The sequence below is a fragment of the Liolophura sinensis genome, chromosome 3 (genome assembly GCF_032854445.1).
Source record: "Liolophura sinensis isolate JHLJ2023 chromosome 3, CUHK_Ljap_v2, whole genome shotgun sequence".
NCBI lineage: Eukaryota > Metazoa > Mollusca > Polyplacophora > Chitonida > Chitonidae > Liolophura > Liolophura sinensis.
Window position 1 is genome coordinate 26,793,386 of NC_088297.1, and position 72,089 is coordinate 26,865,474.

A 72,089-nucleotide genomic window follows, 5' to 3' on the forward strand; every position below is an offset into this window, starting at 1 on the left:
GTTGTGAAATTAATAAAAAAAAACACAAGCGATAACGACACCCAAAATAATATTACAACAGCAACGCGTCAACGTGACTGACAATTTTGGATGGGAAAAGAAACTTCTGGCCACCACTCATTTTTCAACATCATGTCTGATGCCAATGTCCTAGGACTGGGTCGAACAGGTCTGGTGTCGGTAGGCCTATACTGTAACTGGGTGGAACGTAAATGTGTCAAAATAATCAGACTACTTTGTTGTGGTATTAGCTTAAAAAAAACAGCGGGATAACACTACCTAAGGTAATATTGCAACAATATGCCATAGTGACAGTGACTGGGTGGAACATATCTGGTACCAGTATAATCTGGATGAGCAATGTTCTACCTAGTCAGACTGGCTTTATACATTTTCCACCCAGTCATAGTATACTGGCATTACACGTTCCACCCAGTCACAGTACAGTGGCATTACACGTTCCACCCATTCGCAGTATACTGACATTACACGTTCCACCCAGCCACAATATACTGGCATTACACGTTCCACTCCGTCACAATGTACTGGCATTACACATGTTCCACCCAGTCACAGTAGACTGGCATTACACATGTTCCACCCAGTCACAATATACTGGCTTTACACATGTTCTTTCCGTCACAATGTACTGGCATTACACATGTTCCACCCAGTCACAGTATACTGGCATTACACATGTTCCACCCAGTCACAATATACTGGCATTACACATGTTCCACCCAGTCACAATATACTGGCATTACACGTTTCACCCAGTCGCAGTATACTGCCATCTGACACGTTCTACCAAGTCACGGTATACTGCCATCTGACACGTTCCACCAAGTCACAGTATACTGCCATTACACATGTTTCACCCAGTTGCAGTATACTGCCATTTGACACGTTCCACCAAATCACAGTCAACTGCCATCTGACACGTTCCACCAGGCCACAGTATACTGCCATCTGACACGTTCCACCAAGTCACTGTATACTGGCATTACACATGTTCCAACCAGTCACAGTATAATGGCCGTTACACATGTTCCACCCAGTCACAGTATACTGGCATTATACATGTTCCACCCAGTCACAGTATACTGACATTACACACGTTCCACCCAGCCACAGTAAACTGGCATTACACATGTTCCAGCCAGTCACAGTATACTGCCATTACACATGTTTCACCCAGTCACAGTATACTGCCATTACACATGTTCCATCCAGCCAAAGTAAACTGGCATTACACATGTTCCACCCAGTCACAGCAAACTGCCATTACACATGGTTCACCCAGTCACAGTATACAGGTATTACACGTGTTTCACCTAGTCACGGTATACTGCCAACTGACACGTTCCACCAAGACAGTATACTGCCATCTGACATGTCCCAACCAGTCACAGTAGATTACACGGATGGACAGATATTACATAGATACAGGAGGACGTAAACGATGTGTACTAATGTTACTCGTCAGTGAAATTGAATGAACTGTGTCTGAGGAGAAACATCACGTGATCAATATGTTTACTTCGCAACTGGCATGCTGCTGACGTCAGATGGAAAAATATTGACCAAGAACCTCGTGAACAATGCACACATGTACACACACAGAGATATCATAGCTGTAGCTCAGTGGCCATCTTGGTTTGCTACATGCTCTCATCGATTTATTATTTATTTATTTATTTCTTCCTTCGATTTATGTTCTACGCCGTACTCAAGAATGTTTCCCTTATATGACGGTGGTCATAGCCATAAACACGTCAATTTCATATAGTGGCGCTTTAGATTACTACTATTGATCTATAGCACGCAGGCCTACATCACGGGCTCGCGGCCCTCGTCACGAGGGCGAGAACGAGAAATGAGGACGGTGGCGAGAACGAGGAGCGAGGGCGAGGGCAAGAACGAGGAACTAGGGCGAGAACGAGATCAAGAACAAGGAACGAGGGCGAGAACGAGGAACGAGGGCGAGAACGAGGATCAGGAACCAGGGCGAGAACCAGGAACAAGGACGAAAGCGAGACGAGGAACGAGGACGAGGGCGAGAACGAGGACTGAGAACGAGAACGAGGGTGAGGGCGAAAACAAGGACGTGGACGAGGGAGAGAACGAGGAACTAGGAACGAGGGCGAGGACGGGGATGAGGGGACGTAATTAGATACCCGTGTATATACTGTTAACTGAGGTTGAAAAAAGGGCAAATAAAAAGGGTAAATAAATTAAAATCGTTACATAATGAGGCTGGTTTCATACATTTTTTCCGCCAACTCTAGGCAGTCTCCGCCGAATTACGCCAAACAAGTCCAACCGTTCAGTGTTAAAAAATCTATCAGTGTGACAATAAGCATATCGAATCTCTTCCCAACTGGTTTCCCACTCTGCACACGGTTGTTAAAACAGGTCGTCCAAGAACCTGAAGTTAATGCTTTTATTTTCAAGTTTCCAAACAAACTGACCCCCGGGAAAACGTGGATTTACATAACAAGACAGAAGGATTTTGTACCCGGAAAAGATATAGCCGCATCTACTGATGCCATTTTTCATGGGAAAGTTACGAGAGGAATGCAGCTAGCTGGGCTTCAAAAGACTTAGCTAGTAGGCCTAAATGCAGACCACAGTCGACAAGAACCTCAGGTCTGTAGATGACTATATATATACATGTAGACTATTCGGAATGCCGACAATAACAGGCACTTGTCTTCACATACGGGTATGAATTTAGAATAACTGGGGTATTGCATACTTGCGTACACAAACAAAGACGCATGTACAGTTTTAAACTTGTATTTCCCTCAGAGTCACAAAGCATTACCATTTCTTCTCGCAAACCTGACACAATCCAATCTTCTAAATCTACCTTCACTGATCAGAGAGCTCTATCAATCAAGTCACGTGATTTAAGTGATAGGAAGTGAAAAGACACACAAATGTGTAAAGAACAGACAAATTATGATCAAGCGTATAATAAACAAGATAGTCATAAACAACCTGTAATATAACACAGGGGAATAGAATGACATTTATCATGAAACGGACAGAGGGAAAGAAAAACAAAGGAACATTACATTCTAAGATAAATACATAAAATGTAAGCTATAGCTTATCAGTCCGTATTACCAGTGCTGTTGGAAATGACTTAACAAAGATCAAATTCATCGTCTGAAAACTCGAAATCTGAAGCCTGGCCAAAGATACAATTGTCATAAATCGGAACTTCAACGTCGTGCATTTTGGATTCAAATTGGGTTAGCTTACATATTTTTGCTCCTGTGTATTTATTTATTTATTTATTTATTTATTTATTTAGGGTTAGGGTTATTTATTTGACTGGTGCTTTTCGCCGTATTCAAGAATATTTCACTTATACAACGTGTCCAGTAATATGACCATCCACAATTTGCTGGAAGACCGTCCCTCTTACGGACGGAGAGGAAGCCAGCATGAGCTTCACTTCAACTCACAGCGACCGCATTAGTGAGTGGGTCTGCGCAACGTGATGGCGTGCTAGCACCCTTGCCCACGGAGGCCCCGCTTCTGTGTAGTTAGAATCCACGTCGAAAATGACACCGAGGCGCAATTACTCTTGAACCTCTCTCCATTGCGGTCGCCTTGAGTTTAAATCCAGTTCATGCTGGCTTCCTCTCCGTCCGTAAGTGGGAAGGTCTGCCAGCAAACTGTGGATGGTCGTGGGTTTCCCTGGGCTTGCCCGATTTCCTTCCACCATAGTGCTGGCCGCCGTCGTATAAGTGAAATATTCTTGAGTACGGCGTAAAACAGCAACCAAAGAAAATGACATCGTTTCAGTAGGAATTCGCAGGTTATGTAGGACAGCTAGACTTGGGTTGCCCATCTATGACGTCACCTGCTGAACCGTAGGCCCCTAATGGTGGCCGACTGGAGATCAGCTGGGGCAGTAAATCTATTGTTTTGGTGTATTTAACGTCATTAATACGTTTCGCAGAAGCCCTCCCGTTAATGTACTGTTTAAACATATTATAATCTTTATAACAAGGACCACTAGCTAAACCTGAACACTAATCCTTTAAACACGTTCGGGTTATTCACTTTATAGCTACCAGGATTCACCAGGTTAGTTGCACATTGGCGTGTTCGCCGGGATTCGAGAAAGATCAATGATGACGTAATTTCGAAAAAATTGACGAAAAATATGCATAAAACAGAGGAGTAATTAACAGATATAAAGAATACCCCAAAAAGGAAAATTAAACACAAAATTAGCACATTTTCTTCATTTGGCTTAGAAACATAACCGTTGAGATCCTTTTCGTGTATACTTTAAAACTAAAACTTGTTGTCAACAGCAGTCTGATTCTTATGTGAGAAGGAAAATGACTTTCTCATTAACAGGTAAGTTGTTTACACTGCTGGAAAACCAGGTAATGAGCGGTACAATTTGTCAGGTATGGGCAACATCTGTCCCTCAGAGGTGTGAATTATAATGACGCAGCATATCGCCATGGCAGCACGTGAGGTGTTAAACCAGAAGACACGCATTCCCAACATGATCTATGGAGTCCATGGACCACTTAAATACGCCAGATCTTAACCCTCTGTTTCTCATTTCCTAAATACGTCCTATGCCTAATTGAATGGAGAGAGCAATAATAATAATAACTAGAACTGCACGTAGTTAAACAGTTTTCAAGCGGTCTTCACACATGGTTTTTATCGTCTACTTCAGTACAAATATTTTTGATACACGACAAACCATTCAAATCTATCAATTCTTTGATCTTAGGAAGACCCTACACTTTTTATACGAGCAAAATAAGGGCTTGAATCCATATAATAGATCATAAAATGACCTTGGCAAAGGAGTACAAATTTCCATTGGCCGAAGTGGAGGTATATCTTCATTAACATTCCCACCAATAAAACCCCAGTGATAACGCCTTACATGCTATAGTGAAGCACAGTCCTGTTAAACCAACGTTCAAACAAACAGTGATAACACCTTACATGCTATAGTGAAGCTTAGTCCGTTAAACCAACGTTCAAACAAAGTGATAATGCCTTACATGCTGTAGTGCAGCACAGTTCTGTTAAACCAGCATTCACACAAACAGTGATAACGCCGCACATATTGTCGTGCAAAATAGTCCTGTTAAACCAGCATTCACACAAACAGTGATAATGCCTTACATGCTGTAGTGCAGCTCAGTTCTGTTAAAACAGCATTCACACAAACAGTGATAACGCCTTACATGCTGTAGTGCCAAAAAATCCTGTTAAACCAACGTTCACACAAACAGTGATAACGCCTTACATGCTATAGTGCAGCAACAGGCCTGTTAAACCAGCATTCACACAAACAGTGATAACGCCTTACATGCTGTAGTGCAGCACAGTTCTGTTAAACCAGCATTCACACAAACAGTGATAACGCCTCACATGTTGTAGTGCAACATAGTCCTGTTAAACCAGCATTCACACAAACAGTGATAGCGCCTTATATGCTGTAGTGTAGCACAGTCCTGTTAAACCAGCATTCACACAAACAGTGATAACGCCTTACATGCTGTAGTGCAGCACAGTCCTGTTAAACCAGCATTCACACAAACAGTGATAACGCCTTACATGCTTTCAGTGCAAAATAGCCCTGTTAAACCAACTTTCAAAAACTGAGAAGTCATAGGGCGCAAAATATGTAGAGGGAGGCCTATAATCAAAGATCATTAAAATACAACTTGATTTACCGGTACTCTCAAGATTTAGAACATGAAACAGACCTACTGTCCAGCCATACATTACGTTGTAAACGCTTTAGGTGGAGGTTCAAACCCGTACGTTCCCCCGCTTTCACAGTACGTTAAGCATTAGTGACATTCAGTGGTCGGCGATGTAACATGTGTCCACTTATCCGGACGCCATGTATGTCCGTACTGTAAGCATTAGCTGTGTGTCCCAGAGGGTGTTGAGTAAACTTCACACCTCTCACTACTTTTCACAGGAGAGACAGTTAGGTTACAGCCTGCTCGAAAATACAGGACAAACTCGTGAAAAAGGTACAAATCTCGAAACATATCAGCCAAAAGTCTTATGAGAGTACTTATCTCGACACAGATCAACCACAGGTATTATTAAGTAGTTATCTCGAAACAGATCAACAACTGGTCTTACGATGTAGTGATCTCAAAACAGATCAACCACAGGTAGGCTATTACTCAGTAGTTATCTCGAAACAGATCAACCACTGGTCTTATGATGTAATGATCTCAAAACACATAAACCACAGGTCTTATTACACGTAGGTAATTATCTCGAAACAGATCAACCAGAAGTCTTATGATGTAGTGACTGATGATAATCGAACGTCCAGACATAATCGTAGATATCTTCGTGCCAGCTGGGAGAAATAACCTACACCCCCAACCAGGCTCACTTGGATCGTAGAAAGCTAAAATATTAAATAAGGTCCATCATATAGACAACTGAAAACTATGCGTAAAAATACTTCCATTAATTTTTTCAGATTTTTTATGGTTTTTGAAAGGTATTCAAATAGTTGAAAGTTATGGTGGGCTTTATGAGCCATATTGACGGTAAATGGGAACCCTTTTTTCCTGATCGATGGGAAGATATCTTTGGGAACATTTTTTTTAGTGATTTTCCACTCATGGGTAAAAAGAATTTTCCCAACATTCAGTGTAGTGATTAGGATTGGATAAACTTCCTGTAACGTCAGAGTTTCTAACCTCTGATAGTATGGTACATAAAGCCCACCTTAGAATTCAAATGTCTGAGCGCCTTTAACTCTTTCCACAAAAATCTTTTAAAAAAATAAATGAAAGTATTTTTATGCATAGTTTTAAGTGGCCTATTTAGTGATGCATACTTCGGTTCTAGAGGTCTTTTCCTGTAATCGGTGCAACCGAATCACAACGAGAGGATCTTAATTCACCGATCCCCTAGCCTAGGTCATCTGCGAATGCACCTGTCTTTCAACCTCCAACAAGAACAATGCGGAGTGCATAAACAGTGAAAGTGACGAAATTGTTGAAGGACTGTGTGTAATGTAAAACAAAGGAACAGGACTTTCGTTAGTTATTTAACGTTAGATGTTTAAATTAATGTTCATAAAGTTAGATCTTAAATATTTCAGCAGTTCTGGCGCTGTTCACCTTTAACTGGGCAACGTTGACACTGTAATTTATGGTTAAATATGACAACATGTGTTTCAGTTATTTAAAAATAAAACATTCATGAACATTTATTACATCCTCAAAATGTCGATTTCCAGAGACTTCATGGCCATTGGTGCAAAGTTTTTGACAAAAGTCCCATTCCCATGAACAGTGTGAAAGTGAAAAAGTGTTTCTGAGAACACATTAAAAGTTAAACTGTTTTTCCAGATGTGAAGGCAATTATCACTTCTCAGCTTATCAGTGTCTATAAATCTGACAGAAAGAGGATGTAGCGTGTCTGCTTATCCTAGTGTATTGCAAATCCGAATGCGTGTATCCCAAAGAGTGCGGACCCCCCCCCCCCCCACCCCACCCCCCCCCCCCCCCCCCACACACACACACACATGTCAGTATCACAGTTTATTGTCTACTTTAGACGCCAGTCGAGTCACTCAAGGGCGCGCTATTGGTTTTTCTGGGAAGCCACGTCATGCAGAAATTCTGCCTTATTGCGCATGTGGGAACGCTTATTTACTAAGTTCGCTTGATAAAGCCTGAAAAGCTCGGCGACGTTTTGCTGAAGATCACTTGACCTCCACGTATTTGATATGCAAATTGATATGCGAAAGTTCGTCAGTATCCTGCCGAGGGTCGGCGGTTTCCGTCTCCCCATAAAAATTAACCGAGGTGGAGGTACAGTGTATCGGGGTAGAATGCATTGGGGTGCAATGAGTTGAGGTACAATTTGTCAAATTACAATGTATCGAGGCACAATGTATCGAGGTACAATGTATCGGCGTACAGTTTGTTGAGGTACAATGTGTAGGGGTACAATGTGTCGAGATATAATGTGTAGAGGTACAATGTGTCGAGGTACAATGTGTCGAGGTCCTCGACACAAGGTATAATGTGTTGAGGTACAGCGTGTCAATGTACAATGTGTCGAGGTACAATTTATCGAGGTACATTGTGTCGAGGTACAATGTATTGGGTACAATATATCGAGGTACAATGTATCGAGGTACAGTGTGTCAATGTACAATGTATCGAGGTACAATGTGTCAAGGTCCAATGTATCGAGGTACAATGGTTCAAGGTACAGCGTGTCGAGGAACAATGTAACAATGTACAATGTATGGAGGTATAATGTGTTGAGGTAAAATGCATCGAGGTATAATGTGTCGGGGTACAATTTGTTGAGGTACAATGTGTCGAGGTACAATGCATTGGGTACAATGTATCGAGGTACATTGTAACCGGGTACAATGTATCGAGATATAATGCATTGAGGTACAATGCATTGTAGGTACAATGTATCGAGGTACAATCTATCGAGGTACAACGTCAAGATACAATTTATCGCAAACAATATGTTGAGGTACAATGTGTCGAGGTACAATGTATTGAGTTACAATGTGTCAAGGTACAATGTATCGGGGTACAATGTGTTGTGGTATAATGTATCGAGGTACAGTGTATCAATGTACAATGTATCAAGGTACAATGTGTCGAGGTACAATCTATCGAGGTACAACGTCAAGGTAATATGTATGGGAAACAATATATTGAGGTACAATGTGTCGAGGTTCAATGTATCAGGGTACAGTGTGTCGAGCTACAATGTATGGAGGTATAATGTGTTGAGGTAAAATGCATCGAGGTACATTGTGTCGAGGTACAATGTATTGGGTACAATGTGTCGAGCACAATGTATCGAGGTACAGTGTTTCAGGGTACAATGTGTCGAGGTACAATGTGTCAAGGTACAATGTATTTAGGTACAGTGTGTCAAGGTACAATGTGTCGAGGTGCAATCTATTGAGGTACAATGTCAAGATACAATGTATCACAAACAATATGTTGAGGTACAATGTGTCGAGGTATAATGTATCGAGTTACAATGTGTCAAGGTATAATGTATCAGGGTACAATGTGTCGAAGTACAATGTATCGGGGTACAATGTGTCCAGGTACAATGTATCGAGGTACAATGTGTCAATGTACAATGTATTGGGTACAATGTTTCGAGGCATAATGTGTTGAGGTAAAATGCATCGAGGTACAATGTATGGGGGTACAATGTGTCGAGGTACAATATGTTGAGGTACAATGTATCGAGGTACAATGTATGGGGTGCAATGTATTGAGGTACAGGGTGTCAATGTACAATGTATCAAGGTACAATGTATCAAGGTATAATATGTCGAGGTACAATGTATTCGGTACAATGTGTCAAGGTACAATGTACTGAAGTACAGTGTGTCACTGTACAATATGTCGAGGTACAATCTATCGAGGTACTATGGGTCGAGGTACAATGCATGGGTACAATGTTTCGAGGTACAAATTTATCGGGGTACAATGCATCGAGGTACAGTTTATCGAGGTACAATGTGTCGAGGTACCATGTATCGGGCTACAGCGTGTCGAGGTACAATGTGTCAAGGTGCAGTATGCAAAACGATGTATTGAGGTATTGTGTGTCAAAGTGCAATGTCGAGGTCCAATGTATCGAGGTACTATTTGTCGAGGTACAATGCATTTGGTACAATGTTTCGAGGTACAATTTATCGGGGTACAATGCATCGATGTACAGTTTATCGAGGTACAATGTGTCGAGGTACCATGTATCAGGCTATAGCGTGTCGAGGTACAATGTGTCAAGGTACACTGTGCAAAACAATGTATTGAGGTATAGTGTGTCAAAGTGCAATGTCGAGGTACGATGTATCGAGGTTCTATTTGTCGAGGTACAATGAATCGAGGTACAGTATATAGAGAAACAATGTGTCGAGGTACACGGTATCGGGTACAATGTGTTGGGTAAATGTATCAGTATACAATGGGTCGAGGTAAAGTGTGTCGAAGTACAGTGTCTCGAGGTACAATATATCAGGTAAAATGTGTCGAGGTACAGTGTATTAAGGTACAATGTATCGAGGTACAATGCATCGAGGTACAGTGTATCGAGGTACAATGTATCAGGCTACAGCTTGTCAAGGTACAATGTGTCAAGGTACACTGTGCAAAAACAATGTATTGAGGTATAATGTGTCAAAGTGCACTGTCGAGGTACAATGTATCGAGGTACTATTTGTCGAGGTACAATGTATCGAGGTACAGTATATCAAGAAACAATGTGTCGAGGCACACGGTATCGGGTACAATGTGTTGGGTAAATGTATCAGGGTACAATGGGTCGAGGTAAAGTGTGTAGAAGTACAATGTGTCGAGGTACAATATATCAGGTAAAATGTGTCGAGGTACAATGTATCGAGGTACAGTATATCAAGAAACAATGTGTCGAGGCACACGGTATCGGGTACAATGTGTTGGGTAAATGTATCAGGGTACAATGGTCGAGGTAAAGTGTGTAGAAGTACAATGTGTCGAGGTACAATATATCAGGTAAAATGTGTCGAGGTACAATGTATCAGGCAACAATGTATCGGGTACAGTGTATTGGGTACAATGTGTCGAGGCACAGTGCATTGAGGTATAATGTGTCAATGTACAATATCGAGGTATAGAGTATCGGGTACAATGTATGGGGTACAATTTGTCTTGGTACCATATGCCGGGGTACAATGTATTGAGGTGCAATGTGTCCAGGTACAGTGTGTTGAGGTACAGTGTTTTGAGGTACAATGTATCGGGTACACTTTTGAGGTAAAATGTATCGAGGTACAATGTATACATATACATGTCGATTACAACGCCTCTCTTATTAGGCTTTGACGTTTTTTCCATCATCGTTACCATCATTATTTTTCAATTTCTAACCGGACAGGAACACGTGCGTTTCTCATTATCGACGCGAGGCGTTCTGTTTAGCTGATGGAGTGGGAATTGTGGGGTGGAGTGGGGGGGGGGGGGGAGGTGCGAAAGCAATGGTGAAGCAAAATATAACAATGCGACACACACGCAGGGAATCTGCAGAAGCAGACAAACATCAACAATAAAAGGCAGGTGTGTGTTTAATTCTTGCCTTTTTCCCTGAGACCAGCCTGTTCTATACAACAATTGAGCACTACCTGCAGCAAAGCCTGGTCAAACTGTTGACTACCCACGGGCCAGGGATACCGGTCTGCAGACTGCCTGATTACTTGACACGTCAGACTTCCATTCTTTATCAAATTCAAGGTAAGGTAATGATTTATACGTTACATTCAGTATCTACCATACCTCGACCTGAGGCTTCAGTAGTTTGTCAGTTCAAGTCCGACTCATTCTGGCTTCCTCTTCGGTAGAACGTGGGAACGTCCCTCAGCAACCGCAGATGGTCATGGATTTCCGCCGGGCTTTGCCCTCTTTCTTCCCACCATACTACTGGCCGCCGTCGTATAAGTGGAATATTCTTGAGTTTTTTGTCAGCACATTTTTATTATTAACTCTTACCTGAACATGGCTGTGTAAAATGCTGAAATCTGATGAAGCGTGTAGCCACTTGAAGATCAATTGTCTAAATGTTATGGTGAATGGCTTTTATTCTTCTGGTTATCCTATCCAGGTGACAGTTGAACCGCAAAATATGAAGCAGCCAGCAGGAAACAAAGTGACCCCCACCCAGGTTTCCCCGACCATGCCAGCCTCTCTGATGACCTCTGAGATCAGTCTTTCCCCTTCCCAGCTCGACACAACCATCATGGAAATGTTAAACATCCGAGCGGGCGGAGAAAGCGGACTAGCTGCCGTCTGTAAAGGTAGTGATAAACTTGTAATTTTGTGTTAGATACATGTAAAGGCGATCAGAAAAGGTTGGCGATATGCTTGTAAAGGCGGACGGGAAAAGTTGGCGATATGCTTGGAATTTTGTGTTAGATTCATGTAAAGGCGATCAGAAAAGGTTGGCGATATGCTTGTAAAGGCGGACAGGAAAAGTTGGCGATATGCTTGGAATTTTGTGTTAGATATCTTTAAAGGCAACCAGAAAAGGTTGGCGATATGATTGTAAAGGCGGACAGGAAAAGTTGGCGATAGGCTTGGAATTTTGTTTTACAGGGCAACAGAAAAGGTTTGTGATAAGGTTATAAAGACGATCAGAAAGAGGTGGTGATATACCTGTAAAGGTGGCCTGGAAATGTTGGTGACATGCTTGTAATTTTGTGTTAGATTTTGTACATACGATCAGAAAAGATTGGTGATTGGTTTGTAAAGACGATCAGAAAAGGTTGGTGATTGACTTGTAAAGGCGGGAAGGAAGGTTTGGCGATGTGCGGGTAATTTTGTGTTAGATACCCGTAAAGATCGTCAGAAGAGCTTGTTGATAAGCTTGTAACGGTAGTTACGAAAGGTTGGTGATAGGCTTGTATTTTTTTGTCAGATACTTGTAAAGGCGATGAGAAAAGACCGGTGATAGACATGTAAAAGCGTCCAGGAAATGTTGGTGATAGGCTTATAACTTTTGTGTTAGATACATGTAAAGGTGATCACAAAAGATTGGTGATAAGCTTGTAAAGACGGTCAGAAAAGGTTGGTGATAGGCTTGTAAAGACGGTCAGAAAAGGTTGGTGATAGGCTTGTAACTTTGTGTAATACATGTAAAGGGGATCACAAAAATTGGTGATAGGCTTGTAAAAGACGGTCAGAAAAGGTTGGTGACTGACTTGTAAAGGTGACCACAAAAGGTTGGTGATAGGCTTGTAAAGAGGGTCAGAAAAGGTTGGTGATAGGCTTGTAACTTTGTGTTAAATACATGTAAAGGGGATCACAAATATTGGTGATAGGCTTGTAAAGGACGGTCAGAAAAGGTTGGCGACTGACTTGTAAAGGTGACCACAAAAGGTTGGTGATAGGCTTGTAAAGAGGGTCAGAAAAGATTCGTGATAGGTTTGTAAAGGCGATAAAAAAAGCTTGGTAATAGGCTTGTAAAGGTGGTCAGGAAATGTTGGTGATAACGTTGTAAAGGTGGTTAGGGAATTCTGGTAATAGGCCTGTAATGTTGTCTTAGATACATGTAAACGCGACCAGGAAATGTTGGTGATAGACTTGTAACGTTGTGTTAGGCACATATGAAGGCGGTTTTAAAGGTCCGTTATAGGGTTCTAGTAGGGCTCGGTACATGTACATGTAAACACCATCTATAAAGGTTGTTGATTATCATAAAACGTCGTGTCAGGTATATGTTAAGTCAGCCAGAAACCGCTGGCGATAGGTTTATTAATTTTACGTAAAGTGTTTGCAAAGACGGATTGTAAAGGTTGTTGATGACTTTCTAATGTTAAGTTATGCACATGTAAAGACAGTCTGTAAAGGTTGGTGATAGTCTTGTAACGCTGTGTTACATAGATGTAAAGACCGTCTATAATGGTTGACGATAGGGCATATGTACATCTAAAAGCGGTTTGCAAAATTTGTTGAAAAAAGTAACTTTTTCTCCAGAAGTTTTCTCCCTTGGCCGCTTACCTTTCTTGTTCATTATATTTATTTGATTCGGATATTTGTTTGGTTTGAGGATATCACGGATCTTTGTCAAGCCTGCATGAAGACTGTTGAACACCAACAGTGAAGACGTAACCCTACGCACATGTCACATTTTTTTACACCCAGTCTAAATTTATACTTTTTCGTTTGGGTGTTCGTTGTTACACTTTTACAAATCTCAGCAAGATTGACCAAAGAGTTGTTCTGTTAGCACATAAAAAATGTAAAGGTAAAAGAAACGTAGCAGGACGAAATGTCATTAAAAGAAAAGACAAAAATGGAGTATCTCTGAATAATGTTTTTAAATTTTACAAATGTTTCATCAAATGTGTATACACATAATACGAAATCCCATTTGAATGTTGTTTGGACAAAGCTCACATTTGAAACTATATCAAGGTGTGGAATTACTGCTGACATATTGTTTCTAATCTGAGCCAACCATATGCTCATTTGACGTATTTTGGGGTGATTTGTTTGACAGTGTGTCTATTTTATACACATTAGCCACTGCATTCATTTCCGCTCCTCAGCTGTCACATTTATTTAATTCCAAAACACAGGTTTATTCTTTCAATATTATCTTCTTTTGCTGTCAACAGGGAACCCCATCACAGCCGCCGGCAAAAGGAAACAGATATTCCGTATCTTTTCTGTAGTGTGCGTTCCGCTTTTGATCCTAATCGGCATGACGGCGAACACTTTCGTTGTTACAATGCAGAGCTACGTGGACGCCACATCTATACGCGAAGTCCTCAGATTCAGTACCCAGCTCGGAACGCTCATTCATCAGTTACAGAGAGAGCGCGACCAGAGCGCCCTCTATCTGAGCGCAATCGGACCGGAAACGAAGCGCAAGCTGCTTAAAGCATACACTGCCACTGACCTGATCCTGGAGGAACTCGACCAATGGCCCAGAGCTGATAATAACAACATTTTACATTTTCAGAACAAGGAAAAGTTTCAGTTGTATTTGAACCAGCACCGCTATAGACTGGACACTATCAACCAGTCAGTTACAAACGAGCTTCAGGTATGAAAAGTAGATTTCTATTTGACTGCATATTATTTTATGCAATGTAAATTAGATGTTGCTGTGTTGGTTGTCCTGCTGTATTATAAACTGAAGGAGAGTCATTATTGTAAAAGTTGTCTCCAGGAAATGCTACGTAACAGCATATATATCCTAGAGACAACTTTTACAACTGTTGGTGTGTTACATGTAACTCTGGGCCTAGGGCGTTTATCTGTTGGCGTGTTAAGTATGACTGTAGACCTATGGTATGTATCTGTTGGTGGGTTACATGTAAATGACGTTTATCTTTTGGCGTGTTATACCAAATATACTAAAGACTTAAAAAATGGTACTTGCTGCTGCCTCGCTTGGTGCTCAGCACTGCGGAGCTAGAGCAAGGAAACGGGGTTAGTTGGCCCGGTGTTATTGTAATGTGACTGGGTGGGACATCATGTCTGGTGTCTTTGGCATGATGCTTCAAGTAGCGGAAGCACTTTGGCGGCATGGACGCCCTGCCACTAGAAGGCACAATACATGTCTACACATGTGATTCCTCGTCGTCATATGACTGAAAAATTGCTAAGTACAGCGCTAAACCCCAAACATACAGACATACATATATCATGTATATGTCTATGTCTCGTCTACTATGTCTGTCATGTCACATGTATTATGCCTGTCTATGCCTATTTTGTCAGTCTATGTCGCATTTATTATGCCTGTCTATGCCAGGTCTGTTATATCTATGTCTAAGTCACGCCTATTTTTTCAGTCTATGTCGCGCCTATTACATTCATTATGTCTAGGTCTGTGTCTATTATGTCTATGCCTCGAAGCGTGGTCTCTTTGCATTGTTTTAATGTTATTGTCTGTTAAATGTGATCACAACACACAATGAATAGTAATTCTAGGCCAGTGACGCCTTATAAATTGCAATGAACACCACTGCATTTTACCTAATGCCATATGGATTATGTCATGTCTGTTACATCCATGTTACGTTTGTTATATTCTATGATTTTTTTAAAAATTATGCTATCACTTGAAGCAAAGAGCTCTTGCCGTCGACTTGGGGCTTATATACTTTAACATTATCAGTCAAAAACAACACATAATGTGAACTTCAAACATATCAGTGTGTAGAGCTTACGTTGTTACTTGCCACTGACTAAAGGCAATTTTGGCAGCGCAGGCAGCTGAAAACAGGCGATTCTCTGAAAAAAATAGATAATAGTTCTATGTCCGAGTCACGTCTATTATGGCTGTGTCTATATCATGTCTGTTATGGTTGTGTCCATGTCATGTCTGTTACATCATCCCGTCTTCTGCCCTGTAGCACTACACCAGCGACATCTTGGTATTCGTGAAATGGCTGTACGACTCGATCTCCGAGGCGCGCTCCGGTACTGTGTGGAGAAATCTGGTGGCTTTCCTGGAAATCACAGACGCCAAGGTGAGTTTCTATCATAGTCGATGTTGATGTCGTGTAATATATGTATCTATGTTAATTTATTTATTTGATCAGTGTTTTACGCCGGACGTGCGATGCCCAATCTTCACGCTGTTGTCTTATGACAGGATTACATACAATGTAATACAGCTGTATTATTGGGTATTCTGGGAAATATGTCAACATCGTCAAGAATTCACCCGTGTAGAGTCATGTGTCCGTTGGTTAGTTACCAAGATACTCTTTTTCATGAATTTAGATTCGCATTCTTATCAGTGCAGAGCAGAAATATACTATCCAAAAAAAGAAACGCATAGGTGTTTTGTTTTATTTTAAAACGAAATAAATACATTTTGTCTTCATTTCATGAGCAAAATGTGTTTTAATATTGTTAATAGTCACAGTTAGCACACATTTTATTCCTCAAAACATCTCTTGGTTGAAAATGTTGAGTTTGGAGGCCGTTTTTGGAAGAAGTAAAAAATACAGCACCACACTTCATCACGTGTAGTCTTACACGCCGAACTTACACATGGAAAGCATGCAGTGTGTGACTATAAAACCGCAACTTCGGGCCGGAAATCGGCGTCTTTCAAGTGGTGTTTTCAAGTTGATTCAACATGCCACGTCTTGACACTGTCACAAGAAATATTGCCATTGGAAGACTTCATGCTGGAGAGTCCCAATCGTCCATTTCTAGGCGTCTACACGTCAGCCAGAGCACGATTTCACGGCTTGCTGCCCGCTACAACAATACTGGGACAACAAATGACCGTCGGCGTTCAGGTCGACCACGTGTCACTACAGCAGCCCAAGATCGCTACATAAGGGTCCTCCATTTGCGTGACCGTTGTGCTACAGCTGAAAGCACAGCCGCCAGCATACCGGGACTGAGGAGGATATCAGGTCAGACAGTGCGGAACAGGCTGAGGGAACATGGACTGAGAGCCAGGAGGCCCTATGTTGGGATCGTGCTGCGTCCTCACCATCGCGCCAATCGCCTCCGATGGTGTAACAACGTGACTGCATGGAATCTACGCAACTGGCAACGCATTTGGTTCAGTGATGAGTCCAGATTCCTATTGCAGAGACGTGATGGTAGAAACCGGGTTTACAGACGTGCTCACCAACGTTATTCCCCTAACTGCGTACGCCAAGTGGACAGATTTGGTGGAGGGAGTGTGATGATGTGGGCAGCAATATCGTATACTGGTCGTACAAATCTTGTCCACGTTCAGGGAAATCTTACGGCCGTACGCTACCGAGACACCATCCTGCAGCCACACCTCTTACCTGTCATTGACGTTCAGCGGAAGTTGTTCCAGCAGGACAACGCCAGACCGCACACGGCACGTGTCACAAGGGACTTCCTCGCCGAAAACAATGTAAATGTGCTACCCTGGCCGTCCCGTTCCCCGGATCTTAACCCAATTGAGCATCTGTGGGATGAACTTGATCGACCCCTACGCCAACGTCAACGTCAACCCCAAACGCTTCAAGAGCAAGTTGCATGTTTGCAGGAGGAGTGGCAGAACATTCCCCAGGCCTCTATCCAGCGTCTCATCCAGTCCATGACAAGGCGTGTCAGAACTGTTATTCGTGCCCGTGGTGGTCACAACAGATACTGACATTCCACTCAAGTGGGAGACTCATTGTGAGTGTCTTACCTCAAGTTGATGGCCTTGTTGTCTAGATATGGACCCTTCCTTAATCTGTGTAAAAAAATATTTGCAGAATAGCAATTCTTATTTAGTTATGCATAATTGAAAAGACTGCATCACCTCCGCAAAAAACCGGGTTATGCGTTTCTTTTTTTGGATAGTATACAATTTGATTGATTGATTGGTTGACTGATTGATTGATTGATTGATTGATTGATTGATTGATTGATTGATTGATGTTCAAAGCAGCACTCAATGATCTGTGGACAAATATAGCTTGAAGAAGAGATACTGCTTCTTCTGATAGCAAATATAGACATGGTTCTATGTCTTGAGGTTTTGGTTTATCGACGCCAAGCCGAATTTTGAGCCAATTTTGAAGTGATGCTAATGTTGGTTCAAGGAGCCATCATCTGTATCTTTTTGATATTAGCATGGACAATAGTATACAGAGTCCAAGGTCTGTGTGTGTGACGACCCTCTACAATTGGGGTGTGCTGCAGTTTGTTGAAGTCGTCACCATCATCCAATAATTGAGACTTGGCATCTGCTTCAGGGTCATCTTGGTAATAGAGATGTCAGGTAGTCATGGGAACTACAAAGCGTTCTAAATTCCATCGGCATCAGTTTTACTTTTCACAGACTACTTTCATGGTTCAAGTCCTTTCATGGTTTACGAGTGATGTACAAATGTCGGACTAGACGCCTAATTTCGACAGTAATGATGAGATACTCAAGACTATGTTCCAGATGCCAGAATGTCATCTAAAGTATCATTATAACTAATAGTATATGTTTTTTCGTTCTTATCTGTAAGGAATCATTGGGACTTGAACGCGCTCTTGGTGCCGTCTGTTTGGCTCGTGGTGGCTTCCCCACGTTTGAAGACTACTTATGGTTCTCTGAGAGTCAAGACGTCGCAAACGCCTCCTTCCTTTCCGCTAGACTTTTCTCCGATATCGCGGCAAATATATTTGACTCTCTGGTGGAAAATAACAAGTCCTTCCTCACAGACCTAAATGATCTTAGACTGAACCTTCGCAGGAATGTCTCCTTTGTCCGGAACGCGTCTACAGAAGAGGCTGAGAACTGGTTCGACAAGATGTCAGTCTACCAGGATGTCTTACTGGAGACACAGAAGACTCTAATGGACCAGATCAACCTGAAGCTAGATGAGCGCGATGAGGAAGACATGACAAAGATGATCGTCATCGCTATAGTGTTTGGATTAGTTCTAATGATGTGTCCACTCATCATGCAGGGAGTCTACTCTTTGACCACCGAGATGCAGAAATACTCCATCTCCCTAGCCGACAGGTAGGTTTATCTCCTTACAGGATATCTGTGGTTTTAACAGCAGGTCTGGTACAGTATATCACTGGTTTTAACAGCAGGTCTGGTACAGGATATCGGTGGTTTTAACAGCAGGTCTGGTACAGTATATCACGGGTTTTAACAGCAGGTCTGGTACAGTATATCACTGGTTTTAACAGCAGGTCTGGTACAGTATATCACTGGTTTTAACAGCAGGTCTGGTACAGTATATCACTGGTTTTAACAGCAGGTCTGGTACAGGATATCGGTGGTTTTAACAGCATGTCTGGTTCACCCAACACCAAACATAAGCCGGCATGGTAACGTTAACTTTCTTTAAGAGATTATTTCTTAGCGGGCTGTGGTTCAATGGAAAAAGGTTTGCAAAGGATTCCCTGCTTATTGGGTCTTGGTGTCTCTCTACGTCGCGTGTCGGAATGTTTAGTATGTAATTTCATTTGACTTCACCTAACACCTGAGTTCACGTCAACAGTTATCACTTTGACCGGAACGTTTGACTTGACCTAACGCTTCAGTTCACTGCAATAGTCATAACTCGGACCGGAACGTTTCACTTCACCTAACACCTGAGTTCACTGCAATAGTCATAACTTGGACGGGAACGTTTCACTTCACCTAACACATGAGTTCACGGCAATAGTCATAACTCGGACCGGAACGTTTCACTTCACCTAGCACATGAATTCACAGCAATAGTCATAACTTGGACGGGAACGTTTGACTTTACCTAACACCTGAGTTCAGGGCAATAGTCATAACTCGGACCGGAACGTTTCACTTCACCTAACACATGAGTTCACGGCAATAGTCATAACTTGGACCGGAACGTTTCACTTCACCTAACACATGAGTTCACGGCAATAGTCATAACTTGGACCGGAACGTTTGACTTCACCTAACACCTGAGTTCACTGCAATAGTCATAACTCGGACCGGAACGTTTCACTTCACCTAACACCTGAGTTCACTGCAATAGTCATAACTCGGTCCGGAACGTTTCACTTCACCTAACACATGAGTTCACGGCAATAGTCATAACTTGGACCGGAACGTTTCACTTCACCTCACACATGAGTTCACGGCAATAGTCATAACTCGGACCGGAACGTTTCACTTCACCTAACACATGAGTTCACGGCAATAGTCATAACTCCGACCGGAACGTTTCACTTCACCTAACACATGAGTTCACGGCAATAGTCATAACTCGGACCGGAACGTTTCACTTCACCTAACACATGAGTTCACGGCAATAGTCATAACTTGGACGGGAACGTTTCACTTCACCTAACACATGAGTTCACGGCAATAGTCATAACTCGGACCGGAACGTTTCACTTCACCTAACACATGAGTTCACGGCAATAGTCATAACTCGGACCGGAACGTTTGACTTCACCTAACACATGAGTTCACGGCAATAGTCATAACTTGGACGGGAACGTTTGACTTCACCTAACACATGAGTTCACGGCAATAGTCATAACTTGGACGGGAACGTTTCACTTCATCTAACACATGAGTTCACGGCAATAGTCATAACTTGGACGGGAACGTTTCACTTCACCTAACACATGAGTTCACTGCAATAGTCATAACTCGGACAGGAACGTTTGACTTCACCTAACACATGAGTTCACTGCAATAGTCATAACTCGGACCGGAACGTTTGACTTCACCTAACACATGAGTTCACGGCAATAGTCATAACTTGGACGGGAACGTTTCACTTCACCTAACACATGAGTTCACGGCAATAGTCATAACTTGGACGGGAACGTTTCACTTCAGCTAACACATGAGTTCACTGCAGTAGTCATAACTCGGACCGGAACGTTTCACTTCACCTAACACCTGAGTTCACTGCAATAGTCATAACTCGGACCGGAACGTTTGACTTCACCTAACACCTGAGTTCACTGCAATAGTCATAACTCGGACCGGAACGTTTCACTTCACCTAACACATGAGTTCACTGCAATAGTCATAACTCTGACCGGAACGTTTCACTTCACCTAACACATGAGTTCACGGCAATAGTCATAACTCGGACCGGAACGTTTGACTTCACCTAACACCTGAGTTCAGGGCAATAGTCATAACTCGGACGGGAACGTTTGACTTCAGCTAACACCTGAGTTCACGGCAATAGTCATAACTCGGACCGGAACGTTTCACTTCACCTAGCACATGAGTTCACGGCAATAGTCATAACTTGGACCGGAACGTTTCACTTCACCTAACACATGAGTTCACTGCAATAGTCATAACTCGGACCGGAACGTTTCACTTCACCTAGCACATGAGTTCACGGCAATAGTCATAACTTGGACCGGAACGTTTGACTTCACCTAACACCTGAGTTCAGGGCAATAGTCATAACTTGGACGGGAACGTTTCACTTCACCTAACACATGAGTTCACTGCAATAGTCATAACTCGGACCGGAACGTTTGACTTCACCTAACACCTGAGTTCAGGGCAATAGTCATAACTTGGACGGGAACGTTTGACTTTACCTAACACATGAGTTCACGGCAATAATCGTAACTCGGACCGGAACGTTTCACTTCACCTAGCACATGAGTTCACGGCAATAGTCATAACTTGGACGGGAACGTTTCACTTCACCTAACACCTGAGTTCAGGGCAATAGTCATAACTTGGACGGGAACGTTTGACTTTACCTAACACATGAGTTCACGGCAATAATCGTAACTCGGACCGGAACGTTTGACTTCACCTAACACCTGAGTTCACTGCAATAGTCATAACTCGGATGGGAACGTTTCACTTCACCTAACACATGAGTTCACGGCAATAGTCATAACTTGGACGGGAACGTTTCACTTCACCTGACACCTGAGTTCACTGCAATAGTCATAACTCGGACCGGAACGTTTCACTTCACCTAACACATGAGTTCACTGCAATAGTCATAATTTCACTTCACCTAACACCTGAGTTCAGGGCAATAGTCATAACTCGGACCGGAACGTTTCTCTTCACCTAACACATGAGTTCACGGCAATGGTCATAACTCGGACCGGAACGTTTGATTTCACATAACTCTTCAGATCACGGCAATAGTGATAACATGGACCGATACATTAGACTTCACCTAACACTTGAGTTTACGCGAAGAATCATACCTACAGTACAGCTCAGGTTAAGTGGAAACCAGGCCGGAGATTGGCGCGATCCTAGAGGCCTTGTAGAGAGTTTGTATAGAGTTTGTAGAGGACTTGTACACACTCAGTCATCTGCAAAGTCAGTGATCCATCCATTGTGACTGATCACACGCACTTGGTTGACCACTGGCGTACGGGCTGGCTGCGGGAAGATAAACCTAATGGAAAAATTTTGATTTTTTGCTAGAATGATCTAAAAGATTTTTGAAAGACTGATAGAAGACATGAAACTGAAATGAAACATCTGATGTGTGTGTTTATGATCGCAAAGTGTCAATCGTCAAAGGCAAAGTAGTGATTTACGAGTTAGTCCACGCGAGGATCACTACGAGTGCTTAAGCTAACTCATTCTTCATCTCCTAGAACAAGTTTTAAAACGGACAAATATCGTTCATTTCTTCCGTAGAAGGTTTTCCTTGTTGTGGGCGTCATTTGCCAGTGAAAAATGATCTGCTACTCAGTGATTTAGAATACCAAATTAACACTTTGACGCTGACACTCCGTGCAATAACAACAACGCCATGTTGCAATATGAATCTCTGGTACAGAAGTGGTTAAAAATAAAACCACGATACAAGTTCGATTTTGCCTGTATGACTGTGGAGAATTTGTAGTTTGTACGAAACCATGTTGGAAAATCACCCACATAGCATACAAAATGAATGGTTTGAAACGTTTGTCTCACAAAAAATAGTCCGGTAATAATTTCCCATTTGCACCAATATACTTTATTCGAAGTTTTGGCTTACCAGACACTGTGTACCTTTTCTTTTCTGACTCTGTGACTACAAAATGCCATCATGGAATTCATTCTGCTCTGTTAATTTATGCTTCACAACATATGATTTGAACCAACACCCAGAAGAATTCAGATAGGCAAATTGAAGTTAAGGCAAATGTATGTGAATAGCTTATACGTATATCGATAAACGTATGCTTACGATTTTTCTTCAGTTTGGACAGTAATACTTGCTATACTTGCGTGAAAAAATATCATGGGTGTTTAATAGGCAGCAACAGCATAACATTTTATTGCAGGATTAATCTCGGATTAAGACAGATGTCTATCTTATGGTATAAATGTGGAAGTGTTATACAGAGACCTGGAAGAAAAACCCATGCAGGTTTGGTGTCCAACAGTGACACTTTGTCAGAATTGAAAAACAATAGGTATGTTGTATTGGAGTAAGTAAATAATACTCACAGGTGTCAAATTTTATTAACTGACATACATTGTATGGTTTTGGAAACACCCGGCTTGGTTAGCAACTGAGCAAGTCTGTATAGACAATCAGAGATGTAATCTTGAAAAAACTTCGTTAACATACCAGTCAGATTAAAACAAAATTCACCAGCCAGTTCGGATTACTTGTTAAAACCACCGGTAGCTGCGGCTCGCCCTGCATGTCCGTCCACCAGAAGCAGCATACAGTAAAAGCCTGGTAATGCCCGATTCTGACATGAACATACGTGTTCTGGGTTATCTTTTATTTCGACGTCACCTTTGTACAAACGCGACAAATGGTAAGACATGAGAGTGAAGGATCACGCAGAGGCACGGCCACACGAGAGTCTGTCGGTCTTGGGGCCAGGTCCTAGGCGGGAATCGCGCGCATTTGCACGTGCTTTATTCACAAGAAAGTCGCTTTAGTGTGTGAAATGCGAAGATTTGGCCACTTTATTACAAAATATCTGTCGCATGGTTTTATATGTCATAATATAAATGTATATCAAAATTAGTGTGCCGACCGACCAAACGGAGATTTTGATGGCATATTTACTCCGTTAATCAAGTTGATGAATTGATTTTGAGTAGGTTATATACTGCAAGATAAATTTTCCGCTTTTCACGGCTAGAATATGTTCAAATAGCTGAAACACGCGGACTGAACCTTCGTTTGCAAATCAGGATAGGCATATATCTGTAGACGGAACTATATTCACACCTCCTAACGATAATCCTGCGCTCCTCAGCAGGTTTTTGACACAGCCCAGTAGAGAGTTTGTCACGCTCCAGTAGTAAGACAGAGAGCTATTGCATTTGACTTCATCTAGCGCTTAAGTTCACGTCAACAGCCATACCTAAGAAAGGAACAATTTACTTTGAGTTTATCTATCGCTCGCTTTCAAGCCGATACTTACATTTGGGACTGAAACCGAATTGACGTCATTAGTCATACCCATGAACGCAAGATTAGATTTCACCTCTTCAGATTTCATCTCTTGAGTTCATATTAATAGCCATACTTAAGATCAGATAACTGAGAACGAGAAAATGACCAAAATCTTATTTCCGATATATTGTGAAAGTGGCCCCATGTTTGTAACAAGTTTGAACATTGAACAAATTATGATAAAACCAAAGTTCCCATGTGAGCAAAATTTCTTTGAGCTAACTTTTACCCATAAATCACTCAATATGATATGTGGCGATATTTACAGAACAAAGGCTCTGAAGAAAGAGCAGAAGCGGACAAATTCTCTCTTGTACCAGATGCTTCCGAAAACTGTGGCTGAACAACTAAAGAAGAACGAGGAAGTGGGCGCCGAGACGTTCAACGAGGTCACCATTTTCTTCTCGGACATCGTTGGCTTCACGTCTCTCTCAGCTCAGTGCTCTCCCGTACAAGTGGTTAACATGCTGAACAGCCTGTACACGCTGTTTGACGACAGGATCGAACAGTACGACGTGTACAAAGTGGAGACCATTGGTGACGCCTACATGGTGGCCTCTGGTAAGATAACTTATAAATGGCAGCGTTACACTGTACTGAGATCAATAGTCCTGCGCCCGTGAGGCCCAGTGTGATAGTCCAATAGCCCTAAAACCACAAGGCCCAGTTTTACAGAGTACTGAGACCAATAATCCTGAACCCTTGAGACTCACTGTTATAGAGTAATGAGACCATCAGTCCTGGACCAATGAGGCCCACTGTTATAGAGTACTAAGACCAGTAGTCCTGAAACTATGAGGACAAGTGTTACAGAGTACTGAGACCAATAGTCCTAAACCCATGAGGCCAGTGTTATAGGGTACTGAAACCAATTGTCCTGAAACTATGAGGCCCAGTGTTATAGAGTACTGAAACCAATAGTCCTGAACCCAGGAGGCCCAGTGTTATAGAGTACTGAGACCAATAGTCCTAAGCCCATGAGACCCAGTGTTATAGGGTACTGAGACCAATAAGTCCTGAGCCCATGAGGCCCAGTGTTATAGGGTACTGAGACCAATAAGTCCTGAGCCCATGAGGCCCAGTGTTATAGGGTACTGAGACCAATAAGTCCTGAGCCCATGAGGCCCAGTGTTACAGGGTACTGAGACCAATAAGTCCTGAGCCCATGAGGCCCAGTGTTATAGGGTACTGAGACCAATAAGTCCTGAGCCCATGAGGCCCAGTGTTATAGGGTACTGAGACCAATAAGTCCTGAGCCCATGAGGCCCAGTGTTATAGGGTACTGAGACCAATAAGTCCTGAGCCCATGAGGCCCAGTGTTATAGGGTACTGAGACCAATAAGTCCTGAGCCCATGAGGCCCAGTGTTATAGGGTACTGAGACCAATAAATCCTGAGCCCATGAGGCCCAGTGTTATAGGGTACTGAGAACAATAAGTCCTGAGCCCATGAGGCCCAGTGTTACAGGGTACTGAGACAAATAGTTCTGAAACTATAAATATAAGCGTCAAGTCCGACATTCCTATACCAGTGTCATAGGGTACTGAGACCAATAGTTCTGAACCCAGGAGGCCCAGTGTTATGGGGTACTGAGACCAATAGTTCTGAACCCAGGATGCCCAGTGTTATGGGGTACTGAGACCAATAGTCCTGAACCCAGGAGGCCCAGTGTTATGGGGTACTGAGACCAATAGTCCTGAACCCAGGAGGCCCAGTGTTATAGGGCACTGAGACCAACAGTCCTAAACCCGTGAGGCCAAGTGTTACAGAGTCCATCAGCCCTTGACACATGAATATAAACGTCATGTCCGACATTCATATGCCATTCGTAGTCCGTAAAGGGTGTTCCATGTCAATAATCGCAAGATCCATCTCTAAAACAACGTTTAACACTAGCTCCCAAAGACAAAGATATTTGAGAAATTATACAAAAAGTGTTACAAGTCTTAGAGAGTACTGAGACCAACAGTCCTGAACCCATGAGGCCATTGTTATGTACTGAAACCACCAGCCTCATTCCATGTGTCCCAGAGTTATAGGGTACTGAGACCAATAAGTCCTAAGCCCATGAGGCCCAGTGTTATAGGGTACTGAGACCAATAAGTCCTGAGCCCATGAGGCCCAGTGTTATAGGGTACTGAGACCAATAAGTCCTGAGCCCATGAGGCCCAGTGTTATAGGGTACTGAGAACAATAAGTCCTGAGCCCATGAGGCCCAGTGTTACAGGGTACTGAGACAAATAGTTCTGAAACTATAAATATAAGCGTCAAGTCCGACATTCCTATACCAGTGTCATAGGGTACTGAGACCAATAGTTCTGAACCCAGGAGGCCCAGTGTTATGGGGTACTGAGACCAATAGTCCTGAACCCAGGAGGCCCAGTGTTATAGGGCACTGAGACCAAAAGTCCTGAACCCAGGAGGCGCAGTGTTATAGGGCACTGAGACCAATAGTCCTGAACCCAGGAGGCCCAGTGTTATAGAGTACTGACACCAAAAGTTCTGAACCCAGGAGGCCCTGTGTTATAGGGCACTGAGACCAAAAGTCCTGAACCCATGAGGCCCAGTGTTATAGGGCACTGAGACCAATGGTCCTGAACCCAGGAGGCCCAGTGTTATAGGGCACTGAGATCAATGGTCCTGAAGCTAGGAGGCCCAGTGTTATAGAGTACTGACACGGAAAGTCCTGAACCAGGAGGCCTAGTGTTATAGGGTACTGAGACCAATAGTCCTGAACCCATGACCGGCCCGGATAGCACTGTTGATAGAGCGTCCGCTTCGGGACCGGTAGATCTATGATCAATCCTTGATCGAGTCACACCTAAGACTTTAAAAGAGGAAGTTGTAACTTCCTCGCTTGGCGTTCAGCATGAAGGGGATAGTGCAAAGACTGTTTGACCCGTATCAGTATAATGGCTCTGGCGGGGCGCCTTACTTGCCTTCGGTAAGTCGTCTCAGTGGAGCAGCGCTGAATAAAAGAGCGGTGGAAATCCGTCCTGCTACAAGGAGGCACATTACACGTACATGCACCCTAAAGATTCCTTCGTCGTCATATGACTGAAAAATTGTTGAGTACGACGTTAAACCCCAAGCACTCACTCACTCACTCCTGAACCCATGAGGCCCACTGGTATAGAGTGCTGAGACTATTAGCCATCCACTTGAGACTTTTGGTGAAATGGGGACGTGTTGCACAGTTTGTTGTAACGTTTTAGTACTGTAGTAAACTGAAGGTATAGAGATATGGTTTAGTGCTTCAACATGCTAAAGGTGTTTTAATCTGAGGATATCTTGTTTTCCACCGATGTGGTGTGTAAAACCTGTACATGATACGTATCTGAGTTTAAGCCAAAATACAGGACTTATTTACCCATAAACCTAATCACAACAACAAAGGAGAAGGATTTTGACGCCGACGTAAAAGTCTAGAACAGCGAAGACTCTGGCATAAAGTCCAGTCAGAGTTTGTCTTCTATTTTTTCTCAGTGTCTCCCTTTTTGTCCTTCTTCAGGTCTGCCCCGGTCTAACGGCAAACGTCACGCGGCGGAAATCGGTACTATGGCTCTGGACCTCTTGGACAACATCATCAGTGTGGAGATTCCCCACCTGCCGGGGACACACTTCAAGCTTCGCGTTGGGATTCATACAGGTAAGTTAGCCAAAAACTCTACACATGTGTTAAGACTGCATACAGGTCACAAACACTATACAAGTGTGAAGCATCCATACAGGTCCGTTTGTTACCCGTCACAAACACTATACAAGTGGGAAGTATCCACAAATGTCTGTTTGTTACCCGTCACAAACACAATAGATGTGTGAAGCATCCACACAGCTCAATCACTCAGCCGTCACAAACACTATACAAGTGGGAAGCATCCACACAAGTCAGTCAGTCACCCGTCACAAACACTATACAAGTGGGAAGCATCCACACAAGTCAGTCAGTTACCCGTCACAAACACTATGCAAGTGGGAAACATACACACAAGTCAGTCAGTCACCCGTCACAAACACTATACAAGTGGGAAGCATCCATACAGGTCCGTTTGTTACCCGTCACAAACACAATACAAGTGGGAAGCATCCACACAAGTCAGTCAGTTACCCGTCACAAACACTATACAAGTGGGAAGCATCCACACAGCTCAATCACTCAGCCGTCACAAACACTATACAAGTGTGAAGCATCCATACAGGTCAGTTTGCTACCCGTCACAAACACTATACAAGTGTGAAGCATCCATACAGGTCCGTTTGTTACCCGTCACAAACACTATACAAGTTGGAAGCATGCATACAGGTCTCTTCGACTTGGAACGCCCTTTACGGACTACGAATGGTATGGGAATGTCGGACTTGACGCTTATATCCATACCGGTCAGTCAGTCACCCGTCACAAACACTATACAAGTTGGAAGTATCCATACAGGTCCGTTTGTTACCCGTCACAAACACTATACAAGTTGGAAGCATCCATACAGGTCCGTTTGTTACCCGTCACAAACACTATACAAGTTGGAAGCATCCATACAGGTCCGTTTGTTACCCGTCACAAACACTATACATGTGTGAAGAATCACACAGGCCAGTCACTCACCATCACAAACACTGTACAAGTGTGAAGGATCCACAGAGGCCAGTCACTCACCATCACAATACCTGTACATGTGTGAAGGATCCACACAGCTCAGTCACTCACCATCACAAACACTGTACACGTGTGAAGGATCCACAGAGGCCAGTCACTCCCCATCACAAACACTGTACATGTGTGAAGGGTCCACACAGCTCAGTCACTCACCATCATAAACACTATACATGTGTGAAGGATCCACACAGCTCAATCACTCACCATCACAAACACTGTACACGTGTGAAGGATCCACAGAGACCAGTCACTCACCATCACAAACACTATACATGTGTGAAGCATCCACACAGCTCAGTCCCTCACCATCACAAACACTATACATGTGTGAAGCATCCACACAGCTCAACCAATCACCATCACAAACACTATACATGTGTGAAGCATCCACACAGCTCAGTCCATCACCATCACAAACACTATACATGTGTGAAGCATCCACATAGCTCAACCAATCACCATCACAAACACTATACATGTGTGAAGAATCCACACAGCTCAGTCAGTCACCCGTCACAAACACTATACACGAGTAAAGCATCCACACAGCTCAGTCACTCACCATCACAAACACTATACACGAGTAAAGCATCCACACAGCTCAGTCACTCACGTGTCACAAAGATTATACATGTGTGAAGCATCCACACAGCTCAGTCCCTCATCCGTCACAAACACTATACATGTGTGAAGCATCCGCACGGGTCAGTCACTCACCATCACAAACACAATACATGTGTTAAACCACTACTTAGGTGCTTAGGTGCAATATATGTGCTAAGCCACCAAACAGGTAAGTTAACCCCCCATCAGAAACCTAATACTTGTGCTAAATGGTCACACAGGTGAGTCAGTTACGCCTCACAAACCTAATACATTTGCTAAGCCCCCACACAGGTTAGTTAGTCACCCCTCAGAAAACTCAGTACTTGTGTTAAGCCTCCTCAAATGTCATTTATTAAACCCGTCACAAACGCAGTACTTGTGTTAAGCCACTGCACATGTCATTTAGTAAACCGTCACGAACTAAATACTTGTGTTAAGCCTCCACACATGTCATTTAGTCACCCGTCACAAACTCAGTAAACATGCCATTCTAGTAAACTGTCACAAACTGAATACTTGTGTTAAGCCTCCACACATGTAATTTAGTCATCCGTCACAAACCCTAATACTTGTGATAGGGCTCCACATACGTCATTTAAACAACTCGTCATAAACTCAGTATTTGTGTTGTCTCCACACGTCATTTAGTCACACGTCACAAACTCAGTACTGTGTTGAACCACCACACACGTCATGTAGTCACGCGTCACATACTCAGTACTTGTGTAAATATAAGCGTCATTTCCGACATTCATATACCATTCGTAGTCCGTAAAGGGCGTTCCAAGTCGATAATCGCAAGATCAATTTCCAACGTTTAACACTAGCTCCCAAAGGCAAAGGTATGTTAGAAATTATACAAATAAGAAATAAAGCAGGTAACACACAAGAGAAAAGCGGTCATCAGTTTTCAATGATGTCCGGCAGACAGTGGATATTCCAGGCATGCATTCCATATCAAAGTTCAAATTTGTAGCCACCGCACGTCATTTAGTCACCCGCCACAAACTGAACACTTGTGGAAAGCCTCACACATGTCATTTAGTCACCTGTCACAAACTTAATGCTTGTGTTAAGCCACCGCACATGTCATTTAATCACCATCACAAACTTAATACTTGTGTTAAGCCACTACAGATGTCATTTAGTCGCCCATCACAAACTTAATACTTTTGTTAAGCCACTACAGATGTCATTTAGTCACCCACCACAAATTTAATACTTGTGTTAAGCCACTACAGATGTCATTTAGTCAACATCACAAACTTAATACTTTTGTTAAGGCACTACAGATGTCATTTAGTCACCCATCACAAACTTAATACTTTTGTTAAGCCACTACAGATGTCATTTAGTCACCCACCACAAATTTAATACTTGTGTTAAGCCACCGCACATGTCATTTAGTCACCATCACAAACTTAATACTTGTGTTAAGCCACTACAGATGTCATTTAGTCACCCATCACAAACTTAATACTTTTGTTAAGCCACTACAGATGTCATTTAGTCACCCGCCACAAACTTAACATTTGTGTTAACCTACCGCACATGTCATTCAGTCACCCATCACAAACTTAATACTTTCGTTAAGACACTACAGATGTCATTTAGTCACCCATCACAAACTTAATACTTGTGTTAAGCCACCGCACATGTCATTTAGTCACCCATCACAAACTTAATACTTTTGTTAAGCCACTACAGATGTCATTTACCCACCCATCACAAACTTAATACTTTTGTTAAGCCACTACAAATGTCATTTAGTCACCCATCACAAACTTAATACTTTTGTTAAGCCACTACAAGTGTCATTTAGTCGCCCATCACAAACTTAATACTTTTGTTAAGCCACTACAAATGTCATTTAGTCACCTGTCACAGTCTTAATACTTGTGTTAAGCCACCACACATGTCATTTTTTTCACCCCTCACAAACTCTACACTTGTGTTAAGCCACTACGCATGTCAATCAGTCACCCTCACAAACTCAATACTTGTGTTAAGTCTCCACACTTGTCATTTAGTCGCCCTCACAAACTTATTACTTGCGTTAAGCTACCATACGTGAGTTTGTCACTCGCCACAGCCTCAATACTTGTGTTAAGCCACTACGTATGTCAATCAGTCACTCTCACAAGCTCAGTACACGTAAGTGAATGTTCAACGAATAACATCGATGTTGTGTCCGCCATATCTCGACGACAACACGTGTATTATACCTCCATTCTTTTTACATGTATGTAGTTTATTAAATGGGCCTCATAGTAATGATTATTTCAATACCTGATCGTTCGTTTTCGCTTTACCATTGTAATGTTCCAGGCCCAGTGGTTGCTGGCATCGTTGGGTTTAAAATGCCGCGGTATTGCCTGTTTGGAGAAAGCGTCACTATTGCCTCCCGCATGGAATCTCTTGGAGAAGGTAAACAACAATTACAGGGCAGAAAACGGATTTAATCTTTCAGGACTTTCAGGAATTCTGTTCCAAGAGTTACAGTGCCAGTGTCATACCTGGTACTTACATTTGTCGTCAGATGTCTAGGGCTGACAACTTGAACTGTACTATGAATTTAACCTTGAAGAAAAATGGAGAATATATTTCTCTTCCCTTTGCCTGAGAAACATGATGTCCACAAGTGAATGTCATCGAAAGTCACCGATAGACCAGGTACTCTGCTACTCATAGATAAGCTTATTGCTTGCTAATCAGGGGTACATTGTCTTCTTCAATGCATATCAATAACACTGAGAAGTCATTTCTCATTTTCCGTTATTCGACTGATCAATAACTGTTTCAAAATTAAGGCAATGACTAAGTTCACTGATAATATTGTATTTTACGCTCAGTACTTCTATGTCCTCCTTAAATGAAACCTCCCTGTCCCATTTGAAAAGATTTTCTAGATTTGCCCTTCTCACTGTTCGCCCGACTGTGGTGAAAATAAGCGATTATCGATGATCTTGTACGTTGTCTAACGGCCCTTGAAGACCACTTGTCTTCCCACAAAGTGAAATGTAGGCCTACATGTAAGTGTGTATGTCACAAGTGGAAAGTTTGCTACAAACTTGCCAAACGTCCATTAAAATAGTCGCCATAGTGAATTGTTGCCTTTATAAGCAACGGTCAGGTAAATAAATGAATTTAGGTATAAATCAAATATGTATCAGATGATTGTTTCCAGCCAAGCGGATTCACCTCAGCCAGCCTACCTATGACACTCTCCAGGAACTGGGAGGATTTGTAATGGAACTCCGGAAGGATGACGTCATCAGCGTAAGTTTGATAGCTGGCTTTTTTCTTTACATAGCTTCAGTTGATTTCCGAAATCCTGTTTTCGGCTTCATATGTTTAACCAACTGGCATTTGGTTCAAAAAATGGCGATGCGCACTGATTCAAATCATTGTTCAATTTATCTTCCAAATGATTTACAAGAACACTACTTAGGTGAAAACCATAGAATATTTCTATTCTCAAGACCTTTTATGTGTCATCTTGTCCCAAACCGAGGTCATCTTCATTTGCCCCTGTCCGTCAGTATGTAAGTTGTGGATCGTGTGTGTGGAACGGTGTGCGTGGATCGTGTGTGTGGAAGCGTGTGCGTGTGTGCGTGTGTGTGGAACTGTGTGTGTGGAACCGTGTGCGTGAAAGCGTGTGTGGAAATGTAGGAGTGGAAGCGTGTGTGTGGAGGCGTGTGCGTGTGTGCGTGTGTGTGGAACTGTGTGTGTGGAACCGTGTGCGTGAAAGCGTGTGTGGAAATGTAGGAGTGGAAGCGTGTGTGTGGAAGCGTGTGCGTGTGTGCGTGTGTGTGGAACTGTGTGTGTGGAACCGTGTGCGTGAAAGCGTGTGTGGAAATGTAGGAGTGGAAGCGTGTGTGGAAATGTAGGAGTGGAAGCGTGTGTGTGGAGGCGTGTGCATGGAAGCTTATGTCGATATTACTCATGACTAGAAATTGGAATGGGATAAGAGGGACGGCGTACATTCATGTTTTGTAGACACTTAGTACAGCATATATTTTTTCAAACTGTTTAAGGAAAAACAATATTGATGAAGTTTAGCTTTATTGTATTCTAGTTCGCGCGTAATTAACTGATATTTTGCATTTACATGAACAGTTAGACTGATTAAGTGAGGTAAACTGACAAGAGACCGTGTTTCACCGGTTTCGTGTGATCATTTGCCAACCATCAAACTGTCTTCGCTGCCCAGGTTTTATTCTCTCTATGCTGTACGCCTTGCTTATATTCTTCAACCCCAATTCCTTAGGATTTGATCGCTATTTTCCATACGTCTGACTACACGTCTGACCTCACGTCTGACCACATCGTCCCTGACAGAACCAAACGGGTGTGGCTGGCTTGCGGGGCATTATATCATATTATATTATATAAATAATATTATTATATTATAAGTTTGTCTTGGAGTTCTGACTCACATTGTTGGGTGCCATGGTTGCGACTACCTACCTACATGTATTATCAGAACTACCTGGCTAACTAACTACCTTCTCTCAGAACTTTTGCCACACACCTGCTTATCAGATACATGGGGAGATATGGACAGCCTTTCACCGCTTTCCCATTGGTCAGAAAACATCTACTTTCAGTATATTCGGATCTCGTTTCCAACTTGAGTGTTTGATTTCCTTGGTCTGCAAATAGGTTGAATAGCCGGTTTTCGCTTTCGATTGTCGAAACGCGAAAGAGAAGTTAGCTTTGTCCTTTTGACTTCCGGTTTCTGCTGTTTAGACTTCCAGTCTGAGTGTGTTGTCAGCTTGTTGCATCAAGCTCACGACTGTTGGACTAAACATTAAAACAAACAAAAACCAACTTTAAACATGTATATGCATAACGGTTTTAGGCAAAAAATGTTGTCACCCATCCCTTTAGACTATGTTTTCGTTACATGAAAAATAAAAAGGGTCATCTTGTTAAGACTTTAACATGAACAGTTCAGTACTTAACACTGAATACCATTTAGACTCGTTAGTAGATGGGGGTTTTTTGGTAATGCAATAAGAACGCGCGTGAAGTTCAAATCCGTTCTACTTTTTAATGTATAACTCACCGAACATAAATATGATTGGTATTCATTCGATAATAAATGATAGAGTTTTAAAAGGATTTAATTATATTCTCAACCCGAATACCGTCTGTTTTATCTCAGAAGTGTGTGTAGCCTTGTATGGAGTGCATCGTTAGATTTCTGATGTAGCCAGTCGGTACCCAAGCTGTTTAAAACGTGGGGTGGCATTTTACCCAGTCCCAAAACCGGACGGAAGTGTGAAAAAGTGCATAAAATGAATCTTGTGAGCCAATCATGTGGTTTGTATGAATCTTGTGAGTCAATCATGTGGTTTGTATGAATCTTGTGAGCCAATCATGTGGTTTGTATGAATCTTGTGAGTCAATCATGTGGTTTGTACACAGCAGTCAGCGTGTGAATGTGCATACGTGTAATTTTCACATATATACTTAATTTAAAGTTACATACACAGAGGTTATTAAACCGGAAATATTTACGACTGGCCTTTTAATCTACTATTGTTTTGGTAAGATTACAAAGACAGATGATTAAGCGTTATGGAGAGATTCACTTTTAATTATAATGTCTTCACTGCAAAAAGATAAAGAGAATTAAAACTACATTAAAAAAATAAACAGAACGAAAATTAAGTCAAACACAAACAGAAAATAAATTGGGGAAAATTATAAAATGAACAGATAAATGGCTACTTAACCTAGAAGCCCATATTGTATGTTATGAGCGGTACGCATTTATTAGTATTAGCAAAACTTCAAATTCATGGTTAAATATAGTGTATGTTTGAACCCTTGAGGAACATCTTCGCTCTGGTTCGTGGCAGTGTTGGAATGTAGAGCAAATGGAGGGAGAAATGTTTTTCGCAGTTCTTGTAATTTCACTGTGCCTACTAATGAAGCAAATTTGGTGTCAGGCTTTGGATAGGTAATCCTCCTTGTTTCGTGTGGGCGCGGTTAACTCCTTGCTGTGGATTGGTCAGTTGTATAGTAACACCATGAGTGTATAATAATGCTTTTATTGTACCATATGCTACCCTGTTGTCTTCATTTTAAGGTCGTAAGAAGAAGACCTTTTTTCTCGATTAACGAACTATAGTCTAAAGAGAAAACACTTTTGTTTACAAGAGCCATCCATTGATGGATAGATGTATAATTTGTAAAGAGTTGGTCCTCCTTCGTTTTCATGTTTAGTCCGACAGTCTTGATTTTGCTTGTGTAGTTTCTGGCTAAGGGCTAGTCATGTAAGTGGTAGCTCGATGCAGCTCGCTGACAACACACTCAGACTGTAATTCTAAGTGTCTAAACAGCAGAAACCGTAAGGCAAAAGAGTAAACTTTGCTCTTTCACCTTTTCAACTTGTCCTGAAGTAAACTTCGCATTTTCAACTTGTCGTGAAGTAAACTTCGCATTTTCGACTTGAGAAAAGGTTGAAAACCTCTAAGTGCAAATGAAAAACCCGAAGGTATCAGCTTAGCGCAGGTTTTCTCTTTGCATTTTCTTACTTTCCCTTGCACTTTCCCTTTCGACCTTCCCCCTCTAGCGTTTCCCCGTGTCGACCTTCTCCCCTCTCGCGTTTTTTTTATATGTATTAAGTATAATGTAAGGAAACGCGAGTGGCCGTATCCGGTCTCCATATTTCTGGGAGGAGTCCTCCCAACAAAGCGGTTACTGTGAATTGAAGCCCAGCTCATTTTGTCTTCCTCTCCGGCCGTAAGTAGGAATGTCTACCAGCAACCTGCGGATGGTTGTGGGTTTCCCCCCTGCTCGGCCCGTTTTCCTGCCACCATATTGCTGGTCGTCGTCGTATGAGTGAGATATTCTTGAGTATGGCATATAAGTATATGTATAAATAAATGAATAAATCCAGCGTTTTACTTGGTTTTTTGCATCTCCTGATGTGTGATGTCTTTGGCAGTTTAACACTCCAAGCCCAGTCAAGTTACCATCACTGGGACACAGAACGACATCTTTCATGTTAACCCACACGATACAGAAGTGACACCCCACACAGCACAAAACACGACACCTACACACCAGACGTAACACCAAACGTGACACTAGACGTAACACCTGTCATGGCAGTAGGCGACACCTGGCACGGCATCAGGAGTGACACCTTACGTGACACCAGGCGTGAAAACCGCAACAAAACCTTACTTAACATCGAACACGACACCATACATGACACCTGACACACCTCCACTCAGTCATTACCCACTCATACTAGGTGAAATAGTCACTTTCGAGTAAGTGTGAGAGCTAAAAGTAGCTAAATAAATATAAGCGGACATAAGTACTCTTCTTTCTCATTCTTTTTTATTTTGCAGAAGGATCGAGCCCTAAGCGCATCTCTGAAAGGAAATCTGCGCACTTATTGGCTGATGGGACGAGTGGGGATGAATCGCAAAACTGGAGCTACCACTTCATCGACATCGGATTTTTCCGAGATAGAGGACAACGAAAACGAAAAGAAAGGTAGCACTTTTTAAATATTTCAAGGAAAAACATCACAATAGTTTGGGAGCTATATGTCTATCTGGAATGTGACTATAAAGTGTGGAGCATGGTTCAGCTGTATTCATTTGTTGTCCTTGAAGTGAACATACAGTCTGCCACTATATACACATAGAAAAATGACATTGGACACAGTTATCAAAATAGGAAAGCAATTCTATGAAATGGTGAAAGCCGAGAAGATAAAATTCAGCATTAGGCGTATGGCACTGACGGACAATTCACACCGCCATGTTGTAGAAGCCTTCATGAACTTAGCCAATCACTAGCGCTGAAAGCGTCACGTGATAATTGGCTGTCACGTCAAAAAACCTATTCTCTCCCATTTGTCGTTGTGGTTTCTTATTTTCTGTGAATAGACAGAAAATTTGTGTTTTGCGGTTAGTTTTGTTAGTTTAAGTATTAAACTGATGCATTTTGGAACACACATTCATGAGCAGAGAACTGAAGACGGCTGGCCGTGTCACAATGTGTACATGTTGGGTAGGATACTGCAGTAACTTGTCAGAGTGAGCTGGCAAGAAAACTGTCACTAAAGAGTCACTGCTTGGAGAAAAATATTGTAACTTTGCATTATTTTTCCTTACAAAATTCAGATTTATTTATTTATTTAAAATATCTTCCCAAAATCTGAATGAAAGAGTCTGTTGTCAGTTAGAAGGCCCTGCTATGTTCGGTAAATTCCCTAAAGTCGGTACAGCCGACGAGGACGAGGACGAGCAGAACTGCTAAAATACGACGCTTCTGTCCACGAACATTGCCATTTATTTATTTATTTATTTGATTGGTGTTTTACGCCGTACTCAAGAATATTTCACTTATGCGACGGCGACCAACATTATGGTGGGAGGAAACCGGGCAGCGCCCGGGGGAAACCCACGACCATTGTCATGAACGAGCGCCAAACTGAAAGAAACATAGGCCCTTTGAACACGAAAGAGAGTTCATATTCTTTGATTGAGAACCAGGCGTTTTTTCTTTTTGCTTGTATTTTCTCATTCTCACATTGTTTAATACCGATGGTACGGGAAAGCTGCTAGGTTTTGTGACGTTACTCTAGATGGTTATAACATGGCAACATGGTATCACCAAATGGGTGGAGACTTAGGGAGGATATTGAGCAGCCTACATTAATGAGAAACATGGTATCACCAAATGGGTGGAGACTTAGGGAGGATATTGAGCAGCCTACATAAATGGGCAACATGGTATCACCAAATGGGTGGAGACTTAGGGAGGATATTGAGCAGCCTACATAAATGGGCAACATGGTATCACCAAATGGGTGGAGACTTAGGGAGGATATTGAGCAGCCTACATAAATGGGCAACATGGTATCACCAAATGGGTGGAGACTTAGGGAGGATATTGAGCAGCCTACATAAATGGGCAACATGGTATCACCAAATGGGTGGAGACTTAGGGAGGATATTGAGCAGCCTACATAAATGGGCAACATGGTATCACCAAATGGGTGGAGACTTAGGGAGGATATTGAGCAGCTTACATAAATGGGCAACATGGTATCACCAAATGGGTGGAGACTTAGGGAGGATATTGAGCAGCCTACATAAATGACGTGTCAGCTGATATCTCATCAAAATTTTGTTATCAGCTTCTGCTGACTGGTGTATAATGTAATTTAATACAATGTGCATAAGTTTCCTCTTCTAAGATATGTTGCAAAAATATCTCAACCCTGATTAAGGTACGCGCTTTTTTGTTTCGGATATTTGCTGTTATCATCCGATAGCATCTTCCACTGGTAGAAATTTGCAATTATTGCAAACGTTGCACAAAATTTTGCTGGGTATATCTTAATATGTATACATTTTCTGTTTAGTCAAACCTCTAGCAATCAAGCCGGTCTCCATAATTACCAAGGTTACGACTCATGGACAGATCAGCGACAAGTGCGATGCACACGAGCCTCTGTTTGAATACGACCAGGGACCTGGCAAACGCTGGCAAGACAGAGCCTGATGAGACGTTGTCAGAAAATCCTCGCTCTGCTGGTGTTTTTTCTGAGGAATCAAGTGTCCACTAAAATCTTTGGGGATTTTTTCTGTTTGTCCTTTATCACTTTTCTAGAAAATTTATGTTTTAAGTCTACATTTGTGAGATCTGCTATTAATAACTTCCGATATTCATTATGACTGACATGATTGGAATCGGAGGATGTGTACATCCCGCTGTGACAGTTCAGGTCAATATGCAAGGTGTGGACTCCACTCATCAGTGTACACCCCTCTCTCTCTTCTGTGACAGTTCAGGGTCAGTATTCAATGCATGGACTCCAACAATTACTGTACACCTCTCTTTGCTTTGACAGTTCAGGGTTACTATGCCTTATGTAAATGTAAACTCCACTCATCAGTACACCTCTCCCGATACAGATCAGGGTTAGTATGCTATGCGTGGGCTCAACTCTTCAGTACACCTCTCTCCATACAGATCAGGGTCAGTATGCTATGTGTGGACTCAACTCTTCAGTACACCTATCTCTATACAGACCAGGGTTAGTATTCTATGTTTGGACTCCAATGGTCAGTACACCTCTCTCCATATAGATCAGGGTTAATATGCTGTGTGTGGACCCCAGTGATCAGTGTACACCCTCTGTAACGACCAAACTCTTGTAAATATTTTTGTGAAGTTTGTTTTTGTGTGTGGAGAATATAATGTAACAAAAGTCCATGTGTCGCTTTTCATGATACGATCATAATTTTAACACGTGGCATCCCGTCAAAAATACAGCTGTAATTTGCCTTATCAGCTCATAAAATCAAAAGCTCTGTATGTAAGCGTACCGGTAACAAGACTTGTTAAAAATGTGGTGTTTGTCAAACCGGAGGGCTTTTGTGCATAAGTTTTAAAGCTGTAAGGCTAGTATTATTATACACATAGGTAACACATAGGTTTTGTCCATTTGTTTTAATGTTGCAGTCAATCCTCTGTACGCATCTCCAAGATAATTTCCAGCCAGAGTTGCTACAAATAAATAGGCCTACCGATATCGTGCCTCAAACTGTTTTTATCCATTTGTACAATAAAAGACGATTTAAATAGACACTGCTAAAGAAAAGAGAACAACTTGTGCCAGAAGATTATATCTGTTGAAGGGAAATGATAAAAGAAGAATGTTGACTTAAAACAAATTGACTTTGTGTTATTGAAACAGAAGGAAGGTACAACCTCTTTCGTTCTGCCGTGGCAGTTTAGTGTCAGTATGCTTTACTCGGCCAAAGAATTTACTGTGCACTAAAGTCTGCAGAATTTTAAAAATGTTTGAACGAAATAAAATTATACAAGTACATCCTAAATTATTATTCGTTAGAGGCAACTTCGAAATACGCATTCACAGAACATGCACACTTTTGCGTGACACTTTCGCCGCGACTCTGCATGCGCTGGTTTACACTATTCTATTTCTCGTCCCAAATTACCCGAGATCAGCTCATTTTAAAGCACATTTCAACAATTTTATCCCGTCAATTTTTTCCTCGCATGAGTCTAGTGATTGCCATGAACTACAACGTGGTGCAGTGCATTTAAATGTTTCGTGTATGTTCTCGACTGGCTTTCTGCATTTAATATTCCGCTATAAGTTGTGTGCCGTTCGACAGCCCATAATGTCTCAAATCTTTCGGCAATGCCCATTTAAATGACCGAGCTATGGTTCGACTTCCAAATGCAAAGCTAACCAAGTGTCTACATGTAATTGTACTAAAATATGACAGCATTTGTATACAGCAGACATAAGGCATTTGATATCGTCTCTTGTAAAAAGAAAAGTTCATTCAACCGTAATCTACATAAATGTAGTACCAAACGGTATACTGGCGCCATACACGTTCCACCCAGTAGGAGTATACTGGCATTATACACCTTCCGCCCAGTAGCAGTACACTGGCGGCGGACACGTTCCACCCAGTTACAGTATACTGCATTATATACCTTCCACCCAGTAGCAGTACACTGGCAGCGGACACGTTCCACCCAGTCACAGTATACTGCATTATACACCTTCCGCTCAGTAGCAGTACACTGGCAGCGGACACGTTCCACCCAGTCACAGTATACTGGCATTATACACCTTCCACCCATTAGCAGTACACTGGCAGCGGACACGTTCCACCCAGTCACAGTATACTGGCATTATACACCTTCCACCCATTAGCAGTACACTGGCATGATTCACGTTCGACCCAGTCACAGTTTATAGCCATCACACATGTTCCACCTCTTCACAGTTTAATGGCATCGGAGATGTTTCACCTAGTCAGAGTGCACTGACATCAGACATGTTCCACCCAGCCACTGTATAGTGGTATCAGAGATGTTTCACTCAGTCAGTGTATACTGACATCAGACATGTTCCACCCAGGCACTTTATAAAAGTATCAGAATTGTTTCACCCAATCAGAGTACACTGACATCAGGCATGTTCCAACCAGTCACAGTATAGTGGTATCAAAGATGTTTCACCCAGTCAGAGAACACTGACATCAGACATGTTCCACCCACCCACAGTATAATGGTATCAGAGATGTTTCACTCAGTCAAAGTACACTGACATCAGACATGTTCCACCCAAAACATTACAAAAGGCAAAAACGTGCAACGTTTTAACTGATATGTGTAATTCTACAACCCACATGAAATAGTGCATTATTAAGGTTGAATACGATAAAAAGGAAAAACGTCGCACATTTTACCCTATATGTGGAATTATACAACCCGCATGTGGTATTTCACGACTTATGTGCGGTGTATTTCATTGAGTTTTGGGTTGTATTTAATTCAGTTGTAAAATACCAAATAAAAGAAAAAAAGGAAAAAAGGCAAAGACTTCAAACGCTTCGACTTATATGTGGAAATATAGCACGCAGATGTGATATTTTTTATCTTATATTCCCACAACTTATTCTGCAACCTACATGTGGTATTTTCCAATATATATAGCCACACCTCATATGTGGAAATTTACAACACACATGTGGTATTTTACAACTTATACGCGGTGTATTTAATTCAGCTTTGAGTGCCACATGTAAGTTGTAAAATACCACATTAACTGTAAAATACCATTTTTTGGTTAAATACTACATTATTAAGGTTGATAAGTACAAAGCGTAAAAACGTCCAATGTTTTAACTTATATGAGGAATTTTAAAAGCCACACCTGGTAATTTACAACTCCTATACCCACAATCTACATGTGATGTTATACAACCCACATTTGGTATATTCCAACTTATGTACCCACAATTAATATGTGGAAAAATACAACCAACATGTGATATTTTCCAACTTTTATAGCCCCAGCTTCCATATGGAATTTCACAACCCACATGTGGTATTTTACAACTGATATGCGGTGTATTTAATTCAGTTTTGAGTGCAACATGAAAGTTGTAAAATACCACATTAAATGTAAAATAGCATTTTTGGTTAAATAGTACATTATAAGGTTGAGTAAGATAAAAAAGGAAAATGTCCAACGTTTTTACTTATAAGTGGAATTATACAACCCACATGTGGTATTTCACAACTTATATGCGGTGTATTTAATTAGGTTTTGGGTTGTATTTAATTCACCTGTAAAGTCCTAAACAAAGAACAAAAAGGAAAAAAGGCAAAGACGTTCAACGTTCCAACTTATATGTGAAATTATACAACTCACATGTGTTATTTTCCAAGTTATGTTCCCACAACTTATATGTGAAATTATACAACCCACATGTGGTATTTTCCAACTTATGTTCCCACAACTTATGTGTGAAATTATACAACCCACATGTGGTATTTTCCAACTTATGTTCCTACAACTTATATGTGAAATTATACAACCCACATGTGGTATTTTCCAACTTATATACCCACAACTTATATGTGAAATTATACAACCCACATGTGGTATTTTCCAACTTATGTTCCCACAACTTATATTAAAAAAAAATAGATTCGACATGTAGTATTTTACAACTTATATACCCACAACTTACACTGTTGCCCAAAATGATGGAATAAAATAAATTCAGGTTACACTTCTGGAAAATACTAGTACTTGGTCCACCTTGCAATACACTTGGCTTTTTCTAACTATTATACGAAGGACCCTTTATGTAAGTGGAAGCCAACAAATTTAGTTACGTGGAAGGGCTTTCGGTTGAGAGCCATGTAAAGCGACACAATTTAAGTTTCGTACTTTCTCTCCGGCTGCACCCGTATATAAACAGGTCTTCTGTTTAGGCCATCCCTGATTTCATGGACGCAAATTTTGGCGTTGAAGTTCATAGTGTCATGCCTGCTTCTACGCCACTAGCGATTCGACGGAGGGTGGTTGCCCTAAGACGGGAAGGGTTTAAACAGGCCGATATCGCCACTTTTGCAGGGATATCACAAAATGCGGTCTCTAAGATTCTGAAACGCCCCAGAGATGTACATCAGTTAACGCCAGGAAAGTCAACAGGACGTCCACATTCGACCACAAGATGACAGGATAGGAGACTGATACACCTGAGTCGAACAAATCGCAGAATGTCAGCCAGCCGTCTCCGTCTCTTGTGGAGGCAACACAATGGGGTTCGTGTTTCACGCCAAACCGTGAAACCGGCATCGAGCAAGACGGATGGTCACATGTCCACGTCTGACTACTCCGCATCGTGTTGCATGACTCCTTTGGGCTAGGGCACCGGGTGTTACAGGTTGGCCATTGGCGTCACGTCGTATTCACTGACGAAAACAGATACATCCTTGACTGACAAGATAGACGACAAAGGGTTCGGAGATTGCGTGGCGAGAACCTCCATGACGACTGTGTTTGGGAGTCTCGTCAAGGTGGTGGCGGTTCAGTGATGGTGTGGGGTGGCATTCATCATGGTGGCAAAACAGAGCTTTTCGTGACGGAAGGAAACGTCAACAGGAACACTGCTTGCCACATGCAAGACCAGTCTATGTCAACAACTTTCGGCTTCAAGACGACAACGCCAGGCCACACAGTGCCAACGTCGTCAGACAATTTCTTTGGGATGAGTGTGTGGAGCAGCTCTCATGGTCTGTTCGCCTGACATGAACCCCATCAAGAACCGGAACAATGCACCTCAAACCCTGCAAGAATTGGCACAGGCTCTGACGGAAGAGTGGGACGCTATGCACGTTGACGTCATCAACAACCTCGTTGATAGTATGCCGTGGCGTCTCCTTGCCTCATTCGTGCCAGAGGTGGTCACACACGTTACTAGAGATTTTTAATCTGTTGCTGAAACTTTATTTGTGCATTCCCATTTATCAAGTTCATCGATTCATCTGTTTTCATTTGAATCTTATGGTCACATTAAATCTCAACAATTGGATCTAAATCTCCTGGTTTGGTATTAATTTCATCATTTTGCGTTTGAACATTGCAAATAGTTCCTCCTTTAACCGAAGATGGTAAATCTGTCTAGAATTTTCTTGGTAGCCCAAAATCTTGGGGAAAATCTGCTGCAAATTGGAAAAGTCTGGTACAAAATATTTTATTCCATCATTTTGGGCAACAGTGTATAATTGGAATTCTACAACATACATGTGGTATTTTACAACTTATATGACGTGTATTTAATTAGGTTGTGAGTGCTACATGTAAGTTGTAAAATACCATATTACCTGTAAAATACCAAATTTGGGTTAAATAATACACCATTTAGGTTAAATAGTACAAAAAGGAAAAACCTCGAACGGTTGGGTTGTATTTCAGTCAGCTGTAAAATACCAAATAAAGGACAAAAAGAAAAAAAGGTAAAGACTTCTAACGGTCCAACTTATAGTTTTATTATAAGCAATTATAAAAGTCACATGTGGCATTTTGCAACTTATATACCCGAACGTAAACCTGGAATTTCAACATGTAAAATGTGGTATTTTACAACTTGCATCCGATTTAACTTATGTGCAGTGTAGTTAATTAGGTTGTGAAATGCCAAATAAAAGCAGAACAGTACAAAAGGGAATGACATCTAACACTCCAACTTATATGTGGAATTATACAACCCACATGTGGTAATTTACAACTTCTATACCCACAACCTACATGTGGAGTTAAGCTTATGTGCAGTGTATTTAATTAGGTTGTGAAATGCCAAATAAAAGCAGAACAGTACAAAAGGCAATGACATCTAACACTCCAACTTATATGTGGAATTATACAACCCACATGTGGTATTTTACAACTTATATGCCCACAACTTATTTGTGGAATTATACAACCCACATTTGGTATTTTACAACTTATATACCCATAACTTATTTGTGGAATTATACAACCCGCATTTGGTATTTTACAACTTATATACCCACTACTTATTTGTGGAATTATACAACCCACATTTGGTATTTTACAACTTATATACCCACAACTTATATGTGGAATTATACAACCCACATTTGATATTTTACAACTTATGTACCCACAACTTATTTGTGGAATTACATAGCCCACATGCGGTATTTTTTAAACTTGTATACCCACAGTCTATGTGTGGAATTATACAACCAACATGTAATATTTTACAACTTTCATGGGGTATATTTAATTAGGTTTTGGGTTGTATGAAATTGTTAGGGTTAGGGTTAGGGTTATAGCCTAAGTCAATATAAGTTGAAAAATACCATATATATGTTGAAAAATACGACATATACGTTGTACGTCCAAAAAATCAATACGGTTTCAACATAGGTATGGAATTTTGCAAATTAGATGGAAGTTTGCAAATTAGATACAGTGTTTTACATCTATGGTATATGGTATTTTTTAATTTACAGTGTTTTATATCATATATGGTATTTTTCAACATAAATGGTATTTTTCAACTCAGATCTAATGCGAATGAGCTGAAATTTAAACTGCAAAGTAAAAACATTTAACAACTTTTTTTTCTGAAACAATGTTCAATTTACTCGTTTGACACATATCCATGATATTCACATGCAATACAATGCACTTATAATGAGCATATAATTTGAACTGTTAGACATGGTTGTCTTTTGTACTATTCAACCTATATTACTTACCATTTAGCCCCTCTAATAAAACTTTAAAACTTTCGCTAATGCAACACCCTAAGAATATAAGCTAACAGATATATGTACTGGACCAACACACAAATTAGTCCTAGATGTGTCTAAATCTAGAACTTTTCTGCCTGTTTGCGTCATTCGCAACTGAATTAAATACGCCGAATGTAAATTTAAAACTCTCACATATACATGTAGATCAAAGCACTTCAGTACTGTCCAACCTATAGGAAATATTATTCATTTTTCATATGGTATTTCACAGCCCATATACAGTAAGCCATATCGCCAAGTAGTATAACTTTTAACTTATAACTTTATAATTATCTTAATTGTGAAATGTCGTATATGAATTAAACAATACCGGATGTAGACAAATTCGACATGCCAACCTACATGATAGTGTGCGCAATTATCTTTTATTTAATCAATATAGTGTTTTAATTCCTGAGGGAGATGAAGACCACTTATTAACTTCTGCAATTTCATGCTTTTGTTCTTCTTGAAACATTCCCTGATAGCGCATCTACCATCTAGCTCTTGAGGATACGTAAGCAGCAGGGTAAATGCACTTTGCTTTTTAGACCACAACCAAAAATAGTGGTCCCGTTTCGAGGGATCGCCCCCTTACCGCGGACACGACAAAACAACTTCGGCATTTAAACATTTCACCGCCAGCTGCAACAGAACCACGTGGAATAACACGGCTCAAACATACCAAAAGTTTATGGAACAGAGTTCAAGAATATTCTATGGACCGCAAAAGGCTTGGAGAGTATTTCACACTGGGGCTTGCAGAATACAGTTCGTTTCCAAAACACTCTTTCAGCAAGACGGGTTCATAAATAAACCACATGTTCCCGGTCGTTTGATAAAATTCCCAGATAAATTCTTCCACTATTGGGTTGCACCAACCCGTACTCTTTTACACAGTCTAAGTGCTTTCGCCATAATGTTTGAGTAAAATATGAATTTTTTTTACTGACGACCTCGGTGCAATAGGAGGAGAGTTTGGGCGTAGGCCAGTATCCTTTCCTTGATCGCGAACACTCTCAAGGCGATCTGCAATCGTTTCACATCAAGCCACAACTTACGACGAGTATCCACGCTGGAAACAGCAACGGGATGAGTCGATGCCATAGAGCAGACGGCAGGATATTCTCGGGGTCTGTATGCGTTCTGAAGGTGTTTCTTTCCAGGATTTTATAAAGCGTTCGTTTTTAATGATTCTCTGATCGCACGTTTAACCACGTGTCACAAACTGGGCAGATTTATCCAGGGAGAACATCCCTAAACTCCTGGGGAACTTCTTGTCATTGGACCTATAAAGGTGCATCGAGGAGGTGACCTCTCTTTGAAAAATCGCTGTTTGCGGCGTATTTCCGAACGCACTCTGTCCACTATTTGTTTTGTTGTTTTATCTCGTAAAGCTTCTTTTATCCGCACCTGTATGTTAAGTGCGGCCCCAACTTCTTTGGCGCCATTAGGTCGGTTTTCCTCCAAGCACGTCTTTGCGAGAGCAAACGTCGCGTCCAGCTCATCTGTTGAAAATTTCTTTTCTTTCTTCCTCATGGAGACAGATTTTGGTGGCAGTCCGCGAACAGACAGCCGATATGCTGCACAAGTAGCTTGTAATTGTTCCAGCTACCCTAACAGCGCGCTATTTCTGATTAAGCTGATCAGTCAACCAAGATTTCACTTGAGAGCAGTCCAAAGAATCTTCGATGTCGTATTCCGCGCTAACAGCACTCCACACAACAAGCACTTGCCGCACAGGTTGATGAAGGGTGGACTTCGTTTTCTCCCCACTGTCGAAATCTTCGAGCCATTGTTTGAAAGCCTCCATGAGCTTTTCAGTCGTCGCATTATTTCGTTGTGTTCCGTCTCGACTGTTTCTGGCACCGGCTAAACGGGATCCTTCTTAATTGCTTTATCCGCAAAATGTTTTGCCTTTATCTTGTCATAGTCGGGGCCGTTTAACCGATGGGTATTTCGAAAATGGTTGTCTACTCTTACAACCGGTGCCTCGCAAAGAGGACAGTTCCAGTGTCTGGCGTTCTCCCCTCCTCGTCTTCGTTCTTTATTAGTCATGTTGTGCACCCGGCTCATGTGGCGAGCGGTGTCAACGGTGGGGCGCCAGCATATCGAACATATTTTGCGAGGGCGCGGATTTTTAGTTTGTTTAGTTTGTAACAAAATCGTCTGGGTGGTCGAGTTTCACAAGCCATGTTTAATCAAAGTGGAGTTAAATAAAAATTACGGCCCAGCATTTTTATACCAGAAGAAAAAAATCCGCGCCAGCTGAATGAGTTTTCAACTCTTAAAAACACAACTAAAAGAATCGAACGGACGACTTCTTCTCACAGTATGAAACACATCAACATAATAGCGGCAATGTGCGATTCAAATCGCGGAATAGGAGCTTGAGGAAATTTACTTTATAAATAAAGGAATAAAGGAAGATTTGTCGTTTTTTAAACGTCTTACGTCCGAAACCGCCGGAGCGGGCAAGCGGCATGCTGTCATCATTGGTAGGAAAACGTGGTTGTCCATTCCAAATAAACACAGACCGCTACCAGGGCGATTGAACATTTTGCTGAGCAAAACATGAGTGAAAGACGCCACAATTAAAGTGGTCAAAAGTTTTCACGATGCTAAAACAGAAGCCGAAAAACTGACGGATATAGAATCCGTTTTCATAATTGAGTCGGTGTACCGCGAGGCCTTATCCTCCTTGTCAGATTACCGCCTGTACCTTACCAGGGTATACGGCGATTTCGAATGCGACACGTTTATGCCAGTTTTTGAAAACAAAACAGGATAAAAACGGGCCCTATTTTGACGGAAAACGGCATAAGATACCAACGGGAAATTTATGATTTTACTCTGAACGACCAGTCCCTCACACGTCAAAAGAAAACAGGTCAATAAAAAAACTTGCGGAAAAATTACCCCGATCAGACGACTTATAGTTTTAAAAAACCTTCTAAGATGTTCCAAGAGAATCACTGCTCGCTTACAATTTGAATGGATCACAACAAAATCGCCACGCTCCTTCTCCACCGCTATGAGAGCAGCTATTCACCGCCATCGGAAAAAGAATTTGAGAGTCACTGTCGTCTCGTTTTAAGACACAGGCAAACCTGTGTTTCGAACAGGATTTTAGAGTCGTTCGATCCGCACCACCAGTTCATGGGTCTGCCCTCGACATAGGGATAGTTTAGACGGCCGAGTCTTCTGAATTTAATATTGCGGAATCGTAGCCATAGACTTCTAATCTAAATGTCTTTTCGTACTCCAGAAGCAGCCAACTCTCTTCAGCTCTGCTTCGCTGGAAGGCAAAAAATTCTCCTCGAGACCTCTGTAGAGAACATCCAATTACGCCACCTCATTTTTAGTGTCGGAGTCGAAAAATACACAAGGTAGAGGTGAAAAAAAAAAAGAATGGAGAGGTGCACAAAATATGATGCGCGCAAGGCGGATAAACTTTGACTTTTAGGAGTTAAAAGCTTGGCGTAAACAGTTCCGCGAATAGTGCAACAAGCGCGACTGCACCAAGGGCGAAATATTATCTTTTATCTGTGCCGGCTTCCCACACCTGTTTGCAAACATCCCGATGTCAAGACGCAAAATATCATCCAGTTATGTTGAGAAGAGACAAATTGAAATTGTTTTTGTTAAGTTGAAAAGTACCCCGTTGTAAAATGGCAAACGTCGTAATAAGATCTAAGTTGTAAACTGCCACTTTTATGTTGCAAAATGCCATGTTGCAAAAATGACAGAGGGAATTGAAAAACCAAAGCAGCAGAAGCCCAAGATCGTACAAGCCCACCTCCGTGTTATAAAATACTAAATCTGTTAAGTTATAAAAATGGCGTGTTGTAAAGTGAGAAAACGTAGTAAAAAGATATAAGTTGTAATCTGCCACTTCATGTTGCAAAATGCCATGTTATGAAAATGACAAACCGTATCCAAGCTGCAAACTAATATATCTATGTTGTGAAATACCATATAGTAAAATAACAAGTCTAGTATAAAGACCAACGCCATAAAAGAAAAACACAATATTCACTTCCATGTTGTAGAACACCAAATCTGTTAAGTTGAAAAATACCGTGTTGTAAAATGACAAATGTCACAAAAAGATCTAAGTTGTGAACTTCCACCTTTATGTTGGGAAATGCCAGTTTGTAAAATAACAAATGGAATTAAAAAACCAAAGCGGTAAAAGACCAAGATCGTAAAACCCCCTCCGTGCTGTAAAATACTAAAATCTATTAAGTTAAAAAAAAAGTATGTTGTAAAATAACAAAACACAGTTTTAAAACAAAGGATATAAGTTGCAAACTGCCACTTCTATATTATAAACTATCATTTCGTGAAATTACAAAAAAATAAAAGCAGTCAAAGAAAACAAACATAAAACTCATTTCCATGTTACAGAATACCAACTTTGTTCAATGGAAAAATCTCAAGTTGCAAAATGACAAACGTCGTAAAAGAATTTAAGTTGTAAACTGTCATTTTAATGTTGCGATAAGTCACGTTGAAAAATGATAAATCGAGTAGAATACTAAAAAAACGGTAGAAAACCAAAATCGCAAAAACACTTCTGTATTGAAGAATAATAAAAACAATTGAATTTCAAAAGGCCCTGTTGTAAAATGACAAAAACAGCAAAAAAATCTAAGTTGTAAACTGCCACGTTAATGTTACAAAACGCCATGTTAAAAAATGACAGATAAAATCGAATACTTAAAAAACGGTAAAAGACAAAGATTGTAAAACCCCCTACGTGTTGTATAATACCAAAGTCTTTTAATTTAAAAAAAAGTGTATTGTAAAATAACAAAAGAGAGTAATGGGGTATAAATTGCTAATTGCCATTTCGATGATATTAAATATCATGTTGTGAAATGACAAACGTAGAAAGAAGATCAAAGCAGCCAAAGAAAAAAAGCATAAAACTCATTTCCATGTTACAGAATAGCAACACTGTTAGGTTGAAACATCTCATGCTGCAAAATGACAAACGTCGTAAAAGAATTTCAGTAAAAAACTACCACTTTCATGTTGCAAAATTCCATCTTGAGAAACGAGCAGAAGGAGCAAAAGCGTAGAAAACCAAATTCCCAAAACCACTTCCGTGTTGGGAAATGCTAATAAATGACAAATCGAGAAGTATACTCAAAAAACGGTGTAAAACCAAAATCGCAAATCACTTCCGTGTTGGGGAATAATAAAATCATGTTAGGCTAAAAAATGCCTTCTTGAAAAATGACAAAAAAACCCCAGCAAAATACAGATCTAAGTTGTAAACTACTTCTTTAATGTTGCTAAATGCCATGTTGTAAAGTGACACAGGTCGTAAAAGAATTTAAGTTGTACACTACCTCTTTTATATTGCAAAATTCCATGTTGATAAATGACAACACGAGTAGAAAGACCAAAACAGTAGAAAACCAAAATGGCATAACCATTTCCATGTTCGAGAATAATAAAACTGTTAAGTTCAAAAATGCCGAGTTGTAAAATGATAAAATCAGCAAAAACAGATTTAAGTTGTAAACTACCAATTTAATGTTACGAAATGCCATGTTGAGAAATGACAAAGCAGGTAAAAAATACTCAAAAAACGGTGTAAAACCAAAATCGCAAACCACTTCCGTGTTGGGAATAATAAAATCATGTTAGGTTAAAAAATGCCTTGTTGAAAAGTGACAAAAACACCAAAGTACAGATCTAAGTTGTAAACTACCACTTTAATGTTGCAAAATGCCATGTTGCAAAGAGACAAACGTAGTAAAAGAATTCAAGTTGTAAACTACCAGTTGCATGTTTCAAAATTCCATGCTTCGAAATGACAACACGAGTAGAAAGACCAAAACAGTAGAAAACCAAATGGTCACATAACCATTTCCATGTTGGAGAATACTTAAACTGTTAAGCTGAAAAATGCCTTCTTGTTAAATAACAAAAGCAGCAAAAACAGATCTAAGTTGTAAACTTCCACTTTAATGTTGCGATATGCCATGTTGTAACATGACAAACGTAGTAAGTTGTAAACTACCAGTTGCATGTTTCAAAATTCCATGTTGTAAAAATAACAAAACAAGTAGAAAGACCAAAACAGGAGAAAACCCATATCACAAAACCACTTCCTTGTTGGAGACTACCTGAACTGTTCAGCTGAAAAATGCCGCGCTGTAAAATGACAAAAGCAGCAAAAAAAAAAAAAAAACAATTCTAAACTGCCATTTTCATGTTGCGAAATGCCATGTTGAAAAAAAGACAAATCGAGTAAAATACTCAAAAACGGTGTAAAACCAAATTCTCAAAACCACTTTCGTGCTGGAGAATGAAAAAAATGTTAGGTTGAAAAGCGCCGTGTTGTAAAATCACAAAAGCAACAAAAAATCTAAGTTGTGCACTGCCACTTTCATGTCGCAAAATGCCATGTTCAAAAATGACAAATCGAGAAGAATATTAAAAAATGATGCAAAAAAAAAATGCAAAAACAGATCTAAGTTGTAAACTACTACATTAATGCTGCGAAATGCCATGTTTTAAAAATAACAAAACAAGTAGAAAGACCAAAACAAGAGAAAACCTATATCCCAAAATCACTTCCTTGTTGGAGACTACTTTAACTGTTCAGTTAAAATATGCCGTGCTGTAAAATGACAAAAACAACAAAAACACATCTAAGTTGTGAGCTGCCAGTTTCATGTTGCAAAATGCTTTGTTGAAAAATGACAAATCGATTAAAATACTCATAAAACGGTCGAAAACCAAAATCCCAAAACCACCTCCGCGTTCGGGAATAATGAAACTGTTAACTTCAACTTAAAAAATTGCCGTGTAAGTTGTGAACTGCCACTTTGATGTTGAGAAATGACATGTTGAATGATGACAAATCGAGAAGAATACTGAAAAACAATGTAAAACCAAAATCGCAAAACCACTTCCGTGTTACAGAAAAATAAAATCTGTTAGGCTGAAAAATGCCGTGTTGTAAAATGACAAAAGCAGCAAAAATAGTTGTAAGTTGTAACCTACTCCTTTAATGTTGCGAAATGCTATGTTGAAAAATGACAAATCGAGTAGAATGCTCAAAAAACGGCACAAAACTAAAACCGCAAAAACACTTCCTTGTTGGAGCATAATAAAATACGCTAAGTTAAAAAAAATGTTGTAAAATAACAAAACACAGTTAAAGGATATAAGATGCAAATTGCCACTTCTATGTTATTAAATATCATGTTGTGAAATGGCAAACTTAGTAAAAAGATCAAAGCAGTCAAAGAAAAAGAACATAAAACTCATTTCCATGTTACAGAATACCAACTCTGTTGGACTGAAAAATCTCATGCTGCAAAATGACAAACGTCGTAAAAGAAATTCACTTGTAGACTACCGCTTTCATGTTGCAAATTTCCATGTTGAAAAATGACAACACGAGTAGAAATTCCAAAACAGTCAAAAAAACCAAAATCGCATAACCACTTCTGTGTTGGAGAATACTAAAACTGTTAAGCTGAAAAATGCCAAAAAAGCAGCCAACAAGATCTAAGCTGTAAACTGCCAGTTTAATGTTGCAAAATGACATGTTGAAAAAGGACAAATCGAGTAAAATATTCAAAAAACGGTGTAAAAGCAAAAATCGCAAAACCACCTCCGTGTTAGAGATTAATGAGAACTGTTAGATTGAAAAATGCCGCGTTGTAAAATGACAGAAGCATCTAAAAAGATATAAGAAGTAAACCGCCACTTTAATGTTGCGAAATGCCATGTTCAAAAATGACAATCCAGTGGAACACTCAAAAAACGGTAGAAAACAAAAATCCCAAAAGCACTTCCGTGCTGGAGAATAATAAAACCGTTAGGCTGCAAAATACCTTCTTGGAAAGTGAGAAAAACAACAAAATATAGATATAAGTTGTAAACTACTACTTTATTGTTGCGAAATCCCATGTTGTAATATGACAAACGTCGTAAAAGAATTTCACTTGTAAACTACCACTTTCATGTTTCAAAATTCCATGTTGAGAAATGACAAAACGAGTAGAAAGACAAAAACAGTACAAAACCAAAATCGCAAAACCACTTACGTATTGGAGAATAATTAAAACTGTTAGGCTGAAAAATACCGTGTTGCAAAGAGAGAAAAACAGCAAAAAACGGTAGAAAACAAAATTCCCAAATACAAGCGCCAAGTCCGACATTCCTATACCCCTATACCACTCCAAAAGCACTTCCGTGCTGGAGAATAATAAAACCGTTAGGCTGCAAAATACCCTCTTGGAAAGTCAGAAAAACAACAAAATACAGATCTAAGTTGTAAACTACTACTTTAATGCCACAAAATGCCATGTTGTAAAATGACAAACGTCGTAAACGAATTTAATTTGTAAACTACCACTTTTATGTTGCAAAATTCCATGTTTAGAAATAGCAAAACGAGTAGAAAGATGAAAACAGCCTCAAACCAAATTCCCAAAACAACTTTCGTGCTGGAGAATAAAAAGAAATGTTAGGTTGAAAAATGCCGTGTTGTAAAATGACAAATGCAACAAAAAAGACCTTCGTTATGAACTGCCACTTTAATGTTGCGAAATGTTATTTTGAAAAATGACAAATCGAGTAGATAACTAAAAAATCGTAGAAAACCAAGATCGCAAAAATACTTCCGTGTTGGAAAATACTAGAATCTGTTAGGCTGAAAATGATGCGTTGTAAAATGATAAAAGTAGCAAAAATAGATCTAAGTTGTAAACTACCACTTTAATGTTGCAAAATGCCATGTTGTAATATGACAAACGTCGTAAAAGAATTTAAGTTGTAAACTACCACTTCCATGTGAAATAATTCCATGTTTAAAAATAACAAAACGAGTAGAAAGCCCAAAACAGTAGGGACCAAATTCACAAAACCACCTTAGTGTTTAAGAATACTATAACTGTTGAGTTAAGGAATACCGTGTTGTAAAATGAAATAAGCAGCTAAAAAGATTTAAGTTGTAAACTGCCACTGTCGTGTTGCAAAATTCCATATTGAATAATGACACAACGAGTATGAAGATCAAAACAGTAGAAAACCAAAATAGCAAAACCACTTCCGTGTTGGAAAATCTAGAACTGCTAAGTTAAAAAATGCCGTGTTTTATATTGACGAAAGCAGCAAGAAAGGTTTAAGTAGTGAACTACAACTATAATGTTGCGAAATGCCATGTTGCCAAATGGCATGCATCGTAAAGGATTTTAAGTTGTAAACTAAAGTTGGTGTGTTGAAAATTCCATCTTGAGAAATGACAAAACGAGTAAAAAGACCAAAACAGTACAAAACCAAAATCGCAAAACCACTTACGTATTGGAGAATAATTAAAACTGTTAGGCTGAAAAATGCCGTGTTGCAAAGAGAGAAAACAGCCAAAACAGATCTAAGTTGTAAACTACTACTTTTTTGCTGCAAAATGCCATGTTTTAAAATGAGAAACGTCGTAAAAGAATTTAATTTGTAAATTACAACTTTCATGTTGCAAAATTCCATGTTAAGAAATAGCAAAACGAGTAGACAGACCAAAACAGTCTAAACCCAAAATTCCCAAAACAACTTTCATGCTGGAGAATAAAAAGAAATTTTAAGTTGAAAAATGCTGTGTTGTAAAATGACAAATGCAACAAAAAAGATCTAACTTATGAACTGCGACTTTAATGTTGCGAAATGCCATGTTGAAAAATGACAAATCGAGTAGTATACTAAAAAAAACGATAGAAAACCAAGATTGCAAAACCACTTCCGTGTTGGGAATTCTAGAACTGTTAAGTTGAAAAATGCCGTGTTTTAAATTGACAAAAGCAGCAAGAAAGGTTTGAGTTGTGAACTGCCACTATAATGTTGCAAAATTCCATGTTGAAAAATGACAAAACGAGTATGAAAATCAAAATAGTAGAAAACCAAAATCGCAATAGCACTTCCGTGTTGGGAATTATGGAACTGTTAAGTTGAAAAATGCCCTGTTTTAGATTGACAAAAGCAGCAAGAAAGGTTTAAGTTGTGAACTACCACTATAATGTTGCGAAATGCCATGTTGTTAAATGACAAACATCGTAAAAGATTTAAAGTTGTAAACTACCACTAGCACGTTTCAAAATTCCATGGTGAGAAATGACAAAACAAGTAGAAAGACAAAAACAGTACAAAACCAAAATCGCAAAACCACTTACGTATTGGAGAATAATTAAAACTGTTAGGCTGAAAAATAATCAAAATCGCAAAAACACTTCGGTGTTGGAGAAAAATAGAAAGTGTTAGGCTGAAAATGCTGCGTTGTAAAAAAATAAAAGTGGCAAAAATAGATCTAAGTTGTAATCTACCACTTTAATGTTGCGAAATGCCATGTTGTATTATGACAAACGTCGTAAAAAATTTATGTTGTAAACTACCACTTCCATGTGACAAAATTCCATCTTTAGAAATAACAAAACGAGTAGAAAGCCCAAAACAAAAGGAACCAAAATCGCAAAACCACCTTCGTGTTAAAGAATACTACAACCAAGAAAGTAAGGCGCCAAATCGCAAACACTTCCGCGAGCGCTGCCTACACGGTTACACAAGGGAGGATCTGCTCGAGGCGCATAAGCCAGAATGTCGAGGGATTGGCCAGACGGCGGAGAGGGTGGAGATGCCACAGGAGGGGGAAAACAAGTTCTCCTTCCAGAACCACCACAAACAGCTACCGGCGCCGTTCATCATATATGCCGAATTCGAGGCTCTGACCAAAAAGGTTGAAGGCCCGCCGCCCAGCCCCACAGAGAGCAGCACTTAAAAGACTCAGCACCACGAGCCCTGCAGTTACTGCTATGTTGTGGTGCGTTGCGACGGCCGCACAAAAAGCCCTGTGGAATACAGAGGCTCTGACGCGACGGAACACTTCCTCAGAGCTCTCCGGCAGGAGGAGAGGGCAATCCAAAATGTTCTAGCTAACCCTATAGCCATGAGGATGACTCCCCAGGACTGGCTAGCCCACAACAACGCCGCAACCTGTCGCGTGTGGGAAGCCTCTAGGCGTCGATTCTGTGCGCGATCACTGCCATATCACCGGCAAGTACAGAGGCGCGGCCCATAACGCATGCAACCTAAAGTTGCGGCTGGGTCTCAAGACAGCCATACCGGCAGTCTTCCACAACCTACGGGGCTACGACGGGCACCTCCTGATACAAGCCATAAGTAAGGTGGAGGGCCGCAATTCCTTCATAGCCAACAACACGGAAAAGTACATCTCCTTCACGCTGGGGCAGCTCGGCTTCATGGACAGCATTCAATTCTTACCGACTTCCCTTGACAATCTGGTTGAGGCCAACAAACCTGAGGCTTTCCACATCACAGCCCGGTATGAGCCCGCCGAAGAAAAACGAAAGCTACTCATGCGCAAGGGTGTCTACCCCTATGAGTATATGGACTCCTAGGAGCGCTTCGACGAGTCCAGCCTCCCACCCAAAGAGGCTTTCTACAGTAAGCTCAAAGTCGGAGGCATTAGCGATGAGGACTACATCCACGCTCAACAGGTATGGAAGGCATTTGACTGCACCAATCTGGGGGACTACACAGACCTTTACTGCCGCACAGACGTGCTCCTATTGGCTGATGCGTTTGAGGCCTTCCGGAAGACTTCCTTAGAGCAGTATGGATTGGACCCAGCTCACTACTTTACGAGCCCAGGTCTCTCGTGGGATGCGCTGTTCAAGAAGACCGGGGTAGAGCTGGAGCTGTTGAAGGACTATGACCAACATCTCTTCATTGTGAAGGGGTTGCGAGGTGGTATCTCCATGGTAAGTAAGCGATATGCCAAAGCCAATAATCCGCAGGTGGAGGGATACAACCCTGAAAGTCCAAACAGCTACATCCAATACCTAGACCTAAACTATGGAGAACCTTCGGAAGCGTGTGGACGTCAAGCTGGTACGCTCTGGAGAAGACGACAAGATCCGACGCTTGATAGCCAGCCCGAGCTTCGCACGGGCAAACATATTTGATGATAACCTCGCAGCGATTCAGATGCACCGTCTAGTCCTAAACCAACCTATCTACGTGGGCATGAGCATTCTAGATCTCTCCAAGCACCTGATGTACGGCTTCTACTACAACCACATGAAGGCCCAGTACGGAGAGCGCTGCCAGCTCCTCTACACTGACACGGATAGTCTGCTACTCGAGATTCAGACTGATGATGTTTATAGGGATATGGCTGAGAATGCAAACCTGTACGACACCTCAGATTACCCACAAGGCCACCCCTGCACAGCGTAGCAAATATGAAGGTCTTGGGGGAAATGAAGGACGAGTGCGCAAGGTGGCCGATCGCCGAATACATTGGTCTGCGCCCCAAGATGTACTCCATTCTGGAGGCAGGTGGAGCCAACATTAAGAAGGCCAAGGGCGTGAAAAAGGGAGTTGTGGAAAAGCGCATCCGCCATAAGCAGTACAAAGAGGCCCTCTTCGAGAAGAAGATCTTCCGACACGGTATGGACGTGCTGCGATCAGAGCGCCACCATATCTATGGGCAGCACCTGAATAAGGTCTCACTGTCCCCCTTCGATAGTAAGCGCTGGATCGCCGAAGATGGTGTCCACACCTTGGCTTATGGCCATAGAGATGCACCTCCTTGACGGCACCCGCAGGATGGGCTGGAATGGACATCCTCTTCGAGGAACTACTAGCGCCGTAGAACCCCATCCGGGGGAAGCTGAGTATCAGGAGGCACTATAAGGAACTCTTCACGAACGAATCCCCGTCGCGGGCCATCCGACGTATCGTCTAGATAGTACAGCACGGGCTCATTAGGCTTTGTGACAGAGCGCCCAAGCCGATATATCTCTAGAGACCACACAGGATCAGTCGCGCGACGGCGGCCGCCCTCCAGCTCTCCAGGCTGATAGAGATAACGAACGCCAACACCCTCGGGGATCTTCCGCTCATTAAGTCAAACGGGACGACCTGGAACCGTCGAGGAAGGCTTATGGGGCACCCCTTTTGCCTTGATGGCGTCTTTCGGCTTTTTACCGATCAGTCTCGTTGTCTCGTTATTCAGAGCGGCAACAACAGAGGGCAGCCGAGCCACCCATTCAGTAGACCGGTGTTCGGGAGGGAGGCGCATCTCCTGGGCGTACTGATGTCCAAGGAGCCGCTCAGCCAGAGTACGGTTAAAACGATCCACTATGCCTTGGTCTCGGTGGATATCCACGCGGCCTCGGCGGACTGTGACATCGTGTTTGGCCAGCAGTTGGCTCACCGCACCCATAAACTCGCGCCCAGGGTCAACTTGGAGAAGCTTCGGCCATCGAAGGGGTCCCCACTTGTAAATGCGAGAGAGAGCATCAGCGACTTCTTTGGAATCTTTAGTAGCCAGAGGTTCCGCCTCCTTGTAGCGAGAAGCGACATCAAAAACATGTCAGCGCGTACTTTTACAGCTTCCGGCCTCGCCGATCATGTGGTAGAAATAGAAGATCGGCTTGGTGGATGTCATTCGGCGTGGAAACATCGAACATAGGCCTCGGTATTTTTCGGGGACGAGGCAGGTATATCTGCCACATAGCCTGCTTTTTCAGCCAGGCCCGCACCACATCTTCGGAGACTTTAGCCGCAGTGGCAAGTTTCTGGATGGCCGCGAGACCCTTCCAGTACCCACGAGGGTTGTAGTAGATATTTGCCAGGCGAGCAGACACCTTACTAGCCATGCCATCAAGGTATTCTAGCAGCCCTCTAACACATTTGCGACGAAAAAGATGTTAATCGTCGCGGCGTATTTGCGCGCGCAGAACCACCTCACTACTAAGATCGTGCCTGCCATAGGGCGAGGAGCTCGATGGCGAGTCCGGCACAGTCAGTTCGGATTACTTGGTGAGTTTTGCGATTCCGTAACTCACACCCCCAGCCACACACATTCCCAGGATGACGAAGGTCATCTCGCGGTGTTTTTGATCTTCACTAGGCACACAGAAATCGGAGAGTTGTGGCTCTGTGCCCAGCAGCGCGTCGCGTGCGTCGCGTGTAAGAGTTTTGCCCGTGACCCTAGAATACTCGCGGATTGCAGCGTCGACATCCCGGAACGTTTGGACAGCGTGGCCCTGGTCATCGTTGATCCAGTCCAAGCGCTCAGTACGCTTTCGGGCCCATTTTTCCTGGGCGGCTTGGAGCTGCTCTACAGCGCGGTCATGGCGCCTCCGCTCTTCCTCGACACCGGAACTCCTCAGCATCGAAAACATATAGCTGCTCCCGCTGAAGGCCAAAGCGTTTACGAGGGCGCCGCCCATCATCATTGCGATGGAGGCCATTACTACTGGATTATATTGGGAGGAAGGAGCCCTTGTTTAATTAGCAGTTCTTTCGAAAACATGGCCAGGCCTGCATCTGCAATGACCATGCCGACGTCACGGGGTGTTAAGTCCAGCTTCGGGAGGGCTCCTTTCAGGAACATCTGGACGAGGCGAGCGTACCCAGTAGCCAGGAGAGAGACCACAGCGGCGTGGTAGGCCGCGTTGACTAGCACTTTTCCGTCACTGGGTGGAGTAGACATGCTCTATATAGAAAGGGTGGCGACGTGTATTCAAATGGAGATTCTTTTCTTGCGGCGTGATATCTGCACCTCGTGCATGCGGCGTAATATCTGCACCTCGTGCATGTGCTGTATAGCGGCTGCGCCACACGCGTAGCAACACTAGCACTGCAAGGCTGCCAACGCCTAATAACGCCAGGGGCGCCCTCCAGTGGGTGATTTGGTGTGCCTTCGTATAATCCGGTTCCTTCGCGGCCTCCCCCTCCTTCGTAGAATCCGGTTAATTCGGCTGTTTCTTGGTGGAATCAGCTGCGCCAAGCAAAGCAGCCTTTGCCTCGCGAAGCTCGTCCTTGAACTTTTCAGCCTTGGCCTTTCTCGCTGCAGCAGCCGCTCGACCCGCAGCGAATTTTTTGGGATTCTTCGCAGGGCCGTCATTCGTAGAATCCGCTGTCACCCCCTCCGCTTCCTTCGGGCTTTCCGGATTTGTTGTACTGATGTTTCTCCGGATCATAAGGCTCAATTCTAGCACAGCAGTGGTGTTCAAATGAGCAGTGCTCAGCAGTGGTCAGCTCCATGGTTAACGGTGCAAAGTACTTACCATAGCAGTAGTATAGCCAGCAGCTTGGTCGATTCTCGGGTGGGATTGGTAGGAGCTAGCTGGCCGCCCTTACATATGATCTCAAGAACATACCTCTGAGACCGTTAACCATCGGTCAACGTCTTTGTTGCTCATTGCGTCGATCTCAGCGGCTGTTACGTCTTTTCCCAGATATCGCTTGGCCTGCCCACCCACCGCAAGTGCCGCCAGCCTATCCCTGAACTGCTGTGCATCATCTTGTTGGCTGGGTTCGGGCTGTTGGCTTCGGCCGGGCTGTTGGTTTCGGCCGGGCTCCTCCTCTGAACCCAGAATCTCGTCTATAAGCTCGTCGGTATCCATGCTTCATACGTAGGGGCGCCTACGTCTAATATATAATCTTAGATGTGGCGGGCGTATCAGTCATTAGCCGGAGCTTAAAATGCAGATTGTTCTTGAGCTTCTGTCGAACCTCTTCCTTTTAGCTCTCGGCCTCGATGATGTGGTTATTCTCCAGGCATTTGTTGAACCAGTGCCGATCTTTGCAGTGGAATAAAGCCACCCACCTTGTCTGCTCGCGAAAGTCTTTGAGGACGGCGTTGTATTTCTGAGTGAGGACCCAGACGCTTGGCTTTGCATGATGGCCCGAGAAAGCCATGAATGACAGCATTTTTTGTTTCTTCTTCATCGCCTCCAACGCGCTACAATCATCATGATGTATAGGGTGGGCTCCCCCTCGAACAATCTGTAGAAAGCTCTCGTTGAGCCACTCGCCGGGGTCAAAACAATAGACCTCAGGGTCAGACAGTATCCATTGCCGCCGGTACGCCTCGTTATGCTTAAGAGTGGCGCATAGGATCACAATGTGATGAAAGAAACCGCGGAAAGGGCCCTCAAGCAGGTCCAGCACAAAGACTTTCCGTCCATGATCACATAGAGATATACGTTCAACGTGCCGGGCTCTTCTCTCTCTTTTGTCACCTGTATCGTAATCCCCTCGCTGGCGTTCAGAATGCGCCTCCCACTGCCATGCAGCTCGTCATCGTCGCTTGGCCTCAGGTCAAGCCAGAAGGCGTGCTTGTGCGTCAAGAACTCTTCCAGGGAGACGTCTGCCAGGCCTAAGTCTTTAACGACCCTGGCCACCTCAGGGTCCCGCTTCCGTAGGGTTGAGCTCACGAAGGACCTCTGGACCTCGCCCCATTTCTGGTTCGCCCGCATGCTCTGGCTGTACAGCTGATTGGGGACCCCTTCTATTGTGACTTCTACTTTGGTGATCTTCGGGTTGTAGAAGCATTCCGACCTCCTCTTCCACGGGGTTCCTTTAGTCTCGAACAGCATGAGGATGACCTTCATTGCTCTCGCGGGCGTGTTCAGGTTTATGTTCCAGAGGGTATCAGACTTGTCCTTCACAAACTTTCGGTGGCGGAGGACGCGATCATACAGAATGGAGACGCCCCCAGCAAACTGGGTGCGGATCTGTCTAGCCAGCTCCTCTTCGGTGACCATATCGAACTCCAGGCTGATGTTGTCGATGGTGTAAGTCGCGTCGGCATCGTCTGTTGCCTGGATGACCCGGGCGTAATCCTTGAACGTCAGTTCATACTCCAGTCGGTCGGTCAAGGGACTCTGGTAGAATGGCATCTGGCCATCTAGAAGCTCAAAGTCTAGCGGGATGTGGAACCGGCTGCCAAAGGCGCTAGCGATGGCATTTTGTCCAGTATCGTCGTCACTTGCGTCCTCCGCTCCGACTCGAAGTTTAAGCATGTTTTCGCTGCCGATGCCTTGGTAGGCCGCATTCCGCCGTTCGTTTTTGGTCAGCCATAAGTCGCCGTAGCAATGAAACACATCAGAGTCGTCGATGGACATTACCTCATTCCCGCTGATTCTGATCGTGGTTTTCTTGACTACTGTGCGTCCGATTCCCGACCACTGTGGCGTTCGGGTCGGATGAATTGATCGTGATCGAGAAGGCCAAGCGCACGGTACCGGGCACAATGACGTCATTTGCGTTGGGGAAGCGGAACAAGAGTTGTTGATTCTGGTCGATCGTACTCGGGTTGTTGGTGACGACCACGGACTGTCGTACACCTTGCACTCCCCGAGGCTTACGGAGTGTTCTGAAAGGGTTTAGCCTGCGTCCGTATGCATCCATTGTTTATTGAAGGCATACCTTACAATGTTCAATACGAGGATTATGGCAGACTATGACTTTGATAACCAGGCGTACGACGCCGGAGAGGACAACGCCCAAGACGATGCCAGAGAGGAGAACAACATCGACGACGGGCGGACCCCTCTCCTTTCAGGTTATAATGTTCCCGAGCAACAAAGCTTTGGTGATGAGTTCCTCAAATCCCCAGAAGGAAGGACATTAGCGCAAGCCGTTAATGATTATTACAAAAACTTGGAGGAGATGTATGGCCTCCGCCCCAAAAGTCTCAAACGGTATTACATGAATTTTGAGATTAGCGAAGAAGGGAAAGTGCGACTCAAGGATTACCGCGATGTGAAAATCATCCACAAACGAACAGGTGGACCGCGAGTCCTCACATCAATAGCCAACCAAAAAGGAGGGGGTGATGCTATTCGAGAGGGGCTGGGCTTTGAAAACTGGAGAAAGACAATCCAGCCATCGTTGCATCCGGCAGCAGTCGCAGCCCTGGAGACAGCGAGTTCAGAACTCGGTGCAGCGGCCGCCGAGGCAGATACCATGGAGGTTAAGAATTTAAACCAACCAGCGAAAAAGGCCGATGATGCTGTCCACACACTGGAAACAAGCTTGACGGATAGTGAGGTCGGGCGGGCTCTTGAAACGATAAACGACCCTCCTCTTCCCATGCGAGAACTTTTGGGGCTTGACAAGGCACTGCAGACCTCGGAAGGCGAACACGCGAATAACTTCGCCAAGCTGTCAAGTCTCGATAAGGACATCGCAAAATAAAAACAGAAGTTGGAGGAGGCCACTGATGAATTCTCCCGGCGTCGGATCGCAAACCGGATAAGGAATCTCGAGGACGAGAGGGTGGCCCGGCTCGAAGCACGCAAATACGCCGCATCAAGCAGACGGTCGATCGCATCCTACACAAGGATACCACTCTGGCCGAGCGCGTCCGCATCCTCTTCCGGGAGCAGGGAATAACCGTGGTCTCCATTCTCACGGCAATTGGGATGGCCATCTCGACACTGGGGCTAGCGATAAAGTTGGTGCTGACTGGCGGGTCCGGCAGGAGCATCCAGCCAACGCCACCTCCATCCGACGGTCGTGGTCTTAAAGAATGGGTGAAAAATCATCTCCAGTCCCTGGCGCGCGCCCTTGGCAGGCTGGCTGGGAAGGCTGCCGCTGCGATTCCGGGTATTATTGGCAGTATCGTGTCCTGGCTACTGAACCTTCTCTGGAAAGCGGCTGGGCGGCTGGCCGATAATGTCTGGGCTCTAGTCGTCGCAGTAGGTGGCCTAATGCTCGTGGCTGTTCCCAAGTATTTAACGCATAGTCCACAGCAGCAGTAAGCCGATACCAACCCCAGCGACGACGATGGCTGTCTTCTCCGCATCGTGATTCTGTTGCTTTGGAAATAGAAGTTCTTGTTTGCCTCCGGCGGCAGCAACATGCTGAACGCGTGCAGTAGGTGGTGGGACACTTTCTTGTGGCTCAACGATCCCGTGGGAAGGTGTGCACTTGTGCAAAGTGGGCGGCACTTTAGCGTTCACACCCTCATTGGCGCCTAGCTTCTGGTCCTCTGTGGCCACGACGATTTTGTTGTTGTAGTTCGCCACAAGGCCGATCTGCAGAAGCATGTCGCTGGGGGCCATATATAGGCCTATGCCATACACAAAGTCTACAGCGCTCCCGGCATACTGTAGCACGTCCTGGTAGCGTTTGATAGCAGACGGAAGGTCGATCGAAGAGGAAATAGCGTCTTCAACGTTCGCGGCAAACTGTTTTTGAGCGTCGAAGGCTGTGCCCGTGCCTAGAATACGCGTTTAGGCGCTCTACTGCTGCGTGAATCCTTGGGATGTGTCAACAATGAACGCCGCCCAAGCCTCCTCGGCGTCCTGCTCGATGTAGTCGACGTGGAGCGCTGTAGGCTTTCTAGGGAACGACATCCTGCTCGGAACGAAGGTCCCATAGGCAATGGGGCTGTAGCCCATTCTCGTGATATAGAAATATGCCACTCCGAGGCCGTGATTCAGCCCCCTGCGCCTCCAGTCTGTGTGCGCATTTACGCGGAACTCCCTACAAATCCTCTCATAGGCCCTCTCGTCGTAGGAGTTTTTGAATGTCGCCCACGCTCTGTCTTGCGGCAGGGGGCCCTGGATCTCTTCCAAGATCCGCCTAACTTGGTAATACACATGGAACGTATACAGGGCCCTTATTCGTTGGTCGGGGGCGAGAAGATGGTCTTTTACAGAGACGCCACAGCCCGTGGTTGCGCACCAGACCGCGAAGTTCACTTGGTTCTGCCAGAATTGCATTGGATTGGTGTTCCAGGCCTGAACAATGTCATTGCTGGTTATCTTTGGCAGCCGGTACTTGGCCAACACATCTGTGAACTGGACTGGAAAGGCCTTCTTTTCATCAATGTAGATGTCAAATCGCGTGAGCTGCTCTGCGTGGGTTTGGATACTATGAAATGCCCCGGAGTTGTAAGTGGCCTCTCTATTGAAGATGTAAGCCTCGCTGTTCATCGTGGCTAAGATGCTCATCACATTGACTGACATTCTAAATGGGGCGCAGCACACGCTGCCTCATGCCCTTAACAACCTCGACGGCCGCCTTAAAACCGCCCTTCGCGAGATAACATTCTACCCGAACTGGGTGAATATCCCCACCGGAGTGGGCTTCTTGCTTGATGGCAAACATGTTGAAGTGCCGACGGGCTACTACAATGTCTGTATGCGAGACAAGGGTATATTCTGCCCGCATGGGGTTTCTCTGGAAATGAATGAAGCTACGGGCCGCCTAGTCCTCAAGCTCCCTAGAAATGCCATCATAACGCTCCTAGAGCCTGCTCCCATCTTAGGGTTCTCCAACGGGAATATGCCTAGAGAGGAGACTGTGGAAGTTGATAAGCCATCTAACTTGGTCCCGCAAAAAGAAGCTTTCGTGCATTTAGATGAACTGAGCACTTAAGAAAACGTGAGAATAACCTCAGATTTCGGTGGCGGTTCCACACTACTTCAGGCCATCGCTGTGACTGGTGAAGGGATTAACTGCGGGAAGACGGTTTCATTTCCCAACCCACAGTACAAATCCTTGCCCGCCGACTATATAACGCACTTGACCGTGGCGCTTTTAGACAAAGACGGCAAGTATATGAATGTAGGGTACCTCAGTGCTACCCTAGAAATACAATGAGTATGGTGGACGCAGCCGGTCCCAGGTCTGCGTGCCTGTCTTTAAGCAACTTGGCAGATGTGTCGGAGTTCGAACTTCAAGGCCAGGAAGGTAAAATCTACGCCTTCCAGTTTCAAAGTGGCAAGTACAACCGCAAAAAGATTACGGGGGGGCGGGGGGCAAGCAGAACCTGCCACGTTTGCTTCCCTTGAAGATGTCTCATCCACTGCAGAGCAAGAGCGCAGGTCGCCGTCTGAGGTGATTGAAGAACAAGAACTCTCATTAATTCGCCTTGAAGACCGCTTTGTTCTTACCAGAGCTCGCGTCCTCGATTGGTTGATAGATATGAAGGTGACCCCGATATCGGTCCAGTCCACTAGGGCCGATGTGAAAAAAGTTTTCAACTCCGGAAACTATTTCGTGTCGTACGTACCAGCCGGCAGCTGTTATCTAGATCGGGACAGAAGAGGCTGCTTCGTACTAATGTCGGGGCTGGGAGAGCCCGTGCGTCTTACCGCGCAAACCGATTTTAAGGCCGCACTACTATTAAACCCTGGATCTATACTCATCTTCGACCTCATACTTGGCGCGGGCAGTCGCCGTTGCATTTTGATTACCGGGGTGAAAATAAGTTGGCCTGCGGAGCACGATACAAAGGATCTCAGACTTATGATCAAATTACCGGCCAAGGGCGACCCAGTTATCTGGAGCTCTCTCGAGGACAGGGGGCATTTTAAATCTCGATGCAATCAATTTAGAGTGCGGCATAGGCCTTCGCCGCTTTCGTGTTAGTAGCCCCGATGACAATTTAGAGCTAACCGACGTTATTGATTCATAGGACGGACAATATGGGGCGACTGTACCCGACGATCACGGATGAAGACTCCTTGCCGACGATTACGGATGACCACCCCTTGGCCCCGACCGCGCTGACGATTATGGTTGAAAACCCCTTGGCCCCGACCACGCCGCCGGAGGGCCTGGTGCACGCCCATCGCCTGCAGTATATCAGCGAAATACAGAGGCAGCTTGAATCTGAGCGAGATCTCCGCCAGGCCTTGTACAAAAAGTACCAGCGTGGTGTCTTGGCCACCGAGGCCCTTGATTCAGCCATGCTCACGGCCGGTTTGGGCCTAGGGGGTGCTGGAGTGAGGCTACTCACAACGATAATTGCAACCCCTGCTGTCTTGGCCATGGGATGTCTTAAATGTCGCCGGAAAATTCGTTAGCCGCCGGTTTCACGCAAAGGCCAAGAAACATAACGATATACGGCTGTTGGCTGAGGCCAAACTTAACAGCATCCGTGCGCAGGTATCTACGGCATTATCTGATGGTGTTATTTCAGACGTAGAGTTCAAGCAAATCGTTCAGGAGCTCAAGAACTACTCTGATCTGAAGCAGGAGATACGCCGTAGAGATCGATGAAAGCACGAAAAAACAGCTTATAGATCCCGGCCAAAAACTAGCTCGGCAAGAGCTGAAAAACGCTCTTTCCGAATGATGTTCTGGGGAGGTGCCCAGGAGAAACTTGTTTGGAATCAGGGCAACCCCATGCTACGTCTCGAGAGCCCCGGGGGCAGGGCATTAGCCAGGATCTGACAATAGGGCGTCTAAAAAGGCAGAGGTTTGGGGGCCGCCGTAAATAAGCAGGGGGTCTGCCGCCGGAGACATTTTATCGCTACTGTATCATTGAAAATCAAGACCTTTTAATAGCTTTAATTGCCATTATATCACTGGAAAAAATGTATTACTATTGGACCCCAGAAATTGACTGTTTTTAGGGGCACCCAATATATCACACTTTTCCCACCAATGACTGACACGAATCACTAAAAAAGAGTACATAAATTTTATATTAAACTATGTAAGATTACAATCTGTTATGCTTTGGACAACCAAGTGTGAAACAGGAGGTAGAAAAACAAACTGAACTGTAAAATACACAATTCAATACAGAAGCAAGGAAAACAATGGCAATTTGGCGCAGCAGTTTCTGACAGTTCAAGTGTGAATGCTGTGAATCAGGAGGTAGAAATAAATAAACTGTGAACAATAAAAAGACACAAAAATACATATAAAAGGAAAACAATCAAAATGCATGGTAATTTGGCACAGCAGGTGCATTTCACTCACAGTTACACTACTTCACATTAAAATGCAACAGAACCAAATCAGAATACAGTATACACAGCTCTTACAACTGAGACTGAGAACAGGCAAAATTATCACCACTGAATCTGTGACTGTCACTCACTAAAAAGAGTAGTGGCACCAATCACCATACGATTTGAGCAGGTAAGTCACAGTAGGTAGAAATAAACTTTGTAAAATACAAAAAAACAATTCAAATACATGTAATATCAGTCACATATCTATGTCGAGAAATTAACTTTTGGCACAGTGACACAGTAGTGCATGTCAAACATCATTTCTGTCATCGGAATACATATATGAATACACTTTGAAAACTTACATGTTAGAAAAATATTCACAATCTAGTATACATACATATAATGTTAATACACTTTGAAACAGTGTACTGGTCTGTACTGGTGTACTGTGGGCTGGGACTCGCCGTCAAAAAAATGTTGATTCAAAATTTTGCCCGTCAAAAATACAGCTTTTGGCTGGATTGCCCATCCAGTTGGACGGGTGGAGGGGTGTCTGGCTAGCCTGGTGCTCGGGGGTAAAAAAAAAATCTGCCCAGTGTGGGGCTCGAACCCATGGTCCAAAAAAGCAAAAGGCCTGGTTTATAGCTCAACCTGTTACCAATTAACCACCACAATAACGGCGGGCTCCGGATTTTTTGCGCTAGCGACCCACCGTTAGGGGGGTTAATTGGCGCTGACACATCCCACTACCTTTGGGCCATCTACAACACCCCTTGGTAGGGTCTCTCTGCCTCCGAAACTGTCGAAAGTTGCAGAGATTCCTTAGAAGTGCGTAGAGCCCGGCGCCATATGCTGGTAATGTATTCATATACTACATATACAGGAGATTAAATCCGGATTTGAGCTAGCAAACATCCCCTTATATATGTAGTATATGAATACACCCCTTACACACAGCGCCTTTCCCACCTCTGTCAGCCAACTGAGCTATATCCCACGACCCACGAAACATGGGCTAAATTGGAAGGACTTTTCCGCATAAACAAAATATCTCCAATCCTTCTACAAAAAATACTGGATCTTTTCAAACAAGACACGCTGAAAAAGCCTGTCACATTTATTTTTCATAAAACCCCGTAGTTTAAGCCCTATCCTGGGGGGAAAATATGCTGAATCACCCTGCTGTGCAACACAGCCGGTCTATATATAGACTATACGCCTTATCGTGTGTGTAGGCTAGACTTGTATATAAGCGTGTACGCCTTGGCTGCGGAAGCAGGGAAAGCGGGGTGGGAGCCTCTATTTGTTATGGGGAGTGCCCCAAGGGACGGGGGGGCAGGGGGGCAAGGGGGGGGCAAGGGGGGGGGGGGGGCAAGGGGGGGGGCAAGGGGGGGGGGCAAGGGGGGGGGCAAGGGGAGGGTGCGCCAGTACCCCTATTCCCTATACTACTTGCTCGTGTATACCAGGCCACAAGGTAGCAGTATATGAGAGCAACATGAAGTAAATAAGTTGTCACGCTGTCATGATTTGCTTCCATGTATTTTTCATACCGCTCACAGGCTAGAAGCGTGCTTAAGGCGCTCGCCTTTCAGTCACAGGTCATGGGTTCAATCCCAGACTTGGACAGGGAAATTTTGAGGCCCCTAGCGTAAATTGTTCGTGTGGCTTTGCCGCAGTTAAGTGATGGGCGGTGGCCTATGGTGAGTGGTATTACATGAAGTTCAATGAACTCTCCTGCCTTCCACAACTGTGACAAAGAGTTCGTGGAATTAATAGTTCTTGTGGCACTCGGTAGTTTAAGTATTGATGCACCAGTCAAAGTGATTTGCACACAGTTTTTGTGGGGCGAGTGAGTGCTTGGGGTTTAACGTCGTAGTTAACAAGTTTTCAGTCATATTACGAGGAGTCATTAGGTCGTGTGCAATGTTGGCTGTGTTTTCTTGTGACAGGGCGAATTCCATGCCACCAAAGTGCTGCTGCCACTGAGACATCGAGCCACACATAACACCCCACTCAGTGACATTAAAAACTGACACCAGACCAACCAGTCCTGCTTTCTTGTTCTAACCTCTCGGTGCTGAGCGACAGGAGAGGCGGCAACAAGTACAATTTTGAAGTCTTTGGTAGGACCCAAACCAGATTGAGCCTCGATCTCCCGACATTGAGGTGGACGTTCATACCATTAGGTCGCCCAGGCGGTTCAAGGGTTTGGGGGCGGACATTGAAATGTGATTTGCACCAAAAAGGTTTCAGTGATACTGGGGGAAAAGGGTTCATATTGGTATACATTTACAGCCACTATAGAAAACATACGAGATTGTATACGATGTCAGATAGAAGTGATAAAGTAATGTTCAGTGTTTTGTTATTTGGGATAACACTGTTTTGGTATAGCACAGATACAAGTGCTGAAAAAAACTGTTACAGAAACAAGCACATTGTTTTAGTCAAAGTTACCTATACAGATTGTAATTAAATGCGTGTGTATCTCAATTTAAAGATCAGCGTGGTCAAACTGAAGTTTATTTATTTATTTATTTATTGATTTGATTGGTGTTTTACGCCGTACTCAAGAATATTTCACTTATACGACGGCGGCCAGCATTATGGTGGGTGGAAATGGGACACAGCCCGGGGGAAACCCACGACCATCCGCAGGTTGCTGTCAGACCTTCCCACATACGGCCGGAGAGGAAGCCAGCATGAGCTGGACTTGAACTCACAGCGACCGCATTAGTGAGAGGGTCCTAGGTCATTACGCTGCGCTAGCGCGCTAACCGATTGAGCCACGGAGGCCCCTGGTCAAACTGAAGCTGACCCAGTGCAATATAATCACCTTACTAGCACAGGCTATGTTGGAACATGCAACTTTCATCCTTGTATAGATACATCGGTATGCGCTCAGGACGACTGGGTGACTTATATACAGTCTCTCTATATACAGTCACATATACCAAAGCAAAGAGAAATACGCGCGAAATGTTCAGTAAAATGAGAGTGCCACAATTTGGGCTCGAACTCATATCCCATGCACATTTACAAGCATGAAAAAGGTAATGAACATATGACAAAAATGGTAACCTGGTCACCTGTTTTCAGACACCATTATCGTTAATTGAAGCTTCGATCTTTGTAGCACATAGCACAGTTACTATCCTTGTCAATTTGAAAAGACGCGGCCGTGATTCGAACCATGCAGTAGCCTGTCCACCATGCTAAGGTATATTTCCATG

General features: G+C 42.9%; 1 protein-coding gene across 1 annotated transcript; it reads left to right on the forward strand.

Annotated features, from left to right (window-relative positions):
• The first annotated feature begins 1,876 nt into the window (after nt 1-1,876).
• On the forward strand, nt 1,877-39,208 carry LOC135463526 (uncharacterized). The gene is made up of 13 exons (XM_064740784.1): nt 1,877-2,165; nt 4,384-4,436; nt 11,671-11,857; nt 14,186-14,616; nt 15,935-16,051; nt 18,527-19,026; nt 22,447-22,459; nt 24,676-24,970; nt 27,920-28,057; nt 31,994-32,092; nt 32,853-32,944; nt 37,039-37,186; nt 39,069-39,208. Exons 1-13 carry the CDS (start codon nt 1,877-1,879, stop codon nt 39,206-39,208), a joined length of 2,502 nt encoding a protein of 833 aa, XP_064596854.1.
• Nucleotides 39,209-72,089: the final 32,881 nt, after the last annotated feature.

Coding starts and splice junctions, on each gene's coding strand:
- LOC135463526 (XM_064740784.1), top strand. CDS start 1,877: ATGAGGACGGTGGCGAGAACGAGGAGCGAGGGCGAGGGCAAGAACGAG. Junction 16,052..18,526: donor TGGAAATCACAGACGCCAAG/GTGAGTTTCTAT, acceptor CTTATCTGTAAG/GAATCATTGGGACTTGAACG. Junction 37,187..39,068: donor CAACGAAAACGAAAAGAAAG/GTAGCACTTTTT, acceptor TTTTCTGTTTAG/TCAAACCTCTAGCAATCAAG.